This window comes from Ascaphus truei, chromosome 2, assembly GCF_040206685.1.
Source record: "Ascaphus truei isolate aAscTru1 chromosome 2, aAscTru1.hap1, whole genome shotgun sequence".
NCBI classification, from domain to species: Eukaryota; Metazoa; Chordata; class Amphibia; order Anura; family Ascaphidae; genus Ascaphus; species Ascaphus truei.
This window is the reverse complement of record NC_134484.1, coordinates 259,244,128-259,316,216: the sequence shown is the minus strand read 5'-3', so window position 1 is coordinate 259,316,216 and position 72,089 is coordinate 259,244,128. Positions and strand designations below refer to the sequence as shown.

The window sequence follows — 72,089 nt, the reverse complement described above, 5'->3', positions numbered from 1 at the left end:
CCTGCATAAGGGATTGGAGGAATACTTTTGTGACCCTAGTGCTGTAACTAGCGGTAGCAGAGTGACCAATCAAGTCTGTCTAAGCCACACTGTGTCCAGGGACCTGGCGCAGTGGTGATCTCCCTAGGAGAAAGGGAATCCCACTTCAATACGGGAGGGCGTACCTGGCAAAGGGACAGCACGGAGAGATGTGCGGCTAGAGCCGGCAGCTGCATGGGGCAGTCTGCTACATCCCAATCCACAATAAAGATGCCATGTTCAAAGAAACCCCCACTGTGTGACTGTGAGATTACTCAACAGTGGCAGTCACCACCCAGAAGGAGTTCCTCACCAGGACCATCTCCCTGCGGAAGCATAGATCCTGATGAGGTGGAGGCGCTGCACATGAAGTAAGTTGGACTCGTAACCACTACCTCAGATACCTGTCCTGCTGCCATCCTCTATAACACCAAGCGGGAGACTCAGGAGTCCTGTTACTAGCAGGTGCACCACCACACACGACCTTGTAATGGGGACCGGTTAGACCACACGGGCCAATGTGAGATTGGGTGGGTCAGACAAGGGGGGTCCAGCCGTTACAATTGGAGGTGCTGCTGAGATACCTGTTAACAGGACAGGCTTTTGCTAGGCACACATTAGGAAACAGGGAAAGTGTCTGCTGCCACTTTGTGCTGCGTGGGACGGAGCCAGGGGTAGTCGGGGAGCTGCTGGAGCTGCAGGCCGCACAGACGCCTTGGGATCCGTTAGGGGTTAGTGAGTCTGGAGCAGGGGGCTATTGCTGTTCTAGTCGCCTTGAGGTAGCGCTAGCGGGGGATGCCTGAAGGGGTAAACTGGTAACTTAGGGCAGGAATTCTGGAAGGGTCCGCACTAGACTAGCCAACAGTAGGTCGACGCCCAAAGTACTGCATGGAAGAGCCAGAGTACTCTAGTCTCCATTCCAGACCACTTACCAAGGAGTACAGACTGGAGGAAAGCGTTACAGTAGACACAGAAAGAGTGAGCCTAGCCTGAGGTAGTGCAAACACGAGTCAGATCTACGTTAGGTACACAAGGTGGTGCACAAGGCATGTTTATTGTACGGATGTGGTAGCTGCCCCGCAGAGCGGAGCTCCATGTACAAGAACCCCGTGTTCAACGAACAAGAGAGAACCATCAGAATGGAGGATCTGCACAGAGCAGAAGGTCCAGGATGGCGGGGAGAGAGAACCGCAAGAATGGAGGATCTGCATAGAGTAGAAGGTCCAGGATTGCGGTCAGAGGAAGAACACGCATATGAACTGTGCGTGGGTGAAGAACAAGCTACAGAAGAGACTTTTGTGAGCTTGTTGTGGAATGGCGTGAAAGCCGTGGCTGAGCCGTGTTTATCATGTTTTTGTTCTCGGGATGATACCCCTGAGAATAATGAGCCTGACAGTATTATCAGATGGGAGGAACGAAATGGACTTTGTTATACCCCAATTAACAAACAGCCAGACGCTACCTCACATGGAAAGAAGGACAATACTTACCAAGATGGCGGTTCCCGCGTTCCCGGGATACCGCGTGGGCATGCTGCAGAAAGTCTTGCAACTTTGCAGTTTGCTAATTGTTGGCCAGGATTGGCGCCAACGAGAAAACTCCACCCCAATGGGGAGTTTGGCGCGAAAGCTGGAGCCGTGCCCTCATGGACTATGACTCACTCTGCCCCTGTGCTGGGTCAGCCTACAAGTCTACGAGACATCCCCCTAGTTTCAACCAGGGGGAGTGGTTTGCAGTTCCACCGGATATCGATGGAGAAAGAAGGAGGAGGGGTTGCCAAACCCGCCCCTGCCCTTCAGTTGCGAAGAGCCCTTGACCAGTACAGACCTCTGAAACGAGTGCCTCCGCTGGTGAATATGGCTGCCGTTGCTGATAAAGTGGACCAGAGTCCGTTGATCTCTACTCATCCCTACTCGGCTCCAGGAGTATTCCTGATCATCCGGGTAGAGGGTGTGGTGACTGTGGCGTGTCTTTGCCTGCAGTGCAGACTGCCGGGCGGAGCCGTGGGCAGCGAGGCCCGATGCCCCCACTGTGGACTGCAGTACATGTGGCCCATGACCACTTTTGTACTGGTACAAGCGGTGGGACTAGCAGGAAATGTCCCGATGCCGATCGACGAGCAGCCGGGAGCACTATGGAATGAGAGTGCAGGTCCCGCGGAGTCGGAGTCAGGTTCGGTGCTCCCGACGGAGAAACCCAGCCATCGGAGAGGTGATCACCGAGGAGCCCATCGCCGGACTCCTACTGGGATGCCTCGGCCGAATTGCCAAGTGGAATCCTCGGATGAGGAGTGTGCTAGGCTGTCGAGTAAGATGGTCATAAAGAGGGACTGCCATACTATTGGTGCGCCCTGGAGAGATGCCATTCCCCGTGGTGTGGAGACACGGAGTCGAGTGTCTCCAGTACCGCGACCACCCGATCGCCGGAGTCCCACTGCCGTGGTGACTAGTGGATCGGAAGGAGGTCGATCCACCCCGACCCTGCGAGGTACTAAGATGAGACCGTGCCTGTCGCAGACCCAGGGGGTGGAGGAGAAGGAAGAGCGAGTCCAGAGCCAGACTGGATCGCGCAGCAGACGGGCGTTGCCAGATGTCCTCGTGGAGGAAGAGATCCCAATTGGGGATCCAACCCAAGATGGCGTCGAAGCACGTGCGTGCACGGAGGAGATTCCAGATGACCAGAGCGGCATCGAGTGGGAGATGCCAGCGCCTCTGCGGTCGAGCAGCGGAAGTCGATCCCCTACTACCAGGGGGAGCGGGCGTTCGAGCCGGAGAACAAGAAGCCCAGCTGCTGGAGTCAAGAAAGGACTTTGTGGCGAAGTTAAGGCAGGTATTGCTGGAGAGCAGGTCGTAACCCTCTCAATGCCTACCGTTCGGTCCCGTCCCTCAACCCCGTCCACTCCCAAAATTAGCCCCAAGGCCATAGTTAAAGCCCCAGTCCCCGTCACTCCGTCATTCGGGTCCACTTCTAGTTTGGGGGCATCAGGGGATTCCCGGGGTCCTATCCAAGAACGGACTGGAAGCCTGGACTGGGGAACGTCCGATGATGGATCGGAGGCTGGAGGGAGGATTTCTCGACGTGGGTCAATGGCCAGCGAGAGTTATAGTGTGCTGGGTCTGGAGGGCGGACACTGGTCACAAAGTAAGAGCCAAGTGGGGCGATCTGAGGGTACATCTGGGGTATCTTCGGGTGGGCCTGATGAGGAGTCGATAGAGGAATCAATAGAACCTAGCTCCGAAGAACGGAAGGAGACTAGGTGGTGGGCCCCGTTGTACGAGGGGTATGTAGCCTGGTTCGACCGCACCCGATTTATCCTAGAAAGGGAGGGGGTGGTTGATCACTGGTGGGCTGCCGGTGACTTTGATGATGAGGCATACCTTAGGGCCCTAAGGGTAAGGTGGGATCGTATCCAGGCAGGCCTTATTATCCCAAAGGGGTCCGCAGGGTTGGATGACCCGGTAGAGACCGATGAGCCCCTGTCATGGGTGCTGCCCGGGGTGGCTGGCGACAGTAAGTTGACTAGGGCTTGCCGAGCTGAACGGGCTGTTGCGGCAAAATACAGAAAGTCATATGGGCTTGATTACCCGTATGTCCCAGAATCTCTAATGAGAGAGATAGAGGAAAATATGGAGAGATGGCTTTAAAACGATATCCAGCACTATATCGTAGATAAAGGGGGAGCCATTAAAGGAATTCAGGCCGAGCAGAGGGTGTCCCAACTTATGCGGGTCTGGAAGATAGGACGCAGTGTGTACATGCACAGAGTGGTGTATTGCAACGAGCCAGGGGTACCACGGGAATACAGCGTGACTGTGCATGATGCCGCGGGGCGGGAGGTGAAGACGCCAGATCCTCGACATTATTATTGAGTGCCAAATTAGAGTGGTCTGCTTTTTCTTTAGTGCTCCCTGCTGGTCAGTGAGTGAGATGGGCTTGCATTATTATGTCAATGTGATGATGTTTGCCATGTTATTTGTGTGTTCTTTTGCAGTGTTTCCTGGCGCAAGCTACACCAAATTTAGGTCCCAGCCGGGATGGTGGGTATTAACCAGGGGGAGTATGTAGCCATGCATAATAATGACTGCATACATCTTCCCTGTTGGCAGTAAGCCCTAGTAAGTATAGGCCTGCCAACAGTAGTTATGGAGGTTTTCCCTCACACCCTGGTGTGGGGCCCTGTATAAGGAAGGGAGTGGCTGTATGCTCTGAGTCCCTGGATAGTGACATCAGAGATGCGCCTGCCCCCTGAGGTATAAAGGGCACAGCACTGTTAGTTAGTTTGTGTTAGCCAGCAGTTGTGTGAAGCAGCTGGTAAAATGTATGCTCCTGCATAAGGGATTGGAGGAATACTTTTGTGACCCTAGTGCTGTAACTAGCGGTAGCAGAGTGACCAATCAAGTCTGTCTAAGCCACACTGTGTCCAGGGACCTGGCGCAGTGGTGATCTCCCTAGGAGAAAGGGAATCCCACTTCAATACGGGAGGGCGTACCTGGCAAAGGGACAGCACGGAGAGATGTGCGGCTAGAGCCGGCAGCTGCATGGGGCAGTCTGCTACATCCCAATCCACAATAAAGATGCCATGTTCAAAGAAACCCCCACTGTGTGACTGTGAGATTACTCAACAGTGGCAGTCACCACCCAGAAGGAGTTCCTCACCAGGACCATCTCCCTGCGGAAGCATAGATCCTGATGAGGTGGAGGCGCTGCACATGAAGTAAGTTGGACTCGTAACCACTACCTCAGATACCTGTCCTGCTGCCATCCTCTATAACACCAAGCGGGAGACTCAGGAGTCCTGTTACTAGCAGGTGCACCACCACACACGACCTTGTAATGGGGACCGGTTAGACCACACGGGCCAATGTGAGATTGGGTGGGTCAGACAAGGGGAGTCCAGCCGTTACACCTATATTGCAGGGGGTCAGAGAATAGTTTGAGAGCACGAACATTAGACTCTACACTATCCCCAAGTTTATTCCAGTCCACGCATGAAATCAATTGCATTCGTGGCATTCCAAATGGTTTCTACCGTTACGGTCAATGCAGTCTCTGTCAATATGCCAGACCTATGAAGAGAGTGAAGAGTTTAAAACCTTAATGTAGTCTTAAAATGCATAATTTCATCAATTGTCACACTAGTTTTGTACAATGTACACTTCCACTGCATATATATATATATATATATATATATATATATATATATATATATATATATATATATATATATATATACACAGTGTTCGACAAACCTATACATTTGGTCGCCCCGGGCGACCACCGGGCGAGTAAATATTGGCCCAAGCAGCACACGTTTGGTACTAGGTGGCGAGTAGAATTTTTTGTGTGGCGAGTAGATTTTTTGGTGATTTGTCAACCACTATATATATTTTTATTAATAATTTTTATTTTTCTATGCAGGTGGAGAGGGAGGTCGTTGTACCCTTTTAAAGAAGCTGCCTGTTTTTCCTGTTAGTGCTACATTTACTCCCCAATTATTGGACACAATTGTTTGGACTCTATAGGACTATCTGCATTGAGCAGACAAAGGAAAGTTCACAGCACTACATATTTATTTTTATGTTTATTTGCATTTTTTTAGCTGTTTTTTATTAGACATTGAATTACATGCATTTTTGGTATATATTCATTTTTAAGGTTATATTTTATTTATTTTATATTTACAATTTATATTCATTTATTATCTAGTACCATCTATTTCTGGCTATTTAGACACTAGCGCAGACCTCTATTGTACATATATATATATATATATATATATATATATATATATATATATATATATATATATATATATATATATATATAAAGTTATGCGAGTAAAAAAGTGACAAAAACCCTCCATAGCAAGGCATATAGCAAATGGATATATTACTGTATGCTCATATGTATGTATATATGTGTATATATGTATATATATGCATATATATATATATATATATATATATATATACACACACACACACACACACACACACACACACACACACACACACACACACACACACACACACACACACACACACACACACACACACACACACACACACACACACTTCAAATACGGATAGTGATTCACATAAATGATGATATATATATTCACTTTCTGGGATTATAGGAGTGACTGTCCTGTTGTTCCTTTTTGTTGTATCCATTATTGAATGGTATGCACCCTCCTTTTACGTTTATTTTATATTTTGTTTTTGTGTGTCCACACAGTTGTTGTATCATTTCCCAGAATCCCTCTCTGCAGTGTGTATTTGTATAGGTCTGTAGTGCATGTTTATAATGCTAGTCAATTGCAGACCAAGGTAAAGAAGCACAGGTGATCTCTGAACTGTCTCTTGTAAGACACCATAAGGCCGAGTCCATAGAAGGACAGGCCGTGCTAAGCAGTGCTGACGCTCCGCGCTGAGCCCCTGCATCCTCCATGAGGATGTCTTTAGAGGGGGCTCACGCGAGCATCAGCAGGCATGCTGAGGAGGCAGCATTTTCGTCCGACGGGATTTCTGTTCCAGACTGTGCTGAGCAAGTCACGTGGGCGGCCAACAACCAATCACAGGTAAGTGAAGCAGAAAAATGGATACATGTAAGTAAAACTTTTGTGATTCTTTTTCTGTGTGCCTTGTGCTTTTAATTGTGCTGTGGCTTGTGTGCTTGTGTGCTGTGACTTGTGTGCTGTGACTTGTTTTCTGTGATGGATCCAGCACTTATTGAGGATTTGATCAACGAGGACTCCCTTAGAGATCCATTGTGGAACCAACGTTCCAGAACTTATCATGACAGAAATGTCCACGATAAGCTCTGGAAAGAGATAGTGCAGCTACTGAACACATCACGTAAGTATTTCTCCCCCCTTTTATGCGTATACATGTGTATTTGTCTTTCCCGCCAAAAGCATACCCATACGCCTGTATACATGTATTTTCCCCCAAGGTATGTGTATTTGTATTCACCCCCCAAAAGCATACCCATACGCCTGTATACATGTATTTTCCCCCCAGGTATGCGTATACATGTGTATTTGTCTTTCCCGCCAAAAGCATACCCATACGCCTGTATACATGTATTTTCCCCCAAGGTATGCGTATACATGTGTATTTGTATTCACCCCCCAAAAGCATACCCATACGCCTGTATACATGTATTTTCCCCCCAGGTATGCGTATACATGTGTATTTGACTTTCCCGCCAAAAGCATACCCATACGCCTGTATACATGTATTTTCCCCCCAGGTATGCGTATACATGTGTATTTGACTTTCCCGCCAAAAGCATACCCATACGCCTGTATACATGTGTCATCAATCGATAGTATCCATAGAATAAAAAATGCATGTTTAACAATTGTATTTTATATCAAAATTGGTGCCATTTTTTTTTTTTTTAGCATCAATTGCAAAGGCGAAGTGGAAGAACCTTCAGTATGGCTACTGGCGGGAGCTGAAGAAGTGTAACCCACCACGTTCAGGGGACCCTGGACCAAGCATCGGTGAAGGACCGTCGACGTGGCCATATTTCGAATTGATGAGCTTTCTAAAAAAGCAAATGCTGCCAGCCAAAACATCTTCAAATTTGGAAGAACCCGGAAGCCAGGAAGAGACCTTCGTGGAGTTGTCCTTCGTTGACGATGACCCGAGCTCAGAGCCTGTTGCTTCAGTTTCAATGCTGGAACCTGCACCTAAAAAGCAGCGTTCCAACACAGACCTGAAGCGCAAAATGGTCCAAATAGAAGAAAATAAATACGGTTTGATGCTAGCCATGATGACTACTAACGAAGAACTGGAGTTCTTTAAAAGCTTGGTTCCATATGTCATGCCTCTGGACAAATTGTCAAAGCTTCGGCTGCGGCAAAAAATTCAAGAACTTGTTTTCGAAGCGGTGGCCGAATTTGAGGCGAATAACTAGAAATGTATTTTCAAACTATAACGTTTTCAGTTCAAATTAAAGTTTAAAAAAAAGTTATGTTACCAATGTATTTCAATAAATATTTATACTTGTTCATTTAACTTTTTTTGTCTGTGTTTATTATCCATGTAGGGATTTAGATTAAACAATTGTTAATAAATTTATAAAAAAATAAAAAAGGTTATGACCACCCCATATTTACTGACTGTCTCACACGCTCCCTCTCACAGACTCACAGACAGTGGGCGTACGCACAGACAGTGGGCCTACGCACAGACTCATAGACAGTGGGCCTACGCACAGACTCACAGACAGTGGGCCTACGCACAGACTCACAGACAGTGGGCCTACGCACAGACTCACAGACAGTGGGCCTACGCACAGACTCACAGACAGTGGGCCAAACACACGCACTGGAACACTGACTCAATGACCCAATGCATTTTGCATCTCGAATGTGTTTATTGATAATTTTGTGGAATACAAAGAACAACAATTAATAACCATATCCAAATAATAAACTTTATTAACGTGACATGTGTTATTACTTATCTGAACAATTTTTTACATATTTTGCCATGGCACAGCTCCCTCCGCATTAAAATAATCTCTGAATGTATCACAAATGCATTTTGCAATTTTTCCTGGCGCACTGTTAGCTTTATTTCTGCGGAATGAAGTAGGAAGTACTGCTGTACTATCATTCATTACACCATCATTTGTTCCTTCCAAATCGATAACCACATTATGTAGTATAGCTACACATTTCACTATACGTTTTGCATTGGGCACCGAAGTTTCTATCGCTTTCAATAGTATGCGCCATTTCGCTGAAATTATACCAAATGCGCACTCTACACACCGTCTTGCCCTCGACAGTCTGTAATTAAAGATTTCACCCTCTTTTGTTAATCTTTTCCTACAATTAAGGCTTCATTAAGTATTTCAGCAATGGGTAGGCCTCATCTGCTAGTCGGACATGTGGTAATTTATCTCTGGAACTGGATGGCAAAGCTTTTGCGTCAGGAAGTACCAATTTTTTTTGTATTATTAACTTATATAGTGATGATGCTCTAAATACTCCGCCATCACTTTGTTTGCCATACGCTCCCACATCAATTGCTAGAAACCGACATTTTGCATCAGCAACTGCTTGTAATACAATCGAGTGAAAATGTTTGTAGTTAAAAAACATTGAACCTGATTTTGTAGAGTTTGATTCTTATATGTTTGCCATCTACACAGCCCACACAATTTCTAATTGTCCTCCCACTGTCCTCCCGACGCCGGCTCGCCATGCGCTGCCCCCCACGCCCGGGACCGACAGGGCTGAGCGCCCGGATTGGAGAGAGGCGCCTTCTGGACCGGTGGGAGCTCGGAGAATGGACGGAGGGGACTGGTGTCCCCCAGTGGGGGGGCGAGGCTGCGGCATCCTCACTGCAGTTGTTGGTGCCCGAGGACATGTGTCTCACAGTCTGTCTGTGTGTGTGTCTGTCACTGTGTGTGTCACTGTGTGTGTGTGTGTCTATCACTGTGTGTGTGTGTGTCTGTCACTGTGCGTGTGTGTCTGTCACTGTGTGCGTGTGTGTGTCTGTCACTGTGTGCGTGTGTGTGTCTGTCACTGTGTGCGTGTGTGTGTCTGTCACTGTGTGCGTGTGTTTAGTCTGTCACTGTGTGCATGTGTGTGTCTGTCACTGTGTGCGTGTGTGTGTCTGTCACTGTGTGCGTGTGTGTGTGTCTGTCACTGTGTGCGTGTGTGTGTGTCTGTCACTGTGTGCGTGTGTGTGTCTGTCACTGTGTGCGTGTGTGTGTCTGTCACTGTGTGCGTGTGTGTGTCTGTCACTGTGTGCGTGTGTGTGTCTGTCACTGTGTGCGTGTTTGTGTCTGTCACTGTGTGCGTGTGTGTCTCACTGTGTGCGTGTGTGTCTCACTGTGTGCGTGTGTGTCTCACTGTGTGCGTGTGTCTCACTGTGTGCGTGTGTCTCACTGTGTGCGTGTGTCTCACTGTGTGCGTGTGTGTCTCACTGTGTGCGTGTGTGTCTCACTGTGTACGTGTGTCTCACTGTGTGCGTGTGTGTCTCACTGTGTGTGTGTGTGTGTGCGTGTGTCTCACTGTGTGTGTGTATGTGCGTGTGTCTCACTGTGTGTGTGCGTGTGTCTAACTGTGTGTGTCTCGCTGTGTGTGTGTGTCTCACTATGTGCTGGGGGAGGCGGAGAGGGATGTGGAGAGAGGAGGGAGCAGGAGGTTTTGGTCCCGGGCAGCGCCGGGTCTCTCAGCTAGTATATATATATATATATACACACACACATATACACACACAAACACACACATACACACACACACACACACACACACACACACACACACACACACACACACACACACACACACACACACACACACACACACACACATACACACACACACACACACACATATACACACACACATATACACATACACACACAGATATACATATACACACACACACACACACACACACACACACACATATACACACACACATACATATACATACACACACACACACACACACACACACACACACACACACACACACACACACACCGGGTATATCAGCTATATAATATATATATTATTATTTTTTATTTTGTACAAATCACACAAAAATCTACTTGCCCCCTTTCCCGCCTTGTATAAAAAAAAGAAATTGAATCAACAAAAACATTTATGAGAACGGTTTATTTATTGTATTACTTTTATACTTCACTACAATCAGTCTTTGTTGGTGTGTGTGTGTATATAATTCACTAATTTAGAATTTTTTTTAGATGTAAATTAGAGGGAGAGGGGGGACACAGAGGGGAGGTGGGGACCACAGAGAGGGAGGGGGGGACCACAGAGAGGGAGGGGGGGACCACAGAGAGGGAGGGGGGGACCACAGAGAGGGAGGAGGTAACCACAGAGAGGGAGGGGGAACCACAGAGAGGGAGGGGGGACACATAGATGGAGGGGGGGGACACATAGAGGGAGGGGGGGACACAGAGAGGGAGGGGGGGACACAGAGAGGGAGCGGGGGACACAGAGAGGGAGGGGGGGACACTGAGTGTGGGTGGCTGTGACGGTTTGGGAGTGACGGGGTTTGGAGTGACTGGGTGGGGGGGGTGGGAGTGACTGGGTGGGGGGGGGTGATAGTGACTGGGTGGGAGGGGGTGGGAGTGATGGGGGTGGGTGGGGGGAGGGGTGGGAGTGGGGGAGGGGTGGGGGGAGGGGTGGGAGTGACTGGGGGGAGGGGTGGGAGTGACGGGGGGAGGGGTGGGAGTGACGGGGGGGACGTGGGGGGGGTGGGAGTGACGGGGGGTAGGGTGGTGGTGATTGTGTGACCTCCGCTGTCCCGCTCCCACCCCCCAAACACACCATTTTGTTAGCCCCCCTTGCCGGCGCAACTCACCCGAGCCCCCCCTCACCTCCAAAATAGCCCCCCTTGCCGGCGCAACTCACCCGAGGCCCCCCTCATCTCCAAAATAGCCCCCCTTGCCGGCGCAACTCATCCGAGCCCCCCCTCACCTCCAAAATAGCCCCCCTTGCCGGCGCAACTCACCCGAGCCCCCCCTCCCCTCCAAAATAGCCCCCCTTGCCAGCGCAACTCACCTGAGCCCCCCCTCCCCTCCAAAATAGCCCCCCTTGCCAGCGCAACTCACCCGAGCCCCCCCTCACCTCCAAAATAGCCCCCCTTGCCAGCGCAACTCACCGAGCCCCCCCTCCCCTCCAAACACCTCCAAAATAGCCCCCCTTGCCAGCGCAACTCACTCGAGCCCCCCCTCCCCTCCAAAATAGCCCCCCTTGCCAGCGCAACTCACTCGAGCCCCCCCTCACCTCCAGAATAGCCCCTCTTGCCAGCGCAACTCACTCGAGCCCCCCCTCCCCTCCAAAATAGCCCCCCTTACAAGCGCAACTCACCCGAGCCCCCCCTCCCTTCCAAAATAGCCCCCCTTGCCAGCGCAACTCACCCGAGCCCCCCTCCCCTCCCCTCCAAAATAGCCCCCCTTGCCAGCGCAACTCACCCGAGCCCCCACTCCCCTCCAGAATAGCCCCCCTTGCCAGCGCAACTCACCCGAGCCCCCCCCTCACCTCCAAAATAGCCCCCCTTGCCAGCGCAACTCACCCCAGCCCCCCCTCACCTTCAAAATAGCCCCCCTTGCCAGCGCAACTCACTCGAGTCCCCCCTCGCCTTGAAAATAGCCCCCCTTGCCAGCGCAACTCACCCAAGCCCCCCCTCACCTCCAAAATAGCCCCCCTTCCCAGCGCAACTCACTCGAGCCCCCCCTCCCCTCCAAACACCTAAGTGAGATCAGGACACTGGTTGCCTTCCTGCTTCTCCTGCTGCACCATGTGATGGGATCGGGAGCGAGCATGAGTCACTGGGAGGCTCATGAATATTCATGATCTTCCACTGACTGCCGGAGGCAAATTATAAACAAATGCCAGCTTTTAATACGTCACAAAAATTTCGCCGATCAATACATGGAGAACGGTTTGACTGACAGCTATACAGTTCTTTAGTTAAGTAGAGATTGCACACATTAAACTATTAAAGTAAAAAAATAAATTAAAAAAAAAGACTGAACTGCAGCTTTAAGACACCTACAGATAACAACGCTATTCTTCCGGATGTTTATTCTGACTTTCTCGACGTATTCATTAAGTCACAATCAGAGATTTTACCTCCGCACAGACCCTATGACTGTCCTATTGACCTCGTCCCATGCGCTATACTTCCTAAATCTAAGTCTTATCCTCTATCTTTACCTGAAACCGAAGCCAGGGCTACCTACTGTATATTCAAGACAATCTCAAGAAAGGTTTTATACGCAACTCTTCCTCCCCTGCTGGTTCTGGCTTCTTCTTTGTTAAAAAGAAAGATGGATCCCTCAGGCTATGCATTGATTACCGGGGACTCAATTGCATTACGGTCAAGAATTGTTATCCTCTTCTTCTCATCACAGAACTTTTCGATAGACTTCAAGGGGCCAGGATCTTCTCCAAGCTGGATCTTAGAGGAGCGTACAACCTTATACGCATTCGGGAGGGCGATGAATGGAAGACTGCCTTCAACAGCAAGACTAGCCACTACGAATATCTCGTGATGCCCTTCGGCCTCTGAAATGCTCCAGCTATCTTCCAGGACTTCATGAATGAAGTTGTCCGAGATGTTCTTAACTCTTTTGTCATGATCTATTTAGACTATATACTCATTTTTTCCAAGAATCTTCAAGACCATGCCCAGCATACTAGGCTCGTTCTCTCTCGTCTTCGTGTCAATCACCTCTATGCTAAGGTAATAAAATGCCTCTTCCATCAATCTTTTACCGCATTCTTAGGATATACTGCACCGACACACTTTATTCGAGCAAATACCCAGTATGTACCTGGCAGATACCTGGAATGCGCCGCTCCTCACCTCTGACAAGCCCCGTTGCGTTTGCCTTCCCAGCCTGGGTTCATGCCTGGCTGACGGGCGGCTGATCTGTTAAATGATAATGATTAGGATTTAATAGGCTGCAATGCTTCGCGTGTCTACCAGATGGCATAAATTCATGAATTGTAATGCAGTATATATATATATACTGTGCAGTATTGCAGCCAGCGGGAATAAAATGCTTCAATCCCTGCCTAGAAAATACCTCAATGCACTCGGGCAGAAAACAGTCACAAACCTCAATACACCCGGGTATACCCGAATTCGTGGGACTAGCCGAGCTCGAATAAAGTGTGTCGCCAGTGTATCCTTTCCTACAAAGGATTTTCTATGAACCCTGAGAAACTGAAGCCCGTTCTGGACTGGCCTCAGCCTAATTCTGTTAAAGCGATCCAATGCTTCCTGGGTTTCTCTAATTACTGTAGGAAATTCATCCGTGACTTTTCCACCACGGGGGCTCCCATCACTGCTCTTACCAAGAAGGGAGTTGACCCATCTGTATGGTCCGCGGAAGCAGTTTCATCCTTTGAAACCCTGAAATGAGCGTTTGTCTCTGCTCCCATTCTCCACCATCCGTATACTAGTCTTCCTTTTACTTTTGAAGTGGATGCTTCGGATTGTGGGGCAGGTGCGGTACTTTCTCAGAGGTTCTTCCCTCAAGATAAGTTACACCCATGTGGATTGTTCTCGAAAAAATTATATCCTGCTGAAAAGAACTATGATGTTGGCAATAGAGAACTTCTTGCTATCAAGATGGCCTTACAGGAATGGAGGCACCTCCTGGAAGGTTCCCGTGAGCCTATTTCTATATTGACCGACCATAAAAACCTTCTTTATATCGAAAGTGCATGTCGTCTGGGGTCTCGTAAAACTCGCTGGGCACTTTTTTTTTCAAGATTTAATTATACCCTATCTTACATACCTGGAACAAAAAACGTGAAAGCCGATGCCCTGTCCAGACAATTTTCCCCGGAAGAGAAGTCCGAAGAAGTTCCAAAGACCATCTTACCCTCAAAATATATAATCTTCGCTAATTCTTTCAATATTCTCGATAAAATTGTGGAAGCTCAGTCTCATATTCCGAGAGGGTTTCGGCAAAAAATTCTGGAATGGGGTCACTCCTCTCTTTCAGCTGGCCATCCTGGCTTCAAGAGAACTCTGGACCTCATCAAGCGTACCTTCTGGTGGCCTAACATGGCGAAGGAAATTAGAGAATACACTAGCACTTGTCCAGTATGCGCACAGAACAAGACCCTTCGCCAAAACCCCTCTGGTTTTCTCATGCCTCTACCCGTGCCAGAGGGCCCCTGGTCTCATATCTCTTTGAACTTTATTGTGGAATTACCAGCTTCCAGAGGTATGAATACCATTTTAGTTATAGTAGACCGTTTTTCTAAACAGGCTCACTTCATTCCCCTCAAGGACTTTCCCTCCTCTCCCACCGTGGCTGATATTTTTACTAAGGAAGTTTTTCAAATCCATGGGATTCCTACGTCCATAGTCTCCGACTGAGGCTCGCAATTTATATCAAAGTTCTGGCGTGCTTTCTCTAAAAGACTCAGCATCTCATTATCCTTCTCATCTGGTTACCATCCCCAAACTAATGGGCAGACCGAGAGATTTAATCAGACGCTCTAACAATATCTACGTTGTTTCATCTCGGACTTCCAAGATAACTGGGTGGAGTTACTAATTTGGGCAGAATTCGACATCAACTCACTCAGAAATGAATCAACTCGCGAATCACCATTCTTCATGAATTATAGATTTCACCCTAGCCGCCTTCCTATCTCCAACATTCCATTAGGAGTACCGGCAGCTGACGAACGGATAACGACGTTAAAGAAGTCCTGGACCAAAATTCAGTCTGCACTCCTTAGGGCGGTCCAAAGGTTCAAGTTCCAGGCAGATCGTCAATGACAAGAGGCTCCCAATTACAAGACAGGGGACAGAGTCTGGCTTTCTGCGAAAAATATTCGATTGAAGACTCTGACCCCAAAATTGGCACCTAAATTCGTGGGACCCTTCTTGATTCAAGAACAGGTTAACCCTGTAGCATTTCACCTACAATTACCCTCTGCCATGAAGATTCCGAACACTTTTCACGTATCCCTGCTTAAGCCATTTGTTCAAAGCAATCACTAACCCCGTCACAATCCAAGGACATTCAGAATTCGAGGTGCAGTCCATTGTGGATTCTCGTGTATCCAGGGGGAGAGTACAATTCCTAGTACATTGCAAAGGTTACGGTCCAGAGGAGCGTTCAAGGCTGCCTAAGGAAGACATACATGCTCCGGCTCTTCTCAATCGTTTCCACAAGAAGTTCCCGCAGAAACCATGGATGGATCGTACTGAGGTCGATCCTGAAAGGGGGGGGGGGTACTGTAAGGAATCGGGGGCTATGTCCCCTGTGGTGTGTCCCCTCCTTATCTCTATCCTGTACCATAGCAGCTTCTGTCTCTGCCCCCCGTCGGTACCCTCGCCGGCTATCGGCACCTACCTTCTGTTCTGCCACTGTGGTCACTTACACCGCCACCATCTCACATGCACGCACGCCCCTTACAGAACTCGTGCCATTCCTCATTGCTTATGCCTTGCATCTGGACACTGCCCCGCCTCTCGCCCCCCGTGGGACCTGCCGTCACGCCCCCTGTGCTCACAGCTGATTCCCAACAATCATTCCCTTCCATCCACTCCAGAGCCGCTCCTTGGCACACCTCCGCCAAGCCCCCTGCTCTGGTCGCTTGCTATTATTATACCCTGCTCTGTCACTTCCTCCTTGCTCTGCATAGTACCTCACTCCTTGTGTTGCCTGGATCCTGTGCCATGCTTCTTGTCTCGTTTCCTTCCGCTTTGACCTGGCTTGTCTGACTACCCACTCTGGCTCCTGATCTCGGCTCCCATCTGACTACGTTACCTCCAGGACCCTCTGACATGGCTCACGCACCAGGACCTCCTGGATCTCTCATACCCCAGACCCTCGGCTACGGATATTACTATGGTACCTTCTCCTTCCCTGAATCCGGCAAGTACCATTACTATTCTTAACTGTGTACCCAGGCCTGGCCACGTCAAACACCACATTCCGGACATGCCCTCTCTGCTGTGGGTGTGTGTTATTCCACTTCCCACCTCCACACAGGGGACAGGTCTGGTCTGCAGCAGCACAGCGTGACAGAAACAAGGCAACAGGATGGGAACAAGGCAGGATAAGCAGAGGCAAACTCAGGGTAACGTGAGTCTATGCTAAGCCAAAGTGCCAGTGGCACAGCTGAGCATAAATAGCAGGCACTGACCAATCCCCCAGGGGGTGGAGTGGAAGCGTGACCTCCGCAAAGTCCAGTGATAGGCTGGATGGGCAAGGCAGCTGAAGAGGATGGAGCTAATGAGCTCTTCTTGACCCGTATCTCGGGTGCGTCACGCACGTGCGTCGCGTGCTGATGACGCAGGACACAGATTTCTATTCCGCGATGCGGGGTTTGTGTCTGCGCATCATACCAGTGGTGGCATGCTGCTCCTGCGGGAAGCACCTATGGACTACTTAAGACACTCTGCCAGTAGTGAACGTTGTCGAACCTGATGAAGTATCCTCTGATACGAAACGCGTTGTTCGGGCAACGTTCACTTGTTTGGCTCCTGCTGACAACCGTAGAGCGACGTCGTCACTACTCTCCAGCTCTGCGGACCGGACGCGGTCTACAGAGGAGTTTCTTAGTGAGGCGCAGCCCGGACCAGCTCAGGAGCACTGCTGTTTTTTTATATGTGAATGCTTTGCTGTTTGTTATTGCCATTTGATTAAAGTTGATTTTTAACCATCACATCTGGGCACTTCTCATCCTATTACTACTGGGTGCCTTTAAGATGACGTCATCAAAACAAAGATGGCCGGCGACACATGGTACGGTAGCCAATCAGTGCGTGGGAACTCCATCCCAACTCTGATTGGCTCTAGTAGACCATGTGACAGAGGCTTGGGGGAGAACGGATGTGACGTCATTGAAAGCCTGTCACATGGTACTAGAGACAATCAGAGTTGGGATGTATTTCCCACGCTCTGATTGGCTACCGTACCATGTAAGGCCGGCCATCTTTCTTTTCATGACGTCATCTTAAAGGCAATTGAAGCACAGCCATTCTGATTGGCTGTGCTTTCATTGCCTTTAAATGACGTCATCATTTTTTTTTTCCCGGCCAAATCCCATGTTTTTCACAGCCCAATCAGGACCGTGGGAAACATTTGACCAAAATGTGACGTCATAGGCCTATAAAAGCCTATGTCGCCTAATTTTGAAGCCAGTCGCCGAGGAGGGAACACCTCCCCTCCTAAGAAGAAAAGAAGGGTGTGGCGGAAGAAGACGGAAGAAGACGGAGAAGACCCCAAAGAAGAAAAGAAGACCCCAAGACAGACAGGAAGGATTACAAATAGAAGAAAAAAGACACAGACGTGGATTGTAAGGGTTTATTATTTTATAGTTACCTGTGCTTTGGTTCCAGTGCTTCTGGGTCGCCTGGATTTCGGTGAGTGGGAATCTAATGGTGAGTAAACAAAAGAAAAGTTATTATTTTTACTTTTACATGTTTTTTGGATTTTTGATTCATGTTTTTTATTTTTTCAGTCCCATTTAATGCCCGTAAATATATCTATGTATATACATACATTCACGGACACTGAATGGTGTACAGTGGCGGCTGCCTTTATCCTCCTGCGGCCGCCACCACGGGAATTTTAAAAACGGGGAGGAGCGCTGCTTTTTTCCGGCAGGTTTCCCGCGCCGCGGGCGCTTTCAATGATAAGCACCATTAGCGCTTATCTGATGATGCGGCCACTGCGTGGGAAACTCCGATAGAAACGGAGAAAAGCCCTGCATTTATCCGGGTAAGTTGTAGAATAAAGGCGGCCGCAGCAGTATTCTATGTGATTTTTGTATGTAAATGCATTGTATTTTATGCTCTATTATTGCGCCTGTATGTTATGTTTATCTATCTATATGAATAGACATACAGGGATAACAATTGATTGTTTTGCTAATGTTTATGTTCTTTTCATGTATGAGTAATATATTTATCAGCTTTATTTTGTCATTGTTGTGAATAATGTAATTTGTATTTAGTTACAGGTTATTTGTAATGGCTTATTTCTGGTAGTTAGATTGGAATGATGGTGGTTACTTTAAATTAGAATTCTTTTGGCAATGGTTTGGCTTTAGGAATTGAATAGGGAATTGTATAATTGATTTGTATTGTATTGTAATTGTTTGGGGAAATGGATTAATTGATTGATGCTAATTGCATTGATATTGCTTAGTTTCTATTTGATTTTCATGATGGCATTGGTGGTTAGGGGACATTGTTCATGGTGTATTTTATTGTTACATATATTTTGCATAGTGTTACATGATGCACAGATTAATTGCATCATGTACACACTCAATGCAATTGTGTGACATTTCATATACAGTTGTGTAGCTGCTGGTTTGTTGGTTTATATTTACAATCGATGCTGGATTTATTGTAACATGCAATGTGGTGATTTTAAGATTAAGAATTCATGTTTTGATTTATGCATGTTTTATGTGTTTTATAATGGGCAAATAATCTATTATCCATATCTGGATAATAGTTATTTTGCACATTATTGTACTGTATGTGTTGGGGGGGGGGGGGTGGATGTATGTATTTAATGTATAGGTCCGGTTTATTTTTTTTACATACACGGTTGGTTCCTTTGGTCTGCGAGAGACCTCTGGAGACCACCTGAGGTATCCTCGGGCTTCTCACGGGTATCAGGCTGCGTGGTCCACGGGGGACACCTGCGGGGAAGAACCGGTGGCCACACATCTGTGGGGGCACCGCGGACCCGTAGGGACCACCCGTGGGTCACCAGACCCACATGGGAACCACCCAAGGCCCCTCAGACACCTGTGGGTCTGACCCGGGTCCCCCAGACATCCGCGGGCCTACCGTGGGGACACAATTGTGGCCCACGGTGACCCGCGGATACCACCTGGTGGGCCATGGTGCCTGGCGGGACCCACCAACAGGCCTCCAGAACCTGTATGAAACAAGTTGCTGGTAACCTGTAGGTCTGTGAGGTGACCCGTCAGGCCCACCGGGGACTCACGTGGGCCTGGGGTACGAACCCTGTATGTAAAAGAATAAATCATGTATTTATGGAGGGGGCACAGGGGTGGGTTATGTATTTAATAAATAGAATGATGCTTATTGTTGGGCTGTGTATTGTTTTTATTGTGGGTACTGGGGGTGGGGGGTGGGGGTATTGGCCCCAAGGGTATGTGGGTAGGCCTCCCTTGTGGGTAGTGGGTGAGGGTGGTTAGGCCTCACGGGGTGGGGGGTTAGTGGGGGAGGGTATGTAGGCCTCCCGAGTGGTGGGTGAGGGTGGGTTAACCCCTTAATGACTGTAGCGGTTAATAACCGCTATGGTGATTAAGGGTTAAGGGGACATTACATTGGATGTTTTTATTCTTGTTTATGTTTTGCAGCACCAGAGGGACATGGGCAGGATGAAGATTAGGATGAAGACGGCCTTCATCGTGGGTGCCTGTAAAAGGTAAGTGTAATATATATATTGACTGTATTTATTGTAATTTATATGTATTTAAAATGGGCAAATGCATTATAATCCATATGTGGATAATAGTTTTTTTGCCCATTACAGTACTGTATGTGTTAGGGGGCAGGGGTGATGTGTGTTTTTTTATTGGGGGCAATTGTCCCCAATAAACATGCTATTGTGCCTTAACCCCTTCATTGCCTCAGCGGTTAGCCGCTAAAGTAATGATGCTGCTTTAATGTATTTTTATTAATAGTGTGCGGGAGCAGGGGGTCCCCTGAGCTGAACCGCATTGATTTCTGCCTCAGAGACCCCCCGCTTCCTGAGTTACAGGCCCCGGTTTGGGGCATCGGAGGCCAGCGTCGCCGCCATCTTTATAGAGCCCACGTCGCATCTTGGACGCTATAAAGATGGTGGCGACACTGGCACCCAATGCCCCATACCGGGGCCTGTAACTTGGGAAGCAGGGGTCTCTGAGGCAGAAATCAATGCGGTTCAGCTCAGGGGACCCCCTGCTCCCGCACACTATTAATAAAAATATATTAAATCAGCATCATTACTTTAGCGGCTAACCGCTAAGGCAATGAAGGGGTTAAGGCACAATAGCATGTTTATTGGGGACAATTGCCCCCAATAAAAAACACACATCCCTCCCGCCCCTAACACATACACACTATTAATAAAATGTACATTAATGCAGCTTCATTACCATAGCAGATAGCCGCTACGGTAAGGAATTATTGTTTATTGTTATGTGTGTTTTGACATTAGTGTAGATGTGTAGGGGGTCTCCCGAGCTGAACCGCATTGGTTTCAGGTCCGAGGACCCCCTACTTCAGGAGATACCGGCCCCTTTATGGGGTGCCTACCGGCGTCTGCCTTTGTGTAATAGACGCGCAGTAAGAGAGTCTGAATCAGTCACTCTAACTGCGCGCCCCTCACAGGCGATTGCGGGGCTTTTATTAAAATTCTAAAATTACAGTTTTGTAGAAGAGGGTCTCCGGAGCATAACCACATTCATTTCAGGTCTGGGGACCCACCCTTTCCTGAGTTACAGGCCCCGTTATGGGGTGCCGGTACACCCGCCATATTAAAATCCTGTGGGATCGAATCTAAACAATGCAGAGGGATACCGGCACCCCATAAGAGGGCCTGTATCTCGGGATTTAGGGGGTCCCCATGCTGAAATCAACTTTGTTTAGCTCGGAAGACCCCCTGCTCCCCCACACTAGTATCACACCCCCCCTCCCCCTCTCCAAATAAAAAATCATTACCTTAGCGGGTAGCTGCTAAGGTAATTAAGCTACTTACATTTTATTTTTATTCATAGTGTGCATGAGCAGGGGGTCTCCTGAGCTGAACAAAGTTGATTTCAGGTCCGGGACCCACTACTTCCCGAGTTACAGGCCCAGTTATGGGGTGCCGGTATCCCCACCATGTTAAAATTGTGGTCACGTGACCGTGGCACTAGAGGGATATGGGCACCCCATAACAGGGCCTGTATCTCAGGAAGTACGGGATCCCCGAGGCTGAAAGAAACTTTGCTCATTTCAGGAGACCCCCTGCTCACGCACACAATAAATAAAAATTAAAAATGTAAGCAGCTTCATTACCTTAGCCGCCAAGCAATGCCCGCTAAGGCAATGAAGGGGTTAAGGCACAGGTGCCAACCCTGTGTGTAAAAAAACTAAAACATGGCCTACACAGTACAGTACATTTAAATAAATCACCTCCCGCCCTCCCTCCCCCCACACCACCAAACACACATACATTAATGGGCCAAATAACTATTATCCAGATATGGATAATAGATTATTTGGCCCATTATTAAACACATTAACTACTTTACCATAGCATAATAAAATAAATACAGTTCTACTTACCACTGCAATACAGTATGAATCCCCTCCACCAGCAAAGCCACGTCTCCAAATTAAAACAGCACAATTTAAATAAAAATAAATCTCATCTCCCAAGAACACAGCACCTAGCACCTACAGTACAGTACTGTTGGCAAATCAATATCTAACAAATGGCAATCCAAAAATGTAATTTTACAATGTGTACAGTAAATGATGCAAATAATCTGTGCATCATGTACTGTACACTACAGTATGCCAAGCAAAGCTCTAAATAAAATAAAATAAATAAAATATCATCAATCAATCTATTCACAGATCAATTAAAATACAATCCAAATCAATTACACAATTCACTATTCAAATCCTAGAAACAAAACAAGTAAACAGAAGTAAATTACCATCAATCAACAAAATCTAACCAACAAAAAGCCTCTATTAAAAAGGAACCCCCCCTCCCCCCCCGGAAATAAACTATTGCAAACACATTTGCACACCAAGCTGCAAAATACAGTTAAAAATGCATCAAAAAAAAGCAAGCAAACATGAGCAATACAAGCTTTTATTATCCATAGGGACATACATAAATACAGGGCAATAAATGGACAGAAAAAAAAATCAATCACATTAAAAAAAAATTCAAAACCTGTACAAACTAAATAAAATACATTTCTCTTGTTTATCCTACCATTAGATGACCCACTCACCGACTCAGAACAGCATGCTCTTGAACCAATCCACGCACAGGAAACAGGAACCCATAAAATAAAAAATCATGTCTTTGTCTTCTTTCTTCTACAGTACTTTTACTCCATTGCGTCAGTTTGGGGGCTTCTTTACCTTCTCCGGGTCTTCTGGGGACTTCTGGGGTCTTCTGCCGCCACGCCCGAACTTCTTCTTAGAGGGGAGGTCCTCCCTCCATGCCGCCTGGCTCTAAAATGAGACGACATAGGCTTTTATAGGCCTATGATGTCACATTTTCATCATATGGTTCCCACGGCCCTGATTGGGCCATGAAAACCATGCGATTAAAAAAAAGATGGCCGGCGACACATGGTCTAGCAGAGCCAATCAGAGTTTGAATTTCGTTCCCACGCTCTGATTGGCTACCGTACCATGTGTCGCCAGCCATCTTTGTTTTGATGACGTCATCTTAAAGGCAATTGAAGCTCAGCCATTCTGATTGGCTAGCGTCATTGCCTTTAAATGACATCATCAATTTTTTTTCCTGAACTGGGGTGACAAGCGCTCTCTTCATTTTTTTCTAATGTTTTATGTATTTTAATTGCACTTTATGCGTTTTTTTCATATATTGTCAGTTCCTATTGATATTTATTATCAGTAAAATGTATAACTTGGTCCCCACAGCGTTCCTTCTCGCTTTGTGTGAGTGCTGGGAACTTTTGTTGTATTCTTGTAAGATTTCCCATGTTTTTAAAAATAGATGTATTGGAGACCTTGAATAGAGAGTGAGAAAGAGAGAGATGTGTTGTGGTTTTATTTTTGTTTAAAATGTATTTCATTTTATTATGAGTGGTGGCAGCTAGAGCAGTCTCATGCCCATCTGCTCATGCCTGTCCTGTGAGATGAGAGAAGGAATTTTTAATTAGGTGTTTGATTTGCATACACACTCCGAATTAACCATTAACAAAAGGTACCTAATTAACTAGTAACAAGGTTTTTTTTTTAAATAACGAGATCAGAACATGAAGTCAGCCATTTTTTCTCTATAAAAGTTTAGCAACTGTTTAAAAAACTAAGACTTAATAATAAATACATACTGTAGCTAAATAAGTTGAATATGTAATTAGTTATTTTGAAAGATTCCAAGTGTAAGTGAACATTTTACTTTTTAGTATACAATTAAAAAATAATAGTTTTGGGAGATTTTCTGTGAAATCCTTATCAGATACAAAACACAAAAATGTGCATAATCAAATGTGCTGCTTTGCTGTTCAAAGTTATGCTTTTGTTACCATATTGTTACCACAGCAGCGACATGGCTCAATATACCTTTAACACGTGATAACATTGATTTTGCTTTCTCATATATGTTGCAAATAGGAATAGCAACATTATACTGTATGTAAACAGCTGACAAAAGTTCACGAACTGACTAATGAAATAAATATGGTAAAGGTCATGAAAGCTCTCCAAAAGATTGGGTCACTATGAAAACATTAAACGTTTTAAAAATTTTTTAAAGTGCTTATATGTTTCTAATTTATTTTAAAACGTGCCACTCATTTACATTGTATCACATATCTACATTTACTTCGCTGGTCCGAGCATGGGCGGGAATGTACAATATCACTAATATGATCTCGTTATGTTCCCAGAAATCCAGATAGGATTCCACTTGTAATTGGAGACGAAGAGTAAAGCTTTTTGGCACAAAGTGTAACTGCTATGTTTGGTTCTAAGCAAATACAATAAATAAACTTGATTATAAAGAGTACCTGCCATCTGAATCAGCCACCTTTGTACTGTATGAGCACAATTATAACACAATAAACTGGATATGTTAAGATTGTGGGCGGGGGGAGGGAGGGGGAGACTAACACATGAATGAAAGAGCAAAACAATGGAGAATTATTTGTCATGAGAGAGAACCGTGACACTTTGTGAGGTCATTGAGTGTGTTTATTCCATTTAGAATCCTAGCAACCATGAGACGCTTCAGTAGCTGTTGCAGCAGAAGGAAGAAAAGTCATTGGGACACAGAATAAAACAGGCCTTGGACACATTTCTAATTAATCATACAGAAGTGTTATGGACGCACTAATGAAAGAAGAACAGGATGAAGCTAAAGCAGACTATTTACATAGGAAATGTCCCCAACCACCTCTCTCATCGCTGTCTGCATTTGCACATGTGCCACTAAAGAGAAAATATACTAAGGAGCAAAGTTATTTCTATCAGCAAAGCAAGGTAATTCTGTTTTCGGTGCCTTAAGATGCAGATTTGTCACGTCCCACTTATTTTCAGTGAGTCTCACATATTGGGGGTGGGACTCATTTTTTAGCATCAATGGATTCAAACATTTTCAATAGTCACGCTTTTGAAATACAGTCTTTTTCCCTTAAAATGTGAATTGTTTAGTTCAGATCAAATCTCACTTAAGTTTTGTATAAATAGAAATTCTCCCAAATTGCTTCTCAAATATATAAGTTCTGTTGAGGGACCCCACCTTTGACTATCTAACAGAACTCCGTACTATTCTGGACAAAGGAATTCTAAACAGAGTACTAACGCAAAGAGAGTATGATTTTATACTCAATAAAAACCCAAAAATTGCCACGTTCTACAGTGTTCCAAAGATACACAAAAAGAGAACACCTCCACCTCCACCAGGCCGCCCCATTGTGTCTGGGGTGGGAAATGTCAGTGAGAATGCTAGCAGCTATATAGATCAAGTTTTGAGACCCTTTGTGGCATCATTACCGTCTTACCTGAGAGACACTAAAGATATCCTTCAGAGACTTGAAGGTATAGTGATCACATCAGATACCATCCTAGTAAGCCTTGATGTAGAAGGGCTATACACTAGCATTCTCCACAACGTTGGCCTAGAAGCAACCAACTACTATTTACAAACTAGAGGTACACATTTCTCCACCCATTCTAAGTTTATGATAGAACTATTAAGGTTTGTTCTAACACGGAATTACTTCCTTTTCAACTCTAAAATCTATCATCAAATACAGGGGACGGCCATGGGCACGAAATGTGCACCATCATATGCAAACCTCTATTTAGGGTGGTGGGAGGCCAAACATGTTTTCACTGAAGAAATGGAACAGTACACGTCGCACGTCGTACTCTGGACGCGCTTCATAGATGACGTGTTCATGCTGTGGCAGGGTACACCACTGCTGTTAAAAGAATTCATTGGCATTCTTAATAGGAATGTATTTAATCTACACCTCACTCTCGAGTATGATCGAAACACCATTTGCTTCCTAGACTTACAACTAACGAGGGGGAAAGATGGCTCGATAGAAACAACGGTTTATCGTAAACCCACAGCCACTAACAACTTATTAGAAGCCTCAAGTCATCACCCCAACACCCTAATTAGGGGAATACCAGTAGGCCAGTTCCTACGCCTCAGGAGGAACTGTAGTACGATTGCAGAATTTGAAGCGCAGGCCAAGACCATGACCCAACGTTTCAAAACAAGAGGATACAGTAATAAGAGTATCAAAACCGCATACAAGAGAGCTAAACACTCTCCACGCTCAAACTTACTAACTGACAAGAATCTAACCATAGAACCCAAAGTGGTACGTTTTGTAGGCACGTATAACAAACAGTGGGATTTAGCCAGGGGAATCTTCCAAAAACATTGGCATATTTTGGAGGCAGATGAGGACATTAAGGAAGTCATCCCTGCTCACCCATCAATGGTGAGCCGAAGAGCAAAAAACCTTAAAGACATCCTAGTCCACAGCCATTACACGGAAGTCCCCACGCAATCATGGCTACCATCTAAACCGAATGGCAGTTATTCATGCCACCACTGCAAAGCATGTCCCAACATTCACACTACCAAAATATTCCAAAACTGGGACAACTCAAAAACGTTCCAGATTAGGAAATTCATCACTTGTCAAAGTATCGGCGTGATATACCAAGGCCTCTGCAAATGTGGGAAGATCTACATAGGCAAAACAAAACGCAAATTCCAACAACGGGTATTGGAACACTTAGGCACAATACGGAATAATGTAGACACCCCACTGGCGAGGCATGTCAACTCTTGTCAACAAGGCAATCTTAAATCTATACAATTTACAGGTATAGATCAATTTACCCTAGGGCAGAGAAAAGGGGACATAGACACTGTGCTCCTACAGAAGGAAGCTCGATGGATCTATAATCTCAAAGCATTAACACCCAAGGGCCTCAATGAAGGTTTCGTTTATAGTCCCTTTATATAGAACTGCAAGAAAATATTCGCATTCCATTACAATCAACTAATAACATCTAAGTTCTGTTCAATTTGAATAAGATCTAGCTACCTATGACTCAATTTGTACCAGTCAATCAATTTATTAATCTAAGCCCATGAACTGATGATTCACAAACCAGACAAACATAAAATATATTGAATTCATTTATTGACATTAAATAAACATGGTGTCACAACAGTGCAATCAATTATAAACATACTAACTGACATACTGTTAAACATTGCAAGCAGGAAGCAAAAAACCAGCATGCCTCAACATTCCCAAAGTCCCACATATTCAGTGAGACACGGAGCTGTATTCAACTACACATATCAGCCTCTATGAGAGCATGCGCGATTGGCCAATGGGGTTACTCTAGGTTAATCCAAGAGCTATAAATACCTTACTCAGACATAGGAATCCCACTGACTATCCAGCCTTGAAAAAGCACTCGCGAAACGCGCGCGTCGGCAAGCACGTGACCACGTGCACGCGGAGGTGCTCGCGTTCACATACACTGACTCAGTGATATTGAGAGAGTCAGCGTGGCGCCTCCAGTGCACACTAATAGACTATTAGGGTCCCAATGGACTCAGTAGTCACCTACCAGTAAAGGCAACATATATATCTGGCACAACACTGCATTACCTAACTAGGCAAGGGAGCCACAATGCTATTTCCCTGATACAGCAAGCAGCTCATAGGGTACTATACGTATTAGCAATAGGCAAACCAAACCAGAAATTAACCCCTGGAGTGCCAGAACACAACCACACATGCAATAGCACTGTGCCAAATGGGGACAGGTCTCTCAACTGACCGACATTACACCCCAAAAGGTACAGTACATAGCTATTAACTTGGTATCTATTCAGAACATAGTTATAGCAGTGTCACAATATATACCAGTATAAGTTTCATCAATACTAGTATACAGCATACCTCAGACATCAACCATTGTAGATGTTTATGTACCAGGCACCATACACCCTATTCAACACACCACCTATGTATAGGGAGGTGACGGAAACATAAAATAGGTGCACTTAGACCAAGATTTGTTCTATACAACAACTTTAATATGCTTAAGCTGCCATCACGCAATAGCACAGCATAGGTCCCATACTTAAGAGCACCAACTAGTATATCCTACTGGGGCACTGCATGAGTGGCTCTAACTGCTGACAATCCACTAGAACTCTAGTTAATTCACTATATATGTGGAACACTAGGGCCAGTGAACTACCCTAACACTGGACATTAAACCAATTATGTACACTCTTCTGGATACTCTAATCCAATAGAGACACACACACTTGGAATATTTAATCCTTGTTTTAGACCCCAATATTTTAACGTTATGTCAATAATAAAGTTATTTTAAATAATCACCATATCATTTAGGAATAGAGTGCTACCACTAGGGGCTCTGTCTGTCTCTTTTGTATATATATATATTATTTTAAAAAAAACAGTAAATAAATTCATCTGGGCTTTAGTTCCTTTGTGCTTTGAGATTTCTTGGTGATATTTATATTTAATGGTGATTTTCTGGCAAAGTTTTTTAAAGCCCGTTTAAGGTTAACACTAAGGTCCAAATCTACAAAAGGGTGCTAAGCTTTAGCACACCTATACGCCCATTCATATGCAGTAAATACATGCTATAGTTTAGCAACCTTGTGGATTTGGGCCTAAACTTGCAGTTTGTTTTCTCCTCAATACCATCCTCCCCACAATATGTGAGGGGTTGTGAAAAAAGGAAAACTATTAAATTACCTTATTAAAAATGATTTTAAAAAAAGGTATTACAAAAGCACACTGCTTATAAATAACCTAATTTGTGTTCAACTTTTAATCCTACATTTTAAAAGTTATTGCACATATATTTGGTGTTACCAAGTAGAGTCATTGCGAACCCATTTCTTTACAATGGGGAATAAGAGAGCGGTCATTTTCATACTCCACACATTCCCTCCTCCCCCTTCTCTTTCTCCTCATTATGTCTCCCTTCTCTCTCTCTCCCTCCTCCTCCCCCACCCCTTTCCCCCCACCCTCAATCTCTCTGCTCTGCAATGGAAAATAAGACAGCTGTTTTTTCCCATACACTCTTCTCATATTTTCTCTCACCCCACCTTCTCTCATTTTCATACTCTTCCTACATTCTCCCACTCTTCCACCCTCTCCAGAGTCTCTCTCCACTTTATCTCTTCCCCTCCCCCCATTCTCTCTCTTCCCCTCCCTTACCTGCATTTTCTCTCTTCTCCCTCTCTCACTGTCTCCTTGGAACAGGTGGCTTCCTAGTTTGCTTGGTAAGTACTTTAGAACAATTTATTCCAACACAAAATGTCCTTTATTTCCAGAACTGGGAAATCTGGATACAATATATAATTACGGTAGTGTAAAAGGTCACGTAATAACCAACAAACGTCTACAGGCAGTGTTTCCAGAATTTACGGCCCTACTTCTTTAGCAGGCCTCTGTTGCAGGCTCCCAAGTTCTGCTGTTCACAGCTGTCTCCTGTCAAGTCTTTCTGCGAACATTAATGTATCTCCTTACAGGTTCTGGAAAACTGACAGGGAGAAGTTGCTTGCCTTTTAAACCCTGCTGTAATCAGGAGTGGACTAAAAAACCAGGAGACCTGACAGACACAATATGTGGTCTCCTGACCCTGGCAGAGTGAGGGAGTTAACTCTTCACTCCCCCATTCGCCGCCTCTCTCTGCCCCCTCCTTTTCTCTCTCTCTCTCTTTTATTTTTATTTTTTTAGTATGATTCATTCATTTTTAAAGATTGATTCATTACTCAGGTCTGATTTATTGCAACTCATTTGAACATTGTTGAAACGCATACTGTATCAGTATCACATATCGGCGTATACAGCGCTCTCCCCTCACTCGCCCCTGCACACACAGGCTAATTTACTGCACTACAGTATTTCAACTTCTTATCTTATCTACAGTACACCTCTCCCACACCATTCCTTTGAATGGGTGTCTTTCTGGTTTCAATCACATTCCTGTCATCACATTCCTGCGTGTGTAACGTACAGTCCAGTGCAGTGCAGAGCCTGGTTTGATTTATTCTGTATTAATTATTAATGCTCATTGGGGAAAAAAAAGTTCAAGAGTGAGTGACCTTTTTCTCGTTATTTTTTATTTTTATTTTCTCAATATGAACATGTGCCTGCCTCAACCATCTTGATATTACGATATTCAACCTGTGCTGTAGCTTTTGACTGTGATACTGTGCGTTTGACTGCACATGATTGATTTTGTGTGATTTTTATGTATTTGGGCATGTGGGATCAAATTATTATGATGACCTGCCTGTTGAAAATATGTCATGTCTTTGAACTACAGTATAGCTAATCCTTCATGCAGCTTTACCCCCCTCCCCTCCGCAGACACACACAAGGCTCGCTCAAGGATTTCAATCTCTTATCGACACCTCTCAGACCATTCATTAATTTTCCTATTGTTGGCATTGAGTCACCTCTCTGCGCCTGCGTGTAATCCTCTTTGGGAAGGGAGCTACTTGATTATTACTGTGCATGCGTGTATAACTTCAACATTTCACTTCGACACCTATTGTTCACCATTAATATGACTCACCCATCCACCCCCCAACCCTTTTTTAGGCTTTGTTTACGGTAACGCTTGTGATAATCCCTTCTCGAATTTGATATGTAAATCTAATTAGCACAGCACTGTGAAATCGAGAGTTTAAAAAACCATAATCTGATTCATGTTTTTGATGCAATAAGTTACCAATTTTTGTCATTCTTTCTTTTTCTTTGGTGTAGGGGAGGGGGGGGGGGGTCAATGATTATGATTATCATGAATGTAAAGAAATATTTATTTTATTTTATCAGGAACAAAAAATACAAATATACAAATAATCATGAATAATACAAAATGCAGTCATTATTCAGTTCTTCTGTCAGATGAAAATTGAGGGCCGGTGGATAATCATGAATAATGCACATTGATAATAATATTAATAATATATAATATATAAAAATATATATAATAATATAATTAATATAAAAATTTCCGTCTTTGGGGCCTATGCAGAGAGCAGCGAATTTTCGAAATTCGCCATTTTTTGGAGATAATCGCGCAGAAAACAGCAGAAAATGGAGATTTCCGAAAAACGCGCCAATTTTTCTTTTCTATTTGTAAAACTCGCCTCGCGGCTGGCGAGAACCGCAATCTCGCCAGTTTAAAAAATATCCGTATGCAGAGAGGCGCGAACGGCATCTAGCGGCTGTTCGCGCCAATAAAATGGCGCGATTGTCTCCGTTTTGCCTCGCCAAAAAAAACTGCCGCTCGCGGCCATTGCAAAGGGAAAAAAAAAGGCGCGAATTTGTTTTAACACATTTCTGAAGCGCGCATCTCGCCAATTTAAACTCGCCACACGCATCCATGTTAAACATAGCAGAATTCGCACTTTTCTGCATATGGAGATTAAAACTCTCCAAAAAAGCTACTTTTTAATAAATTCGCCAATTTTAAAATTCGCTGCTCTCTGCATAGGCCCCTTTATCTTCTTCCTCATTCTGTGTAGTTCATTGAGAGAGGGGGAGGTTTTGTGTAAATCATGACTGCACTTTAGATTCACTTTACTGTACACACCATTCACACAATGTACACATGATACCCCCTCCCACTTTCCATCCTTTTTTCTTTGAAAACACATGAAAAGAAAAAATTAGTGCAGTTATGTGCATATTATGGCATTGTGTACTGTATAGCTACTCCATATTGGACTACAGTATGCAGTTAGTACTGTCAAACTAGTCTATACTGGAACTACTGTATATTGTAACTACTGTTAAATACTTTGTAACCAGGTGGCTAGTGATGCTCTCTCAGGAAAGAAAAAAATTGTGCAGTTAGGTGCATGCTGTAAAAAAATCTGTGCCATACTTACCTGTATCATACTGTATTTGGTGTGCCTGTACTTACCATACTACAGTACATTACTGTACCATACTACCTTCCTGATGCTTGCCCATTACGCTCTATCACAATGGGCAACACAGTCGCAATATGGTCAATATATTTATTACATCGTTCCACGGTGAGTACATCGTTCCAAAAACTCATTATGCCTTGCGCCAACTCATCCTTTTTGGAGGGTTTCACGACTTTTCAGATATGATCCTTAAGCTGATGCCAGACCATTTCGATAGGATTGAAGTCTGGCGATCTGTCATTGGAGGGGAAAAAAAAGGACAATTAGTTAAAGAGATACACAGTAAAAACAGTGGGAAAAAAATGAGACACGGTTACTGCACTTACTCCGCTGGCGTCTTCACCCAGTTGATACCGCGCTCACAAATATGCGCTATTGACGCGGTGTGCTTTGGATCGTTGTCCTGGTAGAAACGGTGACCATCTGGGAACTCACGTGTGATGTACTCCACAATCTCAGGCACAATTTGCTCTTGGAAAAAAGCTTTATTCATGATTCCTATAACAAGAAAAGAAAAGTGCTCAAAAAACTGCACTACAGTACAGTGCATAAGGCAAAAGCGTGTGACTTATTTTACCTTCAAAGATGACAATGCATCCTGGTCCACGCCTAGAGATGGCACGCCACACATGGCACCCCACACATGCATTTTCACTGGGTGTTTTGGACGCGGCTTCATCCGATTCAGCAATGTGCAGGCATTGTTACACAAAGCGATATTATCCATCGAAATCCCTCCATTTGCCGTTTTCCGCATGAGATGACAAAGTTTTCTTTTCTGAGGAAAAACAAAAGTACAAGTTTTACTGTAATGGTCAGTCAGTCCCCTAAAGAAGTTCCCACAGTCAGTCCCACCAATAATTTTCTCGGGGAGTCGTCTCCTGTTAACATGCGCATGCGCCTACTGTCGATGTGATGGCACGCATATGCGTTTCAAGAAGGTTCCAATGCGCATGCTCCTAGCTTTCCACCAATTGTTCAGTATCTATTGTAGAAGCTGCTCAGCCAATGATATTGCTTACAGGAGAATCGCTTGACTGTGCATTGATATTGATATTTCAAAAACAAAATAAAATACGGCAACATTACTCACCATAGACTTTGCCAATCAGCTGGTGCCAAGCCACTGCCAGTCCCGTATTCTTGATTATACACGTAGTTGACAGGTGACAGTGGGACTACTACACCTGTAGTCAGCTGATGAGGCTGGAAATCGCTTTGGTACATGCAAGCTTGCTGGAATCTGTACGCGAAATCCGGCTAAGGCTGCAGGTATCCGGGCGGGGACAGACAGCTAGGGTTGCCGGTCACCAGGTTTTCACTGACGGTCAGATCGTTATTGGAAGCCAGTGCTGGCGCATTGCTTGCCTGCGACTGATGTTTCTTAGTTGATTTTAACATGACCTTTCGCCTTTTGAAGTCTCCATGATCAAAGATACGGGAAAAATCCGGTGCTACACAACAATACCCTCCAATAACACCGGGATGAATACGAAAAAAAACACGGATCGATATATAACTTTTTCCTTATTGCACGCTTCCACACATGAGCATCTGGTGAAAATTTGTAAAAATCATAGTTTTTGATAAAATACTGATAAATTTGACCAACTGTTGTCATCTTATCATCTGTTACAATAGACCACTGTGGTATTTTTTTAAACACCTGCAAGTCAACACATTACTGAAGCGCATGCGCATTACAATTCATGAATATCTGCCACCTGACGGATACGCGAAGAATTGCAACCAATTAAATCCGAACCATTATCAATAAACACATCATCCGCGAGTGACGCCAGCATGAATGCAACATGAATGCGGCATGAACGCGGTGAAGTGCGTGGCATTCGGAAAAAATCCCTGAAGAAAGGGTCCACAGCTGTATGTACTATAAGTGTATTTAATTGAAATGTAAAGAGTAAAAACTTGAACATACCAAACAGTATTTTTAGAGAATTAAATGTTTTATTTGCACACGCTAATAAAGTAAAAATCAATACAAAAATACAAAGTCTCTTCCGAAATTTACAATGTTCTTTTATTTTTCTTCTTTGAACTGGCTGGCTCTTGGATGTCTTTTCCTGTAAAGAAAGAGACAATATTCAGTTTAACAGTAGTAGTGTGCTGTGCATGCGTGTCGCTGTGGAACCTGGTTAAAACGCATATCATATGCGTGTCATAGCATTTCTGTGCATGCGTGTCAATTTTTTTATGGGATGTAAACTATAGTATGGTTATACTACGGTATACGGAACTGCTTTAAGTATACAGGTAGTACACATGCGTGATTGCACACCAAAGTGTGAATGCATGCTATAGTGTACATGTGTCAATGCATTTACGGGCTATGGCACGCATACAGTATTCATGTCATTGGGAATTAGAGTTACTACTGTACATTATACTTACCTTGATTATAAACCTTACCAACCAGGTGGCAGTGACCCAATGTTCATGCCAGGGGTGTACTGTGGGTAGATGCTAGAGTGGATCATGTAGTTGAGATGCAGGTTCATCTTGCTGATGGAGTTTTTTGGTCCCTGCTAATAATTATATTGGGAAAGGTAGCCAGGCGGGGACATTATCAGGTTGAGGCAGGTACTCAGGTTGGGGTTGGTAGTTGGGATGTAGGTTCATCTGGTTTTCAGTGTCGGTTGGCCCATACTGGTAGTAGTATTGGTATTGAGGCAAGCATTCAGGCTGAAGCTGGTAAGCGGGTGGTGGCACATTGGTTGGACTGGCTCGGGAAGTATGATTCAATCTGTTGGTCCAGATCTTTCACTTTCTGAAGTTGACATGATCAAACATCCCTGCAAAAAAATGGATGCAGTGACCATCAACCTCCTTTCTTGCTGGGACATGGAGGCGTTCTAATAAAGCAATTACTACAAGTCAGATTGTGTTGTATAGAATTCTTCCTTCTGCGCTGTTTGGTGAATTTTTGAAGTATTCGTACTTGTCAATGATTGCCTTCTTATCTGTCCGTACTTTAATTGCTGAATATATCATGTATGCAAAACTACAATTTGGTCTGCTACAAGGAGTTGCCATCATGTCATGTCCCATGCACCACTCAGAAGAGAAGTCAATGTAAAAAACATTTTGGTTTCTAATAAAATGTGGAACACCGACATTAGATAAAGTATTGACAGAACAAGGTAATTTAACAAAGGAACATTATGTACTGCAGGGGTGTGCACACTGGGGGCGTGATACTTTTGGGGGAGGCACAGAGTTTACAGAGGCCCCGCGCTGAGAGCGTGAGGCCCCTGTAATTCACTTACCCGGCTTCAGTACACACGTCTCCATGGCAACGCGGCATCATTTGATGCCACATTAGAGTTAAGGGGAGGGTGTGACACAGGGTAAGAGCATGCATGGGGGCGCAGCGCAGGAAGTTTTCACACCTCTGCTGTACTGTACATACTTTTTATATCGGCTTATTAACACCTGTTTTCAGACATTGAGCAGCACCGCTCTTTAGCATTCAGTATCCCCCATAGGCAAAGACATTGACTTTGCCATCTGTTGGACACTCACTGAACTGCAACCACAACAATAACAATTCCATCTGACCACTAAATACATTCGGATGGAGCAGGGACAACAAAAAAAAGTGCAACCGTTGCATAAAACATTTTTTAAAGAAAAATGGCACAAATAGTGATGCACTTGAATAATTGTAGTGTTAACAATACCTACTGTAGTACACAAGAGCAATCTCTCAGAGTAGTCCACTGAGCGTCCTTCTTACTTCACGTTTACTCCTCCCCACGTGGCCTATACAGTTCCCCTTAGCAGCAAGGTAAAGGTGCTGCCAGTGTCTTCTAGCTAGTGCATGGTTAGCTCCTTCCCCCATCCAGTTGCCATGTCCCCGGACATTTTGCTGCGACCAAGTCGGCACCAGCGTTTGGCCACCGAGCATCCATCCGCCGCTGGCCTTTTCGTTCGTGTTTGTGGGGACGTAATCATATTTGTGCATGTGTTGCAGCTCTCAAAATATTTTGTTCAAAGAAATAAAAAAAAGGCTCTTCTTCACTGGAAGGTTGCAGAACCCATGTCTAGTTTATGGAAACAGCAGAAATGTAGCAGATTTCCAACAGATGGGAAATGTGAGGAGAGGATGGTTACTCATGCTGTGCCTGTTGAAACTAAATAAGCATATGTTTTTATGGGCTCATTGAAACATACAGTACTTTGCTGGTAGCTCTCCATGAAGGTTTATGCAGATGTCAGACAGTAGAGTTGCCATCTGTCACTAAAACAAAAAGAAAATACCAGCGCCTTACAAGTCCAATAAGGTGAATGTCCTGGAAGTCCAATATATTGGGGAAATGTCCAAAGAAACGACCCTTCAGTTCTTTGACTGTCAGATGGTCAGATGCAATTTCCTACGTGCGTTGCGTGATATGAAATAAAACAGAGAGAAATACAGTGCAACATAGCCAACAAAAGAAAAAATTATCAATTACTGAAAACATAAAACAATGACTGACACACCTACATGACAAAACAGTACAAACAAAACAAACAAGTGACAAACAATAGGAAGGCTGAGAATAAAAAGCTAATTAAATATAAGAAACAAAATAATATAACATTGATAATATGTGAGTGACAGAGAGACCGCCGGTCCGGTGGGTTAAAACCGGAACCCTAATCACAAAATAGTGGATGTAAACAGGCAATGGATTGCGGCCGTAGAGAGATGTACAGTCCTCCCCCGGTCACTCTGGAGAGCTCGTGGGCATACTCCTTAGAAGGTAAATGACCTTCCCGACTGGATTGGGTCCAACTTCATATCCACACACTTTCCCCCAGTTCCCCTTGGCCGGGGAATAGAGGCCTCCCCCGACCTCCCAAGGTAAAACACTTAGAGGGGGGAATTGAGTGAGATTAGGGGGAGGGAAAATTAAGTAAGGGGAGGGGGGGGGGGGGCAGTAGGACTGTGGCCCATATATAAAATGTGCCCATTTATTGGCACACCTGAAAAAAAGGTTTGCCTCCCCATATATAGACAATAGGTCAGAATACAGTTAGATTGATTAGGGAGAATCAGAGTGAGAATTATATATGAATTATATTTATTATGGACAGTATTGAGTATACCCTCTTACTTTCCTTACCTGTTATTCCATAATTTCCTCTTTAATCTCAGTTTTCTGTTTCATACAACAGGCTGGTGCATGAAAAAGTCCAGACTATCTAGGACATCTGCAGTATCTGGAATAGAGGGAGCAAATACCCACTACCGATGCCATAGGAAGATCATGGGTGGATACAAATATAAAATATTTAAGAGCCACAAATATTTTTGAGGAGCATTTCGTAGCATGTGGGGAGAGGAAGGGGATGTTCTGTCCCTGCGGCTTTGTCACTGTGTATGTCTGTATATATATGGTACATGCCGAAACAGACACATGCAGACACACACTGAGACAGACATACATTCCCCACCTCCATACCCTTGTCCAGTGTATTGTACATTGAAAGCAGTGGTGGGCCTGGAGTGCTATGTCCCAGATGTCGCATGGCTCTGCCTCCTGCTGTCCGATTCTCCCATACTCCTCACTGAGCAGCGCAGCGGTGACTGAGTCACGTGTCAGAATATTAAAATTGAAAGTTTAATTTAGAAATAAAAAATGTGTTAAATAGTATCTCTTGGCACCTGTGTTTTGCAGCGCTGCACTGACAGACCTGTTGTGACGATAGTGAGGGTTTGGCCCGGGATTAACGGGGTTGCCCCCCATTTGGCCACCCTCTAACCTCGCCAGGGAGACAAGGGGTTAACTGGGCTGAGGCCCAGAAATGTGATTTAACCCTTGTTATAACATGAAAATACTTATTCCCCTGTTCCCCCATGTTTTATTGTTTCTGGTTTAATTAGTGTCTGCATAACACACCCACTGGGACTTAAGGGGTTAATATTATATGCAGTGCTGAATAAACGGTTCCCTGAAAACTGGTAATTTGGGAACGGAGTGCGCCAGCTCCCTGAATCTGGGGGTGCAGCCTCCGGGGAACCCCCCAAGTACCCACATATTAAAAATATAACTTTGTCATAAGAGGGACATATATTTTTGATAAAGTGACTTTTTGCAGTTTTGAAATGCATACCAGAACCAAATGTTGCCTCTGCCGGCCCTTTGTAATGCAAGCTTCCTCTCTGAAAGTGCAAAAGTGCCTATCAAAAGGGAGGTGTGAATGGGCCAGCTGGATGCTAGAATTTAGCCCTGCTTCAAAGGGGTATTATTATGCGAGACCCAGGAAGCAGCAAAAGATTTTATTGATGGGGCCAGGGTAACCCCAAGCAGGATATCTGAATGGGTGTCCTTATTAAATATAAGAATATTATGAGATGTCCTTGGCTGACCAAGCTAAGAATTACATATTATTATTAGTGGGATTTAGCATATCTTTGGGAGTCTAAACACTGTATATGTGTTACGCCGGTGCTGCCCGCAGACCAGACCCGTTCCTTTCACTGAGGTGAGGAACGTATAGAAGCACGCACCCGCAGCAAAGGGAGCGTGTCCGGAGTGTGGTGATATTGGCGTTGCCAGGCCAGGTGTATTTCGCTAGCAATACTTGCCGGTACCGGTGTAGAAATGCCGTTATCGTTGCCGTTAACCAAGGTCTGGGATAGGAGAATACGGGAAGGTCGTTTGTCCAAGCAGGGGTCTAGAGCCAGAGAGAGACGTCCGCCAAGCCAAGTCGTAACCTGAGTGAATGAGAGAGAAAACGCCAGAGTAGTAATCCAAGTGAAAACTATGTCGAGCAATGAATGATAGGAAGGACTGGCATTATAAAGTGTGGCTGACCAATCAGAAGTGAAGGCAGACCTGGAGGACTGCGTGGAGCCATCCTGGATAGGTTCCCTTGATTGGCAGACAGGTGAGGACTCTTGTCTTGACAGGAGATCATATTACTGTGTTGGAGGCGGGTCTTCACTGCCAGAGCAGTGAATAAATTAACTTCGCCCGGCGCGCGCTGTTCAGGCGCGCGCCCGAGCAACATGGCGGCCGCGTGAGGTACTGCAGGAAACCAGGGACGCCGAGGACGACAGGGAGCCCCCAGAACCGACGGAGGTGAGTAGCGCTGGCGAGGGGTGCGCGCCACGGCAGCGGGAGGGAATCTATCAGCAGAGGAACCAGGGCGCGGGCGCCGCGATCCCTGATTCCTCACAGTACCCCCCCCTTCAGGATCGGCCTCAGGACGATCCCTCCATGGTTTTGATGGAAACTTCTTACGAAAGCGTTTGAGGAGTCCTGGAGCATGAATATCTTTCAGGGGTACCCATGACTTCTCTTCGGGTCCAAAACCTCTCCAGTGGACCAAGAAGTGGACTTTACCTTTAGAAAGACGGGAATCCAGTAGAGCCTGTATTTCATACTCTTCGTTACCCTGTACCATCACAGGATCTGGTTTCGAAGTGTGATCCGGAAAGAGGCTACTGGAGATAAAAGGTTTGAGAAGTGAGGTGTGAAAGACATTCGGAATTCTCATGCTTTGAGGAAGTTGGAGTCGAAAAGAAACCGGATTAACCTGCTCCAAAATAGAAAAGGGACCCAGGAACCTAGGAGCCAATTTGAGGGAAGGCGTTTTGAGACGGATGTTCTTGGATGATAGCCAAACCTTGTCCCCGGGTTTGTATTCGGGTGCTGGACGACGGTGACGATCAGCCTGATTTTTAGATATCAAGGATGCTTTTTGTAATGCAGATTGTATTCTGGACCAAGAGTCTTGTAGAAGAGCAATATGTTCGTCCACGGCTGGTACCCCAGAGGATCTTTTAGTAATAGGTAGGCGAGCCGGATGGAATCCGTAGTTGATAAAGAAGGGAGTCTCGTGGGTGGACTCATTCCTGGAAGAATTGAATGCGTACTCAGCCCAGATAAGTAATTCTGCCCAGTCATCCTGAGAATTAGAGACGAAGCACCTTAAGTATTTCTCGAGGGATTGATTAACCCTCTCGGTCTGTCCGTTGGATTGAGGGTGATATCCAGAAGAAAAGGAAGACGAGATACCTAGTCTCTTGGTGAAATTTCTCCAGAACTTGGAGACGAACTGGGAACCCCGATCGGACACGATGGATGTGGGAATCCCATGGATCCGGAAAATCTCTTTGGCAAAAATATCCGCAAGGGCGGGTGAGGAGGGTAATCCTTTGAGAGGGATAAAGTGTGCCATCTTGGAAAACCGATCTACTACCACAAGAATGGTATTCATGCCATTCGACCTAGGTAACTCCACAATAAAATCCATCGAAATGTGGGACCAGGGACGCTCCGGAATAGGTAAAGGTAAGAGAAGACCCTGAGGTTTCTGACGAGGAATCTTGTTACGCGCACATACCGGACAGGACCGTGTAAATTCCAGAATGGTTTTAGCCATATTGGGCCACCAAAAGGTACGACGGATGAGATCCAAGGTTTTCTTGAATCCAGGATGCCCTGCCGAACGGACGGCGTGTCCCCAGTCCAGTATTTCAGGGATAAATTTGGGTTCCACATACAAAGAGTCTTTAGGAACCACAAGACCGGACGGGAGGTTCTCTTGAGACTTGATGATCCTCTCCAGATTCTTGAATGCCACAGCTGCTAAGATTCTTTGTTTAGGGAGGATGGACTCAGTGGTTTTCTCTGATCTCTCTTCAGAAGAGTATTGCCGGGAGAGAGCATCCGCCTTGACGTTCTTAGTGCCGGGAATGTATGAGAGAACAAAATTGAATCTAGAGAAAAATAACGACCAGCGAGCTTGGCGAGGACCTAAGCGACGGGCATTCTCAATGTACAATAAGTTCTTATGGTCCGTAAGGATGGTGAAAGGCTCTTTTGACCCTTCCAAAAGATGTCTCCATTCTTGAAGAGCCATTTTGACGGCCAAAAGTTCCCTATTGCCCACGTCATAATTCCTCTCTGCCGATGAAAATCTTTTGGAGAAAAATCCGCAAGGATGAAGTTTATCCTGGGAAGAAAATTTCTGCGACAGAACCGCCCCAGCCCCACAGTCCGAAGCGTCAACCTCTAAGGTGAAGGGGAAATTCGTGTTAGGGTGTCGAAGGATGGGAGCAGAGACAAAAGTTTGTTTCAGTGTCTCGAATGCCGTGACAGCTTCTGGAGACCAAGATGAAGGGTCTGCACCTTTTTTGGTCAGTGCCGTGATAGGAGCGACAATGGTGGAAAAGTTGCGGATAAACTTCCGGTAATAATTAGAAAAACCCAAAAACCGTTGAACAGCTTTGAGGGAATTGGGTTGTGGCCAATCCACGACGGCCTTTAGCTTTTCTGGGTCCATGGCCAAACCTTTTTTGGAGATGATGTATCCGAGAAAAGAAGGGGTAGACTGATGAAAAATGCACTTCTCCATTTTAGCAAACAACCGGTTCTCGCGGAGGCGTGAAAGCACAAACTTCGTATGGATGATATGATCCTGTAAGTTTTGAGAAAAAATAAGGATGTCATCCAGGTATACAATGACAAATATATTTAGAACGTCACGAAAGATGTCATTGATGAAGTCCTGAAAAACTGCCGGTGCGTTGCATAACCCGAAGGGCATCACTAGATATTCGTAGTGTCCGCTACGGGTGTTGAAGGCAGTCTTCCATTCATCGCCCTCCCGGATGCGGATGAGGTTGTATGCCCCACGGAGATCCAGTTTAGTAAAGAGATTGGCCCCCTGAAGTCTATCAAAGAGTTCGGAGATGAGTGGGAGTGGATAACGATTCTTCACCGTGATATGGTTCAGACCCCGGTAATCAATACATGGTCTGAGAGTACCATCTTTCTTTTTGACAAAGAAGAATCCAGCCCCCGCAGGAGAATTGGAATGACGTATGAAGCCCCGCTTAAGATTCTCACGAATATATTCGTCCATAGCTTTGGTCTCGGGCAACGAGAGAGGATAAGATTTGGCTTTCGGCAAGGTATAACCAGGTACCAGATCAATCGGACAATCGTAGGAACGATGAGGAGGTAGAAGTTCAGACTGAGCCTTGCTGAAAACGTCCAAGAATTCGGCGTATGGAGAAAGCAACTCCCTCAGAGAATTTGATGTATTGGCTAATAGAAAGGATGGTTGCTTGATAGAGGACAAAGGTTTTTCTGACCTTGACCTCCAGTTAATAGGGTTAGGAGACACCCAATCGATGAGTGGATTATGCTTCTGTAACCAGGGCAAGCCAAGCATGATAGGTGTTCCTGGGGCATGAATAACATCAAAACCCAGAGTCTCTTTGTGAGAAGGAGTAGAAAGGGTGATAGGTCCGGTCTCTAAGGAGATATAAGCCGGGGTGAGAGGTCGATTATCAATCCCGACCAAGGCAACGGGAGAGTCCTTCCTGGAAAGCGGAATTTGATTTTGCTCAGAAAAGGTTTGATCTATGAAATTCCCTCCTGCGCCGGAATCGATAAATGCAGCAGTGGAGGTGCGGAAAGTCGGTCCTGAAAGAGAGACGGGAATAGTCAATCTTCTGGGAAGTTCCCTTCTGGGAGGGGGACAAGGAGATTCAGTACCCAGAGAGCGCCCCTTCGTACTCACTGGGCTTAGTCGTTTCCCGGAGATGGAGGATGATTACGGGTACGCTGCTCAGAAGCTCCGCAATGATGGCACGATTCCCCAGTAGAGCGAAGTTGTCGTGACGGTACCCGAGGTTGCTGAACTCCAAGTTGCATCGGCTCTGGAGCCTCCAGCGCCGGTAACGGGGATACGACGGGTCTCTGGTTAGTAGAGAACCTGGAAAAGGAAGCACGGGAAGGCGTAGCCCGGGGAAGCTGACGCTGAGCGCGGCGTACCTGAAGGCGCTGATCCATACGAGTAGCCAGGTTGATGAGATCCTCCAGTAACTCTGGCCTGGTGTGGGAAGCAAGTTCATCCTTCAGAGACTCCGATAGACCTCTCCAGAAGGCGGCGACTAAAGCCTCCTGACCCCAATGAGTCTCAGCTGCTACGGTTCTGAATTCCAAGGCGTATTGACCCACAGGCCGACGTCCCTGTGTAAGCTCTAGCAGGGTATCAGAAGCAGTCTCTTGACGTGCGGGGATATCAAAAACCTGTCGAAAGTCCCGTCTGAAGGCCGCGTAATCGCGGGTAATATCAGGGCGTAGTTCCCAGATCGGAGAGGCCCATGCCAGTGCATTACCTGTGAGCAGACTATATACGTAGGCTACCTTTTTCCGGCCAGTAGCATACAGCTGGGGAGCCATCTCGAACTGGATCTCGCACTGGTTGAGAAAACCACGACAGGTGTGTGGATCCCCTGCGTAGGGCCTTGGAGCCGGAATCTTCGGAACTGAAAATGAAGTGGAAGATAAGTCAGACTGCGCCGGGGGCGCAGCCGCAGGCGGAGCCTGTAAAGGGTGGTCCGATACCTGTTGGGAGAGGAGAGCCACTTGATCCGTTAAGGCCTGTATTTGTTGGTACATGGCCGTCATCATAGAGTCCACAGTCTGGTCTGCGTCTTGTGGGCTCGACATAATGTTACGCCGGTGCTGCCCGCAGACCAGACCCGTTCCTTTCACTGAGGTGAGGAACGTATAGAAGCACGCACCCGCAGCAAAGGGAGCGTGTCCGGAGTGTGGTGATATTGGCGTTGCCAGGCCAGGTGTATTTCGCTAGCAATACTTGCTGGTACCGGTGTAGAAATGCCGTTATCGTTGCCGTTAACCAAGGTCTGGGATAGGAGAATACGGGAAGGTCGTTTGTCCAAGCAGGGGTCTAGAGCCAGAGAGAGACGTCCGCCAAGCCAAGTCGTAACCTGAGTGAATGAGAGAGAAAACGCCAGAGTAGTAATCCAAGTGAAAACTATGTCGAGCAATGAATGATAGGAAGGACTGGCATTATAAAGTGTGGCTGACCAATCAGAAGTGAAGGCAGACCTGGAGGACTGCGTGGAGCCATCCTGGATAGGTTCCCTTGATTGGCAGACAGGTGAGGACTCTTGTCTTGACAGGAGATCATATTACTGTGTTGGAGGCGGGTCTTCACTGCCAGAGCAGTGAATAAATTAACTTCGCCCGGCGCGCGCTGTTCAGGCGCGCGCCCGAGCAACATGGCGGCCGCGTGAGGTACTGCAGGAAACCGGGGACGCCGAGGACGACGGGGAGCCCCCAGAACCGACGGAGGTGAGTAGCGCTGGCGAGGGGTGCGCGCCACGGCAGCGGGAGGGAATCTATCAGCAGAGGAACCAGGGCGCTGGCGCCGCGATCCCTGATTCCTCACAATATGTAACTGCTGTGAAATGCCAGATATTAATATCTCTATTAATTTTCATATTACACTGTAATGTTTGGTCTCTCTGCGAGTGTCAGGTGTGACGGAATGTATTAATATGTCTCACCTGCTTGTATGTATTACTGAACTCAAGTTAGGGAGTGATTTTCAGTAAATATGACATTTTGGTTGAGTTCTGAGGAACCCCTGTTGTGATGAGCATTAAAGGCTAGAATTTACATCGCTTGGTCATCAAAGGCTAAATTGATAATTGCTTATGCTTGGCCCAACGGACAAAAGGAACTAACCAGAGAAAGTGTGACATTTCACACTGGACACTGGAAGTCCAAACTGAGCTTCAAAAGCTTCAAAGGGACTTTTGCTAGCCGTCGCGGCACCTAGGGTTAAAGAGATGAGTTTGACATAGTATATAAGTCAAAGCCACCCTTTACCCATTGTTCTTCATGCAAATGTTCATCATGCAAATGTTCTTCATGATCTTCATGTCTGCATGTCATCAGGCCTGTGTCTTTATGCAAGGTCTTGGGATGATGCAGGTTTTGCTGTATGACCTGCCTGTCTTGCTGTGATGTCAACTGAAATATATGGAGAAGTGGCCCAGTCTGTATCCTGATGGCCTTCTGTCCTAATCTTTAAGTAAGTGTCTATATTTTGCCTGTTATTTGTACATATCTGTTGTGTTCACCTTTATCAAGGAATAAATTACATTTTATCATATCTAAGTCTCGTCCCAGTTCAAACCCAGGTATATATATATTTATATATAGTTTTGGTGTAAATTACAGCCTGTCACAAGCTACTGTGACAAGCTTGTAATTAACTGGTGGCAGCTGGCGGGACTGAACTGGACCTGGATTACAGTATTCTGCGGGGTACTGTGATCCAGTGGGAACTTGATGGTAATTGCAAGTTCCTGGGACTAAAGATATTGAACACACAGTGTACAACATATAACACAAGATATGGCACCTCCTCACTGTTCCCCTACTTGTGAGAAGCATTGCCTCCAGAACCAAAGTGCCGGCCATCCGTCTGACTGGAGCCGGGCACCGAGACCAGAGGAGTGCATCAAGTGGGCGCGGGGACCAGCAGCCAGCAAGGCTGAGAGAGAGACAGCAATCGGTGAGCATGAAACCCGGCAGGCTGAGCAAAGATCCACAACTGCAGCTGCTGTAACCATCACCGCCCGGAGAGCAGGGAAGGGACCCAGCTCCGGGACAGCAGAGACTTGTGGAGGGAGCGGGTGGACTTGGAAACCACGGCAGTCTTGCACCAGGAGAGGTATTAGCCGTTGCGGCGGCCAGTCCATTTTACCCAGAATTGCTGGCCCTGATGTTTGCACAGGGAGAGATGTCCCCAGCAGAGTGGCTCGAGCAGCTGAAGCTGGCAATGATCCGACCCGCTTATCCCCTCCTAGAGCCCGGCGCTCCAGCAACTCCGCTCTGGACTCCGTTGCCCCTTGCTGGGGTTAATCTACCGGCGGCGGAGAAGCTCTGGAATAAGCCCGGCGCTCAGGCAACTCCGCACTGGACTCCGTTGCCCCTTGCTGGGGTTAGTCCACCGGTGGCGGAGAAGCACCGGCAGCTGCTGCGGCACTGCCAACAAATGGGCCACAATAATGCCTAGTGCCCTGACCGTGCGCGGTCAGGCGAAGAAGCCTCTCAGGGCCAACGCTCACGAGCTACGGAAAAGATGACCCAGTTAGCGGCATCCTCTGATTGCTCCCGCCAAGCCGGGGTGACAACCCTCCTCGGGACGTCTCCTGGAGAACCTGGACGGGCTGCATCAGCAACAGCAGCGGAGAGCAGCGGCCATCCACCTGATCCCGGCGGAGAACCAGCGGCGGCGGCAGAGAAGAAGCCGCCACTCCGGCATCCTGCCGGCGGCAGTTTTATTTGGAGGGAGGGACAGGGTTTGCGGGAGGGGGTTATTTTACCAAGTTTGCATGGAGCTGTGTTCCTCCACAAAGACCTGGGACCCTTGTCCTGCACCGTTTTACCTGTACCCAACCCGGGCGCTGTTGCGGCAGCGGCCCTGTGCTGCCCAGCTCAGATGGGGCCGGTGGCGGCCGCGCCAGTCCCCCTGCAATTGGGACCAACGAAGGCGGCGGTCTCTGCGGGGACCAGCAAGGTAAGCCAGACCAAGTCGCAGACTGACTCTGACTTATGTTTCCCTATGACTGTACCCTGTTGTTTCACTATAGGGGTGACCAGGGGGTGGCAGGAGATAGGGGTACCAGGGGAGGGGAAGGAAGGGCAGCTTGTAGGGCAGCTAGACTCCCCCATTACCCTGGCGGAGCAGCAAGGGGACTCTCAGTCAAGAGCCCCACCGTTGCAGCCTTGCGATGGGCTGGAGGTACCAGGGGTTGTGGCACAGTTAGACCACCCCCAGATTACCTGCCAGCCAGGAGCTAAGGTGGGTGCATCTGCACCAGCAACCCTGAGCTCATTCCCGGTAATGGGGAGACAGTGTCAGGGAGATGGCCTCACTCAGATGTCCCTAGGATCCAGGTTAGGATTAGCTAGGGAGAAGCGGAGTGAGGGGAGGCTGCAGGTAGGTAGCCAACATCAGTTACCAGGGGAGGGGAAGGAAGGGCAGCTTGTAGGGTAGCCAGGCTTCCCCATTACCTGGGCGGAGCAGCATGGGGACTCTCAGTTAAGAGCCCCACTGTAGCAGCCTTGCTATGGGCTGGAGGTATCAGGGGTTGTGGCACAGTTAGACCACCCCCAGATTACCTGCCAGCCAGGAGCTAAGGTGGGTGCATCTGCACCAGCAACCCTGAGCTCATTCCCGGTAATGGGGAGACAGTGTCAGGGAGATGGCCTCACTCAGGTGTCCCTAGGATCCAGGCTTGGATTAGCTAGAGAGAAGCGGAGTGAGGGGAGGCTGCAGGTAGGTAGCCAGCATCAGTTCTCAGTGAGAGAAGAAGGGCTAGTGGTAGCCGGGGAGGTACAGCAGCAGGTATGGCAGTTAGAATCCCCCATTACCCTGGCAGAGCCTCAGGGGTTTTCTCAGATCAGCAACCCCCTGTTGCAGCCTAGCCATGGGCTGGGGGTATCATGGACAGTGGCCAGTTTGTGCCACCCCAGAGAAACCTGCCAGCCAAGAGCTAAGGCGGTTGCATCTGGAGAGGTGCCCCTGAGCTCCTCCCTGGTAAGGGGAAGACAGTGTCAGGGAGATGGCCTCACTCAGGTGTCCCTAGGACCCAGGTTAGGGTTAGCTAGGGAGAAGCGGAGTGAGGGGAGGCTGCAGGTAGGCAGCCAGCAGCAGATCTCAGTGGGAGAAGAAGGGCTAGTGGTAGCCGGGGAGGTACAGCAGCAGGTATTGCAGCTAGATTCCCCCATTACCCTGGCAGGCCTCAGGGGGTTTCTCAGATCAGCAACCCCCTGTTGCAGCCTAGCTATGGGTTGGGGGTATCCGGGGCAGTGGCAGGCTTGTGCCAACCCAGGGATACCTGCCAGCCAAGCGCTAAGGCAGTTGCATCTGGAGAGATGCCCCTGAGCTCATCCCTGGTAAGGGGGAGACAAGGTCAGGGAGGTAGGTGCACTCAGGTAGTTCCAGGGTCTGGGTTAGGATTGACCAGGGAGGAGAGGAGTGCAGGTGGGCTGCAGGGAGGTAAGCAGCAGGAGTCATCAGCAGGGGCTGAGGTGCTGGGCCTAGGGGAGACTAGGCAGGGAGACCCTGGGAAGCAGGGGAAGATAGGAAGTCAGTGGGGTGTCAGGAAGCTGGCAGAAGCGAGGGATGGGCTAGGTAGGCAGAAAGTCCCTTGCTCTGACGGGCCAGGAGTGACCCCACTGACAGATTCCCCAGGGTTCCCAAAGGGAGGGCTGTGGGTAGATAGGCAGCCAGGGAGGAGAGTCAGGAGTATAGCGGAGCAGCTACAGGGTGGCACAGAGCCAGGGCAGGTAGGGTCCCTACAGAATAGTGACATAACCCTTTCCCAGACTTGGTTGACAGGGAAGCGACGGTCTGTGCTGGATAGCTGGTCTCCTGCTGGTGCAGAGACATGCCAGTCTCTGGGCAGTGTGCAGCATGGTCTGCACAGGGGCCCCTTCACCATGGACTTGTTGGTTCACAAGGCACTGGGTGGAGGGCAGAGGGAGGCAAAGGAGAATGCCCGGCTTTGCAGTACAATGTACTGGTCAATGCCGGAGGGCAATTTTGCCAGGCCAATCCCTCAGGACGTATTGAGTGCGTCAAGAGTGCCAGTGGTATCCCAGGGCCAGGGGGAGGCCGCTGGGGTACCCGGGCCCCTTGAGCGGGGGAGGTGTGACGATAGTGAGGGTTTGGCCCGGGATTAACGGGGTTGCCCCCCATTTGGCCACCCTCTAACCTCACCAGGGAGACAAGGGGTTAACTGGGCTGAGGCCCAGAAATGTGATTTAACCCTTGTTATAACATGAAAATGCTTATTCCACTGTTCCCCAATGTTTTATTGTTTCTGGTTTAATCAGTGTCTGAATAACACACCCACTGGGACTTAAGGGGTTAATATTATATGCAGTGCTGAATAAACGGTTCCCTGAAAACTGGTAATTTGGGAACGGAGTGCGCCAGCTCCCTGAATCTGGGGGTGCAGCCTCCGGGGAACCCCCCAAGTACCCACATATTAAAAATATAACTTTGTCATAAGAGGGACATATATTTTTGATAAAGTGACTTTTTGCAGTTTTAAAATGCATACCAGAACCAAATGTTGCCTCTGCCGGCCCTTTGTAATGCAAGCTTCCTCTCTGGAAGTGCAAAAGTGCCTATCAAAAGGGAGGTGTGAATGGGCCAGCTGGATGCTAGAATTTAGCCCTGCTTCAAAGGGGTAATATTATGCGAGACCCAGGAAGCAGGAAAAGGTTTTATTGATGGGGCCAGGGTTACCCAAGCAGGATATCTGAATGGGTGTCCTTATTAAATATAAGAATATTATGAGACGTCCTTGGCTGACCAAGCTAAGAATTACATATTATTATTAGTGGGATTTAGCATATCTTTGGGAGTCTAAACACTGTATATGTAACTGCTGCGAAATGCCAGATATTAATATCTCTATTAATTTTCATATTACACTGTAATGTTTGGTCTCTCTGCGAGTGTCAAGTGTGACGGAATGTATTAATATGTCTCACCTGCTTGTATGTATTACTGAACTCAAGTTAGGGAGTGATTTGCAGTAAATATGAAATTTTGGTTGAGTTCTGAGGAACCCCTGTTGTGATGAGCAGGAAAGGCTAGAATTTACATCGCTTGGTCATCAAAGGCTAAATTGATAATTGCTTATGCTTGGCCCAACGGACAAAAGGAACTAACCAGAGAAAGTGTGACATTTCACACTGGACACTGGAAGTCCAAACTGAGCTTCAAAAGCTTCAAAGGGACTTTTGCTAGCCGTCGCGGCACCTAGGGTTAAAGAGATGAGTTTGACATAGTATATAAGTCAAAGCCACCCTTTACCCATTGTTCTTCATGCAAATGTTCTTCATGCAAATGTTCTTCATGATCTTCATGTCTGCATGTCATCAGGCCTGTGTCTTTATGCAAGGTCTTGGGATGATGCAGGTTTTGCTGTATGACCTGCCTGTCTTGCTGTGATGTCAACTGAAATATATGGGAGAAGTGGCCCAGTCTGTATCCTGATGGCCTTCTGTCCTAATCTTTAAGTAAGTGTTTATATTTTGCCTGTTATTTGTACATATCTGTTGTGTTCACCTTTATCAAGGAATAAATTACATTTTATCATATCTAAGTCTCGTCCCAGTTCAAACCCAGGTATATATATATTTATATATAGTTTTGGTGTAAATTACAGCCTGTCACAAGCTACCGTGACACCTGTCAATCACCGCCGCGTCCGGTCACAGTGTCCCTGATCCTGCTTATGTCACGTTGGGGAAGCAGGATTGGGTGCGCTGTTGCTGGTAGCGGCGGTAACTGACTGGTCAGTCAGTGCTGCGCTACAAAACACGGGTGCCTAGGGTTACTATTTAAGACACTTGTTGGTCTATGGAGTACTAGAGGCAGTTGCACCACTTTTTATTTCTATTTTAAGCTTTCAATGCTGATATTCTGGATTTATTTAAATCATTATTAGGTGTGTATATATTAAGAATATTGCGGTGCATAGTATTGGCACCGCATTATTCTTAATACATTATATACCCACATCTAAAACTTATTAAATAAATTGGAGGTTTTTTTTGCCCTTTCATTTAAGAAGGCATTCATTAAATATGTGTTCTATTTAATGTGGAAAATTATTGTCAGTAAAGAGATTTTTTTTTTTACATAGGCTATACCAGCAGAAGCGTTGAAAAATCGAAAAAATAATATATTTTGTTTTATTTCAGGCTTTTAGCTTGTAAAGGGATCTACTAGTGCTGGCCATGGAGAAGTGTTGATGTGTTGCAGGTTGTTTGATACAGTATATATTAAAACAAATGTGAGTTCATTATAGTGTATTTCAGCATTTAAAGTCTCAAGTTTCTTCATCTGCTGTAACATACTGTAGCGGCATAGATCAATGATTACATATGAAATTTTTTAGGTGTTGGAGCGAGAAGATTAACTCTGCTGGGAGTTCCGTGTGAGGCGCTGTGTGGGTTAGTAACAATTAACAGCAAATTCAGTTGAGAAGCTGTTAGCAATGTGGAGAGTTTAGAAGAGGCATGGCTGAGACCTACTTAGACGTCATGAACAGGATGTGCATTATAAATTACCATTATTTGTGGAGTGCATCTCAAGAGTTTCTAAAAAAAAAATCTAGTTCATTATCTTCATTTTTGCAATCTATCACTTGTCTGGCAGTACAAAAAAAAAAACTAGGTCATCCACATTACTTGCCTGCTGTGGCTGTAACAAATCACATCATTCATGCAAGAAATGTTCTGAATTATTTATCTAATGTAAAGAAGTGAAGATGGTAATATTTAAAAGATTTAGGTATCATCTGAATATCATATTTGACATTCTGTTCCAAAGTCTATGTACATTTCTCAGGTTCTTTCCTGGTTAACAGAATGTTAAGAAATAATATTTTTATTCAGATGTCTTTAATTATTCTTGGTCTTCCTGGTTCACATATTTTTAGTTACTACCTACTTGAGGTTAGAAACTTAAATGCCAGAGGCTCTGTCATTCAGCTATGCAATGCATAGATGGTCCCTATGTCGGTGAAGGGGATAATTCTCATGTTCCATTGTGTTGCTTCCATATCTGTTATAAACAACCTATTATAAATTCAATTATTTGCTTCTATTTAAAGGAAGACTACATTCCTACATATGACTCCCTGTTCAAGAGGCCAGAAGGTTACAATGAAAAACTTCACCGGAGTGACAGGGAGCATGCAAAACATAACGGCTTGGACATTCATAGTGAGGTACGGTAAAGTATGGAATAGTTACTATTAACTCTTACTGATTTAACAGTTGAAACACAAAGCAAGAGAAAGTGTGTGTGTGTGTACATAATACAGCCTTACATATTTTAAGCTCTTTTGAGGAGGCATAACATAACACAAGCAAGTTAATGTAAAAATATTGTGACAAACGGCTTCCTTACGTGGCGCTGCCATCTGTCTGGGCTCTTTATGACACATTGTTTAGGGTAAACAAAGAGAACATGCAGCACAATATTGTACTATTCAAGCTTCTGCTGCTTTATTCCGTCCCAGCAGGGGACTGCAACTTTAACTGAAATACATTTGAGGTACTCAGGCTGGTGCCTGTAAGATTCCGTTCCTGCAGCAACTCTTGCATAGAAAAACACCAAAATAAACCCTCTAGGGTTGGGTGGCCTATCCGCTTTCAAACTACACAAAATACAGAACATTTACAATTGGCTACAGAATTCATAAGAAGAAGGTTTTTTTTTGTTACCTTGAAGAGGGCGTTCTTCCCTGACTGGATGCAGGGAACAGTGGTGCCCCAACCTTCAGGGTCTAGGAGAGAGAGTGAGTCAGCAAACCAAACTGCCATAAGTACCTGTTCATCAATTAGGAGACCAGGTGAGGGAAAGTAGAACAACTGTGAACTCTGGTCTGTATTTCCCATCCACCAGCCTCAGTAACTGTAAAGCTGTGGGATGGATCACATTTACACTATGGCTGCACTTTTTGATCTAAATCTGATAGAAAGCTGCCTAATATCCTGGGACTTTGTCACAATATACAAATCAAACTACTGTTACAACATAAGTATTACAAAATGACAGATTACATTGCAGAATCATGTATATTACCAGTTCCTCCTCATATCATCCTTCTCATATCTTTGGTGTTCTGGTAGCTTGCCTTCATTGCATCTTCTTTCTTGCTCTTGGGCTTCCCCACAGAGATTCTCAGAGGTTCTCTTTGCTATTGATTGGCCTAAACATGTGATACTGTTTGGCCCTATTTGGTAAAATGGGCTTGAAACAGGTTAATTTCAGATCAGGAATTCTGGATGAATGCAAATGTATTTGTCACATCTGTGTGGTAAGGCACAAAATTGTGTGATTAAGATGCGAAATCGTTCAATTTGGCGCATTACAGCTTTATTTGTTTGCATTGAAAATTGCATAACTTGGTCAAACTCCTGCTAGTGGTAACACATTATCGTGGGCTAATAAGTGCAACATCTACTACATCTGTAAATTAAGCAGACTATGAGGGCTTATTTACTACGCTACAATATGGCCAAGCTTGAGCTACCGCACGGTAAGCTCCATTGAAGTCAATGCGGCTTTCCAAGCGATATGATCGCTGCTGTCGCAGCTTAGAGAATTAACTCCTATGTTAACACTAGCTTAGACTTGGCAGTTCAATTGCTCCTAGAAGCAATATATTTTTTATGGCTACAAGCCATGTTATGACATGTATGTACAGTGTGTATATATATATATATATATATATATATATATATATATATATATATATATATATATATATATATATATATATGCAAATATGGTTTTTGTCACTTTTTTTACTCACCATAACTTAACTCAGTATTATATATATATATATATATATATATATATATATATATATATATATATATATATATATATATATATATATATATATATAATACTGAGTTAAGTTATGGTGAGTAAAAAAGTAGTAAAAAATATATATATATATATACATACATACACACACTGTACATACATGTCATAACATGGCTTGTAGCCATAAAAAAATATATTGCTTCTAGGAGCAATTGAACTAGGGATGACGTAGAAGTTATATATATATATATATATATATATATATATAACTTCTACGTCATCCCTAGTCAAATCAGGAGAATGTTTTTTTTTTTTAAAGAAGTCTTAATTCTATTAAGTTTAAGGCTCAAGTGAGAACATGGACTAAAATTGTGATCTACTGTAGTTACCAATATACATTCGCATCTTCTGTTTTATTCTGGAACAATCAAAGAGTACACACAACATGTCAAGTCTATCCCCGGACTTTTAATAAGTTGAATAAAACACAAGATTCATAAGTAAAGTGTTATGGAATATCTTTGACTCTTTTAAGTCTATTTGAACTAAGGGGACTGTATTTTTTTCCACATGATTGAATTTGGGTATTGGCCACACTCCAGAGTTCTGTTGCCCCACAAGAACTATATAAAGCTTCTCTTTTCTTTCTTTCTATTGTTCCATAGTTAACAATGTGACTGTTAAGGCTAGATCAAGGTAAATGAATAATTTTCAATCCTATTCCACAACATTTAGAATTATTCCCTTATTTTGGAATTGTGAAAAAAATGCAATATTCTCCAATTCAGTACTGACAAATAACAAGCATTTTTTGTAAACCACAATATACTTGTAAATGGAGAAAAATACTACAATAAATTCACACCTTCTTATACAATTTATGGTATAAACTGCAGTGTTAATATGCTTGAATATATTATAAAAGCAACTTGATCAGTATAACAGGACATTCAGTAATGTAAACAGTCAGTAAAGGTCCCTGTTTTAGATGTCAGTCCTACCTCTGCACTGTGCAGACTAAACCTTAGGACTTAGGTCATTAAGGCAACATGCCTGCAACTTACTATTCTTTGTATGATTCATGAATAGGGGGATCTACATGAGTGCTATGTTGGGTTGCACCTCATCCATCCAGTATAGGTTTTTAAAAGCAATTAGTAAACGGAAGTATGAACTGTTTGTGAAAAAGAGTCCAAGCATCCTTCTATTCTTAACTCCATTTTAAAACCTGGACTTGTATAACATGCTTCAATGAACTAGAATAAAATGGCAGTCCCAGTGATGAAGTAAGAAGCACACTTTACCTAGAGATGAATATGTTATTACAAATACATTGTGGACTCTCACTGTTATGCTGCGAGTCTGGAATTGAGGTAGAAGAAATATATTTAATGTGAACTCCTATGCAAACTTGCGACATACATCCTTAAAAAAATGCATACCCATAAACTAGCAAAGCCTAGTGCCAGCTTGCAAAAACATATAAGGGAGGAAACTTCAACCAATAACATGCAAAAACATGTACCTCTATTTTAGAAAGTAAGGCAACCTTTTAAGGGAGATGGTAAAAAAAATATGATATCTTTTCAGCTAAGCTTGTGGAAATCTCCTTCTTAAGTAAGGACAGCTGGACGATATTCAAGTACAGTGTTTCTACTGATATGAGTCTGCACTAATTGCTACTGATAGCAGATGTTTATTATCTTTTCTAGTTTTTAACATTTTTAATTTTCTCCATAGGAAATCGCAAGGCCAGTGGCAGTTTTGACCTCTTCGGAATATGGAAGACACTTGCATCTCCATGTGGACAAAGTGAACAGAGAGCACGTGAGGATTGGACTAGTACGCTTGGACTTCTACCGCAAGAATGGAATTAGCAAATCAGTAGAGGAAGGTTATGGATGTGTAGTTCCATCCTAAAACTCTCAGTTACCGCATCCTTCATCATACTGTATCTAATGGCACAATACGGATCATACAATGTCACATCATTTTTTTTTGTATTGTATATTTCAAAGTAAACTCAACAAAAAATCTTCATACCATTGTATTATGAATGCCTGTCATGATCCAGGGTTAAATACGGTATAGTTTCACTGACAACCAATAATCCTGTAAGATTAGCAACTGCCTTGTCTTTCCATGGTGTGCATGAGTACCGAAGTTACCAGCATTTACCTGGCCTTTGTAAAAAAGAAAAAATACAATTTACAGTGTGCATTTTGCTAGGTAGGTCATAAATCTTGATTAAATATGAGCATTACCTGGGAAATCATCTATTGTGTGAATCTTCTTTATGGAAGAGGATATTAATGTGTTGGAGCATAGCTGTGTGGCTGAAAAAGGGTAATTGCTGAATTGTTTCAGATGAAAAAAAAAGTCTTGCAACATACGGCACCTTTCTTTCTTTTTCTATGTATTTATTTCATTTGGCTCTGAGCTCGAACTATAAGGGTGATCAAAAGGACAAATGTCAAAGTCGAAATACCCACTTTACTGACGCCCCCCGGCTGGAATTAATTTATTAAAAGATCTTTTAATAATGAATTTTTCAAAAAAGAATTGTATCCAAAGAGAAAACAATAAAGAAAAATAAACAAATTGCATGTTATTTAATATAGTGGCATATTAATGCTGGGACTCCATGAATATAATCATGAGGAGATTAATCTTTAATAGTATATTTGTATGTTTTTCTTTCATTCTTTTTTCTCTTTTCTCTTTTTTCTCTATTTGTTTTTTGTGGATACAATTCTTTAAAAAAAACTATTATTAAATGAATGCCCACTTGAGCGCATCAAAGTGAGTACTTGGACTTTGTCCTTTGATCATTTCATATTTTACCGAATGGACTGCACCCTCCACCCTCTGCTTCTCCCTCCCCCAATACATTGAGGGTTATGAAGGGATATACATATTTTCAGACTACAACTACTACTTTGGACCACACCTTGAACAATTCACTTGTCTTTCAGTGTTGCCTAAGTATAAAGGTACATTTAAACTGAGCAAATATGAAGGTCAATTAATCCCAAGGACTACAACATTGATCAGAATTACAATTTCTAAGATTTTATGTGTAAAACAAGGCTATAAAATGACATTTAATAATAAAGTAAACATATGTGCTGCTTATTTATAACCGCTTTAGACAAGCAGAACAATTCCCATGTCTGATATACATTCAGTGGCAAAAAACTAGTCACAGCTGTGAATCTCCAGCGTTTCAAAGTTAACCGAATGATGCTTAATAGACTGTTGCTTTCATACTTCAAAACAAATAGATCACAATTAAATCCAACAACTAAAAATGTTTCATTAAAAATATATATTTTTAAAAGAATAAGAAATTGCATGAATTATCGATTTACTAATTTTTGCCATGATTATGTCAGGAATCCGCTCCGCGGGTTACTGGTTACCTTACCTTGCAGACCGGTGCAGTTCTGGAACAGCTCTCCTGATGTTTGCTGCAGCCTGGATTCACTCACCAAAGCTATACACACTCCCTCTGGTATCTACTGCAGCTGTGCAGCCTATTATGCAACCTAGACTTGCATTCATTCATTGGAGCTATACCTTCACACCCCCGCTGGGGATTGGCCTGCTGGCCTTTAAGTATTGCCTTCCCATAATGCTCCTTGCCGAGCATAGTCCTTACCGGATGTCACCAACTGTTCTGCCACAAGCTCTTGCTTGTTCTCTTGTGCTGAAGCGGAGGTTTCCCTTGCGTCCTTCAGCTTCCTGTTCTCCTGTGCTGAAGCAGAGGTTTCGTCCCTGCGTCCGTCAGCTTCCTGTTCTCCTGTGCTGTAGCAGAGGTTTCGTCCCTGCGTCCTTCAGCCTCCTGGATTCCTGCACTGAAGCGGAGGTTTCGCCCCTGCGTCCTTCAGTCTCCTGGATTCCTACACTGTAGCGGAGGTCTCCCTGTGTATCTACAGCTTCCTGGTTCCTGGGGCCTACTCTTTCCCTAATCTAGAGAGGCCGTGTCCTGGTTCCTGCGCTGCTACAGAGGATTCCCTAACCCGCTCAGGACTCTTGCGCTGTAGCGCTGGTTTAACCGTGCAGCTAGGCGGTGTGTAAATCTGGTCTGTCTTCCACCTCCTGAGACCAGTACCATGGGCCATGGTCGCCGCACGTGCAGAGAACCCCCCCGCGCTCATAAGCCGAAGTGGGGTTCTTCTGACTCCCTGTTGCCGAACTCTTGCTTGGACAAAGTTTATTCTGACGTCTCCTATCCTGACCCTGGCTTGTACAACAACGATGCTGTCTTCTCCAATCCAGACCCTGCTACGTACGACTATGAACTGCGCAATCCGGATCAGCCTGCGAGGTTTAAGGTCGGTGCTTTTACAACCCTACCTCAGCCACGCGGTCCGACCCGAGTTTGTGGCGAGCACAACCGTGACAGTATGCTCGGCCCCACAAACTCGGACCGTCCTGTGGTGAGGGTTGGTAAGTTTCTGTCTGAACTCCTGTCCCGGCCCGCAGACCAGTCCCAGTACCTATGCGAAATACTACCTCAAATGGGAGATCCGTTTATGTTTGAAGGTTTAACCCCTTTGCAAAAAAAATGCCGTAAAGATCTCTTTTTGAAGGCTTATCGCCTCAAGTACTTAAAACAGCTTCTGGCCGCTAGTATTCTCTTCCCTGATTCCCCTTTGTCCTGGGATAATGTGAATCCTGTGAAACTGGCCACCGCCTGTAATACACTCCATGCCCTGGCCTTATCATTGGACATTTACGTAGTACCAGAGGATCCTCTCCTCATGTTTGCTCACGTACAAGAAATACTCAGTTTACTTTCCATAACATTGGACATTTGCATAAGAGAACAGGATTCCCTCCTCGCCAGCTGCGCTGACGCTTGGCGGTCCCACTCTGCTGCCAGTCCTGTTGCTAAACCTGGGAGCATACCTTCCTCTCCAGGAGATGACAAAACTGTCCCACTAGCATTGCTCTCCAACGTAGTTACTACCACGGTCCCTAGCCCTGATTGTTTGCCCGGGTGTCCTGATTCCAATGATATGTCTACTGTAACCCCAACCAAACAGGCCTGTGCGCTTTCCCCGTCTGAGAAAGAATCCCTAAGTTCTGTTCCCAGGGTCATTTCTGTATTAACCCCTGTGGGGCAGTTCTCTGAGTTTCCTTTTGTAATTCCCTGTTCTCTGCCAGCTAAGGTCACGCCCCTAGCACCAGAAGAGAGATCCCTAGTCTTCCCCAATTCAGAGAGAAGTCTAGCTATGTTTTACTCTCAGGTATGGTCTGAATTAACCCCTGTAAATTCTTGCTGCCTCCAAGTTAATGCCTTTGTTTTAGCCTCAGAGAATGAGTCCACAAGTCAGACAGCAGAGGTTGCATTGAAGGAGTCCCCTAACCTTAAGGATTCCTTAGAAATTCTTTGCTATAAATCCCCTGCTTCAGCTCAAGTTTCCGCAGTTTCACCTCCGGAGACTTCAGCTAAAGTTCTGGTTCCTGTAAAATGTATTCAGGAGTCAGGGTTTCCCCTAAGCTTAGCCACAGAGTTCCTCCTCCCGGGTATTTCACTGAACCAGTCTGTCGCCCAGAGAGCGGTGATCCCTGCTTCAGTGCATAGTTCCCACATTGTGGAATCTGCAGTCATTTTTGGTTTCCCAGACATTCCTTACCAAATACCTACTTCAGAGACCAGTACAGTTAGGTTTAAACCCCGTGTACTGTCTGGGTGCTCCTCTTCACTAAGCTTAGGATTAAACGCATACAGTAGTCTGTATGTCTCTCCTGGGGTTCATGTTGTGTTCCCAGGAGAGTTTGCTGACACACGGCTTTCTCTCAAAAGTGACGCTTTTTCATATATACTAGTAAGAGGTCTGCACACTGTTTCCCCTCTCCCTGAATTGTGTCTTACTGGTCCTGAGACTCTGAGAGGTAATGATTTTCCTTCAGATTCTGAATCTTTTCCTACAATGGTTAGCCTGACTGGGGGCCCCCCTGATTTCTCTGTCCAGGCTAATCCTTCAGGGTTCAGCATATCTGTGGTCACTCCCTTAGTACTGTCTGAGGTCACCATGCATATATTACAAGTCTTAGGGTTTAAATCTGAGCTATTTAGCTGTCCTGCCTTTGCTGAGACCCAGTCCCTCAGTGCTGTGTCTAAAAATGCCCCAGCAAACATGGGTTTACTCTGGGAGGAGATTATAGCTCCTGTCTTAAAGGGTATTTTTTCTCACATGTCCAGCAAATCTAGAACCTCTGTAATTGTTTCTAAGTCACTTATCAATACATCTGATTTTTTCTCTAATCAAACCCAGACACCCTTACTATCTGTTAGGAGTCCTGTGATCAGAGATTTTGCACTAGAAAACACACCTATTCCTGTTTGTGTCAGGTTAGGCACCCCTGTGGTTAGGGCCATTGCAGTTTCAGAGAAAACTCCTTGTACTCCTAAGGTGCCTGTCATTAAGAGTTTTCATAAGTCATACTTGCTGCTTGTTGATTCTCAGGTCTCTGTCACTGAGGTACAGATTTCAGCTTCTGATGTTAGTTTCCCTCCCACCACTACCCTGGCTCTGCCTTTTTCTCAAGTTCCTGATAGGAGAATTCCAAGGTCTATTCCTGATTCACTGACAATACTATCTTCCAATGAAGATTTCCCAGTATTGGAGAGCTCTACTGTTGTTTGCTTATCTGCTCCTGCTAAACCATGGTTTGGGGCCTCGGATTTTTCAGTTGCCCCTGTTATTTCCTCTCAGTTGGAAATACTCTGTACGTATCCCAAGATTTCGGTCCCTATGCCTGGTTTACTGCATGCCTTGTCACCTTCCATACCAATACCGGGAGAAGCTTCCAACCAGCCTATACCCTTACTAACCATTACCTGGGAGCCTTCTAGAGGAAAAATTCCTCGCAAATTCCAACATACAGTGGTCAGCCAAGATTTTTTGTGTTACAAAGTCCCTCCTGGTATAGTCGATCAACTAGCAGGGCCGCTGATCCTAGATTCCGATTCCTTTATTAAGGACTGGGCTTTCAGTGGGGGCCCTTCTTCCGTTTCTGCTCTGGAGCCCTCTGGTTCTTCACAGCCCTGGATTTCCAAGACATTTTGCGAGGCGAGCCATGTACCATGGATGTTTCTTCCATCTATCTCATATCCTAGAACTGTACTCACCAAAGAACTGCTCGTTTACGGATATCCTTTCCACCTAAGGAATTTTAGGAACAACTCAATGTCCCCAAGACCCATGGATGACCCTGTCTGGCCGCAGTTTTCACCGGGGGGTGGGAGTACACTAAGGGTTAACCACGAGTCCCTGGACCACGACTCTAACCCCAATCTTAGACGGTTCAGCAACAATTCCCAGTCCTCCAACTCTATGAGTGTTCATGTTCGCCCGGAGGTCTCACGTGAAGGGGGGGATACTGTCAGGAATCCGCTCCGCGGGTTACTGGTTACCTTACCTTGCAGACCGGTGCAGTTCTGGAACAGCTCTCCTGATGTTTGCTGCAGCCTGGATTCACTCACCAAAGCTATACACACTCCCTCTGGTATCTACTGCAGCTGTGCAGCCTATTATGCAACCTAGACTTGCATTCATTCATTGGAGCTATACCTTCACACCCCCGCTGGGGATTGGCCTGCTGGCCTTTAAGTATTGCCTTCCCATAATGCTCCTTGCCGAGCATAGTCCTTACCGGATGTCACCAACTGTTCTGCCACAAGCTCTTGCTTGTTCTCTTGTGCTGAAGCGGAGGTTTCCCTTGCGTCCTTCAGCTTCCTGTTCTCCTGTGCTGAAGCAGAGGTTTCGTCCCTGCGTCCGTCAGCTTCCTGTTCTCCTGTGCTGTAGCAGAGGTTTCGTCCCTGCGTCCTTCAGCCTCCTGGATTCCTGCACTGAAGCGGAGGTTTCGCCCCTGCGTCCTTCAGTCTCCTGGATTCCTACACTGTAGCGGAGGTCTCCCTGTGTATCTACAGCTTCCTGGTTCCTGGGGCCTACTCTTTCCCTAATCTAGAGAGGCCGTGTCCTGGTTCCTGCGCTGCTACAGAGGATTCCCTAACCCGCTCAGGACTCTTGCGCTGTAGCGCTGGTTTAACCGTGCAGCTAGGCGGTGTGTAAATCTGGTCTGTCTTCCACCTCCTGAGACCAGTACCATGGGCCATGGTCGCCGCACGTGCAGAGAACCCCCCCGCGCTCATAAGCCGAAGTGGGGTTCTTCTGACTCCCTGTTGCCGAACTCTTGCTTGGACAAAGTTTATTCTGACGTCTCCTATCCTGACCCTGGCTTGTACAACAACGATGCTGTCTTCTCCAATCCAGACCCTGCTACGTACGACTATGAACTGCGCAATCCGGATCAGCCTGCGAGGTTTAAGGTCGGTGCTTTTACAACCCTACCTCAGCCACGCGGTCCGACCCGAGTTTGTGGCGAGCACAACCGTGACAGTATGCTCGGCCCCACAAACTCGGACCGTCCTGTGGTGAGGGTTGGTAAGTTTCTGTCTGAACTCCTGTCCCGGCCCGCAGACCAGTCCCAGTACCTATGCGAAATACTACCTCAAATGGGAGATCCGTTTATGTTTGAAGGTTTAACCCCTTTGCAAAAAAAATGCCGTAAAGATCTCTTTTTGAAGGCTTATCGCCTCAAGTACTTAAAACAGCTTCTGGCCGCTAGTATTCTCTTCCCTGATTCCCCTTTGTCCTGGGATAATGTGAATCCTGTGAAACTGGCCACCGCCTGTAATACACTCCATGCCCTGGCCTTATCATTGGACATTTACGTAGTACCAGAGGATCCTCTCCTCATGTTTGCTCACGTACAAGAAATACTCAGTTTACTTTCCATAACATTGGACATTTGCATAAGAGAACAGGATTCCCTCCTCGCCAGCTGCGCTGACGCTTGACGGTCCCACTCTGCTGCCAGTCCTGTTGCTAAACCTGGGAGCATACCTTCCTCTCCAGGAGATGACAAAACTGTCCCACTAGCATTGCTCTCCAACGTAGTTACTACCACGGTCCCTAGCCCTGATTGTTTGCCCGGGTGTCCTGATTCCAATGATATGTCTACTGTAACCCCAACCAAACAGGCCTGTGCGCTTTCCCCGTCTGAGAAAGAATCCCTAAGTTCTGTTCCCAGGGTCATTTCTGTATTAACCCCTGTGGGGCAGTTCTCTGAGTTTCCTTTTGTAATTCCCTGTTCTCTGCCAGCTAAGGTCACGCCCCTAGCACCAGAAGAGAGATCCCTAGTCTTCCCCAATTCAGAGAGAAGTCTAGCTATGTTTTACTCTCAGGTATGGTCTGAATTAACCCCTGTAAATTCTTGCTGCCTCCAAGTTAATGCCTTTGTTTTAGCCTCAGAGAATGAGTCCACAAGTCAGACAGCAGAGGTTGCATTGAAGGAGTCCCCTAACCTTAAGGATTCCTTAGAAATTCTTTGCTATAAATCCCCTGCTTCAGCTCAAGTTTCCGCAGTTTCACCTCCGGAGACTTCAGCTAAAGTTCTGGTTCCTGTAAAATGTATTCAGGAGTCAGGGTTTCCCCTAAGCTTAGCCACAGAGTTCCTCCTCCCGGGTATTTCACTGAACCAGTCTGTCGCCCAGAGAGCGGTGATCCCTGCTTCAGTGCATAGTTCCCACATTGTGGAATCTGCAGTCATTTTTGGTTTCCCAGACATTCCTTACCAAATACCTACTTCAGAGACCAGTACAGTTAGGTTTAAACCCCGTGTACTGTCTGGGTGCTCCTCTTCACTAAGCTTAGGATTAAACGCATACAGTAGTCTGTATGTCTCTCCTGGGGTTCATGTTGTGTTCCCAGGAGAGTTTGCTGACACACGGCTTTCTCTCAAAAGTGACGCTTTTTCATATATACTAGTAAGAGGTCTGCACACTGTTTCCCCTCTCCCTGAATTGTGTCTTACTGGTCCTGAGACTCTGAGAGGTAATGATTTTCCTTCAGATTCTGAATCTTTTCCTACAATGGTTAGCCTGACTGGGGGCCCCCCTGATTTCTCTGTCCAGGCTAATCCTTCAGGGTTCAGCATATCTGTGGTCACTCCCTTAGTACTGTCTGAGGTCACCATGCATATATTACAAGTCTTAGGGTTTAAATCTGAGCTATTTAGCTGTCCTGCCTTTGCTGAGACCCAGTCCCTCAGTGCTGTGTCTAAAAATGCCCCAGCAAACATGGGTTTACTCTGGGAGGAGATTATAGCTCCTGTCTTAAAGGGTATTTTTTCTCACATGTCCAGCAAATCTAGAACCTCTGTAATTGTTTCTAAGTCACTTATCAATACATCTGATTTTTTCTCTAATCAAACCCAGACACCCTTACTATCTGTTAGGAGTCCTGTGATCAGAGATTTTGCACTAGAAAACACACCTATTCCTGTTTGTGTCAGGTTAGGCACCCCTGTGGTTAGGGCCATTGCAGTTTCAGAGAAAACTCCTTGTACTCCTAAGGTGCCTGTCATTAAGAGTTTTCATAAGTCATACTTGCTGCTTGTTGATTCTCAGGTCTCTGTCACTGAGGTACAGATTTCAGCTTCTGATGTTAGTTTCCCTCCCACCACTACCCTGGCTCTGCCTTTTTCTCAAGTTCCTGATAGGAGAATTCCAAGGTCTATTCCTGATTCACTGACAATACTATCTTCCAATGAAGATTTCCCAGTATTGGAGAGCTCTACTGTTGTTTGCTTATCTGCTCCTGCTAAACCATGGTTTGGGGCCTCGGATTTTTCAGTTGCCCCTGTTATTTCCTCTCAGTTGGAAATACTCTGTACGTATCCCAAGATTTCGGTCCCTATGCCTGGTTTACTGCATGCCTTGTCACCTTCCATACCAATACCGGGAGAAGCTTCCAACCAGCCTATACCCTTACTAACCATTACCTGGGAGCCTTCTAGAGGAAAAATTCCTCGCAAATTCCAACATACAGTGGTCAGCCAAGATTTTTTGTGTTACAAAGTCCCTCCTGGTATAGTCGATCAACTAGCAGGGCCGCTGATCCTAGATTCCGATTCCTTTATTAAGGACTGGGCTTTCAGTGGGGGCCCTTCTTCCGTTTCTGCTCTGGAGCCCTCTGGTTCTTCACAGCCCTGGATTTCCAAGACATTTTGCGAGGCGAGCCATGTACCATGGATGTTTCTTCCATCTATCTCATATCCTAGAACTGTACTCACCAAAGAACTGCTCGTTTACGGATATCCTTTCCACCTAAGGAATTTTAGGAACAACTCAATGTCCCCAAGACCCATGGATGACCCTGTCTGGCCGCAGTTTTCACCGGGGGGTGGGAGTACACTAAGGGTTAACCACGAGTCCCTGGACCACGACTCTAACCCCAATCTTAGACGGTTCAGCAACAATTCCCAGTCCTCCAACTCTATGAGTGTTCATGTTCGCCCGGAGGTCTCACGTGAAGGGGGGGATACTGTCAGGAATCCGCTCCGCGGGTTACTGGTTACCTTACCTTGCAGACCGGTGCAGTTCTGGAACAGCTCTCCTGATGTTTGCTGCAGCCTGGATTCACTCACCAAAGCTATACACACTCCCTCTGGTATCTACTGCAGCTGTGCAGCCTATTATGCAACCTAGACTTGCATTCATTCATTGGAGCTATACCTTCACACCCCCGCTGGGGATTGGCCTGCTGGCCTTTAAGTATTGCCTTCCCATAATGCTCCTTGCCGAGCATAGTCCTTACCGGATGTCACCAACTGTTCTGCCACAAGCTCTTGCTTGTTCTCTTGTGCTGAAGCGGAGGTTTCCCTTGCGTCCTTCAGCTTCCTGTTCTCCTGTGCTGAAGCAGAGGTTTCATCCCTGCGTCCGTCAGCTTCCTGTTCTCCTGTGCTGAAGCAGAGGTTTCGTCCCTGCGTCCTTCAGCCTCCTGGATTCCTGCACTGAAGCGGAGGTTTCGCCCCTGCGTCCTTCAGTCTCCTGGATTCCTACACTGTAGCGGAGGTCTCCCTGTGTATCTACAGCTTCCTGGTTCCTGGGGCCTACTCTTTCCCTAATCTAGAGAGGCCGTGTCCTGGTTCCTGCGCTGCTACAGAGGATTCCCTAACCCGCTCAGGACTCTTGCGCTGTAGCGCTGGTTTAACCGTGCAGCTAGGCGGTGTGTAAATCTGGTCTGTCTTCCACCTCCTGAGACCAGTACCATGGGCCATGGTCGCCACACGCGCAGAGAACCCCCCCGCGCTCATAAGCCGAAGTGGGGTTCTCCTGACTCCCTGTTGCCGAACTCTTGCTTGGACAAAGTTTATTCTGACGTCTCCTATCCTGACCCTGGCTTGTACAACAACGATGCTGTCTTCTCCAATCCAGACCCTGCTACGTACGACTATGAACTGCGCAATCCGGATCAGCCTGCGAGGTTTAAGGTCGGTGCTTTTACAACCCTACCTCAGCCATGCGGTCCGACCCGAGTTTGTGGCGAGCACAACCGTGACAGATTACAAAGTGTGGGCAGGATTATCAGAGAAAAGAATGATTACCTGCAATTCATTTTACTATCATTAGGTGGCAGTAACTTATTTGTGTAGGAAAAATATATCACAATGCAGACACTTCTCATCTTTTATAAATCATAAACATTTTTTTCTGTGTGTGTGTCTGTGTGTGTGTGTTGGCATTGTTAAACAAAGACATATTTTTTTTTATATTTGGAACAAATTACAATTTTTCCATTTTGCCTCAAGATTATGTTAAGGAAAGGATTCATTTCCATGCTTTATAACCTTCTGCAGGAGCTAAACTCTGATTCTAAGGCTGTGTCCATAGTGCACGCAACTGTTATTTTTGTCGCGCGACGGCTGCGTCACGTGACCAGTTTTGAACCAATGAGAGCGAAGCTCAACTTTTCTGTTTGGTTACTGCCCAAGTCATTACTTTTGGTAGTTTCTACTGTGTAGTTGTACTTTCTTTTACACTAAAGATAATTGTACCATAAAACAACTGATTTCAGAGGTACAGGTATTTAAAAGAGAACTTTTGTGGAATCAGCAGTACCTGCACGATAAATTGTGGAGAGAAATTGGGGATATATTGTGCATTACAAGTAAACTAATTGAATAATTTTTAAATTGTGTATAATTTTAATGGCAGACTGCTTGTGCTATAGCCTAAAATTGTGTATAATTTTAATGGCAGAATGCGTGTTCTATAGTATACTAGTATACTTGCTGGTACAAGTGCGTATGAAACAACATCTTCATGGCCGTTCTTCAAGATGATCGAGTTTCTCAAAGAGCAAATGGCGCCTGCAAAAACGGTGTCAAATCTGGAAGCGAATTAAAGTACAGAAGATCTGGAGATGTAACATTGAATGAAGATTTATCGTGTGAGACAGCAACAAAGAATGAATGCGTCAAGCAAATGAAAAAAAAATTGATTTCTCTAGAAGAAAAAAAATGTGAAATGATGATTCATGCATTTAAAGACAATGCAGATGAAGATTTACATTTCTTTAAAAGCCTAATTCCATATATTAAAAAAATTATGGTAAGCCAAGAGATTCAAGCTGTTGTGTTGAAGGCAGTACAAGAAAACAAAAATAATAATTAGGAAAAACTTGTTATTGTACATTGAGTTTATAATGTGTAACCAACCATTCAACCTTTTAAAAAATTGATTTTATATTGAGTTTTCCATGTTTTCCCATTCCCCTTGTTAACACAGTACATTTTTTCAATGTTTAACACCATGTCTATGTTTTTACTCTCATTTACAAATACTACAGTATACTGTATAACAACATTTATTTAATGGAAAATTGAAAATCAGTGGATTGATATAATATCACATACTTAAAATATTAATAAAATAAAATACAGGACCACAAGTTCAGATTTATTATGTTTATTGGTTATTAACAATTATAAAACACTATTTGGCCTTTGGAAAGCTCCTACAGCATTAAAATAATCTTTGAATGAATCGCGAATGCTTTTTGCCATTATTTGCCCTAGATCTATCAACTATAGGCACACAATCCAACGTTGATACTTCAGTAGTACCTTCCAAATCAATAACAATATTATGTACTGTAGTAAAGCCACCCATTTTACAATACTCTTTGCATTTGGCACAGACTTTTCTATAGCTTTTAATAGTAATCGCCATTTAGCAGTCACAATCCCGGAGCTACACTCCACACAGCGTCTTGCTCTGGAAAGTCTGAAATGAAATATTTATTTTTCATTCGTTAATCCTTGTCGACTGTACGGCTTCATGAGGTATGTGAGCAACAGATGGGTCTCATCCGCTAACAGTACATGAGCAAACTTTTGGCTTGTTCCACTCAATGGCAAACTTTTATCCAAAAATAACTGCAATTTCTTGTCTTCTACAAGCTGATAAAGGGATGAGACTCTAAACACCCCACCATCGCGTTGCTTTCCGTATTCTCCTACATCAATTGCAATCAATTTATATTTTGCATCTGCAACAGCTTGCAAAACAATAGAACGTACACAACTAGCGATGACCAACCGCTCACTTCTAATGCCGTATAGTATTTGATATGGTAGGGTAAATACTAGGGTGCAGAGGGATAAGTAATCAGACAACAACTTGGTATGTGAGTTAAAGCTCTCACCTAAGTTCCCTATACATTGCACTCAAAGCACATGGTTTAGTATCATATTACCGTGATTTAATAATCTGGAATTCCAATATTCGTGTATAAAAGTATATAATACACCTCATATGTACCACTAACATGGTACATATGAGAAATAGAAAATAATAAAGTTTTGTTATTCAACAACGACATAAATGTAATTTATTTACAGTGACATTAAAAATCCCCAAAGAAGGGGAAATCGATACTACGGACCATAGATAAGTAAAGTATCCAAATAGAGTATTGATTTAGCAGTATCAACAGGTATCCGGACAGTATGAATTTACCCATTTTCAGTTAAGGTGGTATCTAGTGTCCCTATGTCAGCAAAATGTCCACAGATGAATAGTATGTTAAGAACTATGCTGTAGGTATTCCACCTAATTGAATGGTTACCCCATTGGAAATAAAGGTAATCCTTATAGATTTAACCTTTGATGGAAGACACATAGGTACTGTGTAATTTTACCAACAGAAGAAAATGTGTGTACTGTACTTACTACTGTGTCAATTTTACAGTGTATACTGTACTTACTACTGTGTCAATTGTCTGGTGTTTAAAAAACAGATAAAAACCAAGTCTACAGTACCACAGTGATCCATTGTGAATCAACCTGGGTCACTGAAGACGCCGAAGACGTTGTCAAATGTACACTGGCGACACACTTTATTCGAGCTCGGCTAGTCCCATGAATTCGGGTATACCCGGGTGTATTGAGGTTTGTGACTGTTTTCTGCCCGAGTGCATTGAGGTATTTTCAAGGCAGGGATTGAAGCATTTTATTCCCGCTGGCTGCAATACTGCACAGTATATATATATATACTGCATTACAATTCATGAATTTATGCCATCTGGTAGACACGCGAAGCATTGCAGCCTATTAAATCCTAATCATTATCATTTAATAGATCAGCCGCCCGTCAGCCAGGCATGAACCCAGGCTGGGAAGGCAAACGCAACGGGGCTTGTCAGAGGTGAGGAGCGGCGCATTCCAGGTATCTGCCAGGTACATACTGGGTATTTGCTCGAATAAAGTGTGTCAGTGCAGTAGGCGTTTCATAATAAAAAGCTCTAAAACACAATGCTATGGGCTTTTTTCCACATTGTTATCCTTGCACAATTGCTGAATGGACACCATGTTAACTCCGTACATGTATACCAAACCTGACTGTAGTGATGCATTTTTAATATTTTCTGCAATTAATGCTGGAACAGATAAGAAGGCGACTTTATCAGAAATATATGAATATTTCATTTCGAACTATGATTGTTTTCTAATTTTCACCGAAAGTTTGTGGGTGGAAGCATTCGGTAATGTAAACCTTTACTAATGAGGATTGCTTTTTTTTTGCACTGCCCCTCCTCCGGAAGATAGAAGAGGGTATTGGTCTGTGATCCCACTTTTTGACAGTATGTTTGCTCATGGCAACTATAAAAGGAGAAAGGTCGGGTTTAATCCATTTAAGATTTGTCTTTCCCGATCAGCAATGTACCAGCACCGGCTTACAATAGCGGTCCGACCGTCAGTGAAAAAATTTTGACCCACAATTCTTGCTACCTGGTCCCGCCAGATTACCAGCAAGATTTCCAGCCTGATTCCAGCAATGTGCCAGCACCAGCTTACAATAACGGTCCGACCGTCAGTGAAAACCTGGTGAACAACAATCTTTTCTACCTGGCCCCACCAGATTACCAGCAAGATTTCCAGCCTGATTACCAACATGATTACCAACTTCAGCAGCTTACGCTGCTTCAGCAGGCACCTGTCAACTATAATGCAGACTACAGGAGTGACCCCAGCTTGTACGCACAATACACCTCTGACATTGCCTTTTCTCCACACGTTTGGCACAGTTTATAATGAAGGTAAATATAATGTGCTACAGTATACTGTATCACACTATACAGTACAGTATTAACTTTAATTCCAAATGACACTACAGTAGTGTATGCCTGCTCTACAGTATCAATGTTTGTACTGTACTCATACACACTAAAGCGCGACCTGATGCATGCGCAATACCGGAAATAATAGCATCATTTTTTTTCCAGAAAAGAAACATTGAGCGTCAAAAGATACTGTAAGGAGGAAGTTCGATGGAACTCTAATATTGTTTTTTTAAAACGTTGCTATTTTTCTTTTATACTGTCAGTTTTACCAGATTCATGCTTTTAAAACTTTGACACGCTATTATTTTGGACAGCACACTATGCACTGTACAGTACTGTACTGTATGATCGACTCAATTACATGTCATATTCTGTACTAAAATTTCACAATGAGAAGGTACTTACTTTTATTCCACTTCCTGGTTAATGGAAAACACCATGTTATGCATTTTGTTCATATTTACTCAATTGCAACGTTTATAATATTTCCATTTTCTGTTTCCACATGCGTGCGCATTGTAAATCTGATTTACAAATCCAACGAGGAAATTGTTTTAAAGTGATAATGTAATTTTTTATTGAGAACTAGAGAATGATTGTGAGCTTTATACACCCTGTACAAAACCTTATACAGTATGATGCTATGTTTTCATATTCAATACATTTTTACATTGTTATCATCACAACTGTTTTATTTTATCAATGATGTTGCATTTTGCAGTATAATTACAGTAGACTTGCATGTGTAATTAATTCTGCTAAGAAACCACAAAGATAAATATTAATAGCTTTTATTTTATATTTATTATTTAATATCCAATACTTTCAACTTTTGCTAGGCTTGCTCCGCTTTTCATTCTGTTTGTCGAAATATTACAATCACACAAACATGGTCTCTGTGAGTGTTAACCCTTTATTACATTTTAAAAGAGTTCCAAGGATTCAAGGGTGTACACACATTAGACAAAGACAGACTAATTTAGTTGCAAAAGGCATTCGAGTCGTTAACCTTAACTCCCCCGGGCCATGGGAGCTTCCTTCAAAAATATAGACACATTATCTTTGAGCCTGTGTTCTTGGCTGATTAATTACAGCTGTACAGTACTTTGCCTTGTTTGACACGCATGCGCATCACACCCGGACTGGCAAAGTTGCACCTTCCCCCCTCACAAAGCCTAGCAGAAGGGCATTCAACTGCTTATCGACACCTCCCCCAGAGCGATTCATTATTTCTCATGCTTTGCCCATTGAACTAAAGTACTGTAGAGTCCTGTGACCGGGTTCACACGCATGCCCACGGCTGATGAGCCCTTCATGGGACTGCCAATGTGAATTTCAAGTTAGAAACAAAAAAAAGGCACAATTCTTTTTTTCTCGACAAGGGCTTAATAAATAAGTGATTTTAAGAAAACATTATGTGATGCATGTTTTTAATATTTTATCAATTTTTAAATTCTTAAAACCACTTACTTTTTATTTCTACTGTATATGAGGTGGCATACGTTATTTTTTTGGGGGGGGGAGGGGGGTTATACTATTGAAAACATTCACCTTTTGCTAGGCTTGGTCTGCTTTGCATACTGTTTATGGAAATATCTCAGACACACACCCATGGTATTTACATTATGTACTGTAGTGAACCTTTATTGTAAAACTGTTCAAATGATGTCCTTGAACTACAGTATATAATCCTGCACACTCAGACTGCACCTCCCCTCACAAAGCCTAGCAGAAGGGCATTCAACTGCTTATCGACACCTCCCCCAGAGCGATACAGGACATTCACACATTCTCATTCTTTTTCAGGATGCATTGCATTCTGTAGTCATTGAGAGAGGGGGGATTAGGACAAACTATTAACTGTTATTATGCACACCGTGCAATAGGTTTGGACATTCCCCCTCCCCCTTCCTGTAGTTCTGCATCTCTCTGCTGTGAAAGAAAAAAAAATTCAGCAGGGTAAGTGCATTGAAGGCCTTGACTGGTTAACAATATTGGACTACTGTAGAACTAATATAACAATGTACAGAATAACTGTATAACTATATACAGTATATATATATACAGTATATATATATACACAGTATATATATATAGTGACGTCTCAGTCCAAGCATAGGAACTTTTGTTCTTGTCCCCTGTGACTAATATTGAGGCACCCCCACCACTTTTTATACTTTCTTCCCTGTTTTTATATCTAACAATAAACTTTGTCATATCTTTTGTTATACCTGTGTGCTCCGCCAGGAATTTTTTGTTGTTATATATGTATGTACTAGCTGAGAGACCCGGCGTTGCCCGGGATGTAATGTTTCCGCTCCTCTCTCTCTCCTCCCCCCACTTTCTCTTCCCCTGTCTCCCCCCTCTCTGTTTGTCCCCCGTTCACATCAATCCAGTCCCCCTCCCTCCTTTACAGCTCCGTTCCCCCCCCTTTACAGCTTGATGCAGTGTGTGTGTGCGTCAGTCAGTCAGTCACTGTGTGTGTGTGCGCGTGCGTCAGTCTGACACACAAACACACACACACACAGACTGACTGACGCACACACACACAGTCAGTGTGTGCGTGTGTGTGTGCCTCAGTCAGTGTGTGCGTGTGTGTGTGTCTCAGTCAGTGTGTGTGT

General features: G+C 45.0%; 1 protein-coding gene across 1 annotated transcript; it reads left to right on the top strand.

Annotated features, from left to right (window-relative positions):
- Positions 1–24,505: 24,505 nt before the first annotated feature.
- On the top strand, positions 24,506–55,255 carry CFAP90 (cilia and flagella associated protein 90). The gene is made up of 3 exons (XM_075586172.1): positions 24,506–24,767; positions 51,257–51,373; positions 54,724–55,255. Exons 1-3 carry the CDS (start codon positions 24,609–24,611, stop codon positions 54,901–54,903), a joined length of 456 nt encoding a protein of 151 aa, XP_075442287.1. The 5' UTR covers positions 24,506–24,608; the 3' UTR covers positions 54,904–55,255.
- Positions 55,256–72,089: the final 16,834 nt, after the last annotated feature.

Excerpts from the sequence above, each read along its gene's own strand:
- CFAP90 (XM_075586172.1), top strand. The coding sequence starts at position 24,609 with ATGGACGCACTAATGAAAGAAGAACAGGATGAAGCTAAAGCAGACTAT. Across the intron at positions 24,768-51,256 it reads ATTTCTATCAGCAAAGCAAG|GAAGACTACATTCCTACATA; the intron begins GTAATTCTGTTT and ends TTCTATTTAAAG. Across the intron at positions 51,374-54,723 it reads GCTTGGACATTCATAGTGAG|GAAATCGCAAGGCCAGTGGC; the intron begins GTACGGTAAAGT and ends TTTTCTCCATAG.